Source organism: Gobio gobio (genome assembly GCF_949357685.1).
Source record: "Gobio gobio genome assembly, chromosome: 25".
NCBI classification, from domain to species: domain Eukaryota; kingdom Metazoa; phylum Chordata; class Actinopteri; order Cypriniformes; family Gobionidae; genus Gobio; species Gobio gobio.
The window spans coordinates 26133942-26206030 of NC_137121.1; the positions used below are offsets into that span (position 1 = coordinate 26133942).

Here is a 72089-nt window from a genome sequence, read left to right on the forward strand (position 1 = left end):
CATTGTGCTGTGTGATAAAACTGCACATTTTAGAGTGGCCTTGTATTGTGGCCAGTCTAAAGGCCTGTTCACACTGGGACGATTTTCGCGTCCATTTATCGCCGACGTTTAACGCCTCGTGACTAAACAAAGGGCGCCAATGTGAGTGTGCACACCGACGCGAAAAACGGCAGGCGTAAAAGCGTCATTAAAAAAAAAAAACGCCTCGGTTCGTTTTTTTATTTTGACGCAGTGCGTTAAAAACTGGCCGTCCAATGAGATCATCGCTTTTGTTCACGTGCCTGGAGCTGCTGAAGTGACAGTAAAACACGACTTGGTGGCGCTCAAGCACAAAACGGTCTTGCCGAGCACACATTGATACGACGAAGAAGTAGTAAGTAGACAAAGAAGAAGATGAGCTGCTAATGCTGCTTGCCAGTTAGTAAAAAGTGTGTGTGAATGGTTTTGGCCATAGACATAAAATATCTGTGGTTTTGGCAAGCACGTAAATACTGTCTCTCTTCTTCTTCTGTGTGACAAGCGAGTATCAGAAGCGTAAAGTGCCGCAGCACCACCTTGTGTACCGGGAGCGCATCTACTGAATGTGCACGTTCACTCGCCGCATCGCCAGTGGAAATTGCTTGGGTGTGAACACTCAAGACGCGCTGAAAAACATCACGAAAAACGCTGGCGATAAGCGCGCGCGATATTCGTCCCGGTGTGTACAGGCCTTAAGGCACACCTGTGCAATAATCATGCTGTCTAAGGTGGATGGATTATCTCGGCAAAGGAGAAGTGCTCACTAACACAGATTTAGTCCGATTTGTGAACAATATTTGAGAGAAATAGGCCCTTTCTGTACATAGAAAAAGTCTTAGATCTTTGAGTTCAGCTCATGAAAAATGGGGGCAAAAACAAAAGTGTTGCGTTTATAATTTTGTTTAGTGTATATCAATGGTATTGTCTATTGAGTTGTCCTTTTTTATTTCCTAACAGAAAAGTGTGACTGATCCTGTATTTGGACATTCCCGACACAGGCAACTGGAACCTCTGAAGTGATCACGTCTAATCAGTGTTAGTGTTAGTAAAAAACATCATAACATTTATATATGCCATTTTTCTTTTATTTATATTAATTCAAAACCCATGATATTTAGTCCCAGTCAAATGTTTGGACACACATACTGCGCAAATTTTTTTTTTTTTTACTATTATTCTTAAAATCAGGGAAATATTGATAATAAAAAAAATATTGATAATCAAACCTTTTAATCAAATGAGGAGTTATCAAGAAAAATGTGTTAACCCTCTGGTCCTCTTCGTTTAGGGGTCACACTTGTCTCCTTTGCGGTCAAAAGTGCCTTAAAATGTCTTTTTTTTTTCTTCAGGAAAACCAATGTAATATATTTTTGTTCAATAATATTTTTTGATTATTATTTAGAATTTTGAAGGGATTCTATGTTACTATGCAATAATTATACAATTTTAATGAGCAATTTTTTCCATTAGAATTAATATTTAATTTTTTAATTTAAATTTTCCCCCCAAAAACTGCAACATTTCACATTACAATAGAGTGCAGGCCTTTAAAATCAATTTTTTGAAGTGAGAATAGCGCCTTCTGGAGCTGTTAAAACAATAAAAACATGTAATGTCGAGTATCTTTTTTTTCAATAAATGCAGTATTGCCTGTTAATTTCTGTATCTCTCTCTGTCTCTCTCTCTGTCTCTCTCTCTCTGTGTGTGTGTGTGTGCATTTGAGCGAGAGAGTCACTTTTTTTTTTTTTTCATTTATTGATTTTATTTAGTATATTCTCAAAATTTGCTGTTGCAGTCTTACCTGTTCATTTCTATGTGTGTGTGTGTGTGTGTGGGGGGGGGGTGTCTAATTTGCACTCTTGACATTTTAGAGTGTCACCCCTTCATTGCTGTGCACTTTTTTTCTGCACAGTGGCTGATTTGTAGTTTGTACCACCAAAAGTTTCTCTGAGTTTTCGTATTTTTGCGTATTTCCCATTCATTTCCTATGTCGGTCATTTTTGACCGCGAAGGAGACAAGTGTGACTATTTTTTTTACGACCCTTTAACATATCAGAATCATCTCCTTGATTTTTTTGTGTGTTCACATAGCTAATGCAACAAAAGTCACCAAGTGTCATCCCATTCCGATTAGGCAAAAAAAAATTACATTTCAAAACGTAAAAGTTTTCGGTCATTTTTGACCGAAGAGGACCAGAGGGTTAAAAATTCAAATGAAATGAAGACTCTTATTTTAAATCAGTGATATTTTTTATTAGTATTTTGAAATAGATTTTATGTGTATTTTTTCTGTTTTCGTTGTCATTTCAGGTAAAGTTTTAGTAATTTTGTAAATGTTTTTTTAAATCGTTTTTATATGTTTTTTTTTTTAAATAAATGTCTATATAGTTTTTATTCATTTGTATTCAATTTTTAAGTACATCAAGTTATAAATTTAAAATGAGAAACGTTTTATAAATAAAACGATAAAAGCTCAAATAAAAACGAGAAATGTTGCCTCGACAACTTTTTATATTTTATTTTATTTCAGTTAATGTTTATTTTATTTAGAATAACGAGAATGTTTATTATTATTTTTGTTTTAGTTTCAGTTATATTAATATCCCTGTTTTATATATATATATATATATATATATATATATATATATATATATATATATATATATATATATATATATATATATATATATATATATATATATATATATATATATATATATATATATATATATATATATATATATATATATATATATATATAATATTATTATTATTATTAAATATATTTTTTTCATTATTTACTCATCTCCAAACGTTGGAACACAATTTATATATTGAAAAAAAATTCAATTTTTTGGTTGAATGTTGTTTTGAACATTCTTCAAAATATCTTCTTTTATGTTCCACAGAAGCAAGAAAGTCTGGACCAACATAAGCGTGAGTAAATGATGACAGATCAATCCCTCTAAGATCATTAAAAACTTAAATTGAGTCCAATCTTTTGACAGATATTACATCTCAAAGACGGATTGTTTGCTGTCCCTAAAGCTCAGTGTTGCATCCAGTTCAGTCCTCGACATAATTTCCCTGTTTTCAGCTCTGCTATCTGCTGGTGTTCAGTGGTTTGATGGTTAACATGATGGGCTTCTCGGGCAGTAAGATGAGCTCAAATGTGCTCCTGATCTCCACCTGCCTCTGCTTCTCAAACCTGAAGTTCTCCAGCATCTGTCAAGATGACAAAACAACAAATAAGAAAGAAAATCAGCCGAACGTTATTTAGCCACTTAAGAGGATATGTTCATCACTTTAGAAATGCACATACATGAATAAGGAAGAGCTGCATCTCTGTCTCGGCGATCCTGCGGCCCAAACACTGGCGTGGGCCGAACCCGAAGCTCAGGCTCTTGAAGTAGTGGCTCTGGGATCTGACCCAGCGGGAGGGACGGTACTGCTCTGGGTGCGGGAAGACCCGATGATCACGACCCATAGCGTACAGACCCAGCTGAACTAAAGTCTGATCCAGACAGACATGAGAAGAGTTGTTTTGTGTTCAGTTTGTTGTGAATGAATTCAGTAATTTCTTTAAATTCTCACTCACCCCAGCTGGAATGTGGTAGTTTTGAAGGACGATGTCTTCAGTGATGTATCTTTGTAGACTCACTGCTACAGGATGTAACCTTCAAAAGAAATTATATGATTTTAGACACATGGTAAAGCCAAATGCTAGTCATATTTGTTATTTTGTTTCTGGGTGTTTCTTCGCCACTTTGTACAAGAAAAAGCTTAAAGGGTTAGTTCACCCAAAATTGAAAATTCTGTCATTAATTACTCACCCTCATGTCGTTCGACATCCGTAAGACCACCGTTCATATTCGGAACACAAATGAAGATATTTTTGTTGAAAGCTGATGGCTGAGAAAGGCTTCAGATAGGCCTCCATTGGCATTCAGTACATTTACACTCCCAAGACCCATGAAAGGCACTTAAAACGTCGTTTTCAAAGTCTGTGTGCCTCCACCACGCATGCGCGAGAATATGATGTAGCGCCGGGGTTCGGGAATCCATGAAATGCACACTTAAGCCCATTTTGAGAACTACGCCGAGACCTAAAGCACGATCAATGTAGAATTCAACAGCTGAGATACGCGCGTCTTCCTCTGCTTGTAAACAAATCGCTTCTGGGTCATGTGTCCGAACGCCGGATCTGCGTCATATTCTCGCGCATGCGTCGTGGAGGCACACACGGAAGACAAGAACAAGTTGGATAAAGGTGTTATTTTGATTATTTTTTGCGCACAAAAACTATTGTCGTCGCATCATAAAATTATTGTAGAGTCACTGTGGTGAGATGGACTTTGTAACAACGTTTTAAGTGCCTTTCATGGGTCTTGGGAGTGTAAATGTACTGAATGCCAATGGAGGCCTGTGTGAAGCCTTTCTCAGCCATCAGCTTTCAACAAAAATATCTTCATTTGTGTTCCCAATATGAACGGAGGTCTTACGGGTGTCAAACGACATGAGGGTGAGTAATTAATGACAGAATTTTCATTTTTGGGTGAACTAACCCTTTAATGGATAAAGCTTAATTGGTGTCAATATTTTTGCTTGTGGTGAAACTGACATTGTAATTTGTGTAAATATTGACAAATCAATTTCATTCATTAAAGGGGTCATGAACTGAGAAATCAAATAGTCCTTGAGCTTTTGATATAAGAGGTCATCATAGTATAAGAATATCCTGTAGGTTTCAGAACTAAAAACTCCTTGTTAGTTCAAAAACAGCTTTTATTGTAACCAAGCCCAGCGAACGACTCGTTGTGAAATAATTGTTCTATCTAACCAACACCCACTTCATCATTGCAACTTTGGCCCCGCCCCCCACTGGCGTGTTAGTGAGATGACGAGGATAGAAAAGAGATACAGGATCACAGCACTAAAAATAAAAAAAGGATCCCAATGCTAGGAATGTGGCTATTTATTTTCAACAATGCGAGTGTCTCAGTTGAGCATTATTTATTTGTATTTGGTACATTTCACTGTGGATTCTTTCGTAAATCAGTCGCAATTTCGCCGCAGGCTTTGCAAACCGACTTTTACGATATGGACAGGAATGCGACAACATATAAGTAACTGTTAATCCTAATACCTGATCTGTGACCAGTGATTTCTGATATGTAATGATTCATGTACAGTCAGATGTGTCAGTAAATCAAAACAGTGACTAAACAGTCAACTTCACATTGTTTCTCGAAGTAGGATGAAAATAATCAAACTATGATTAAATTATATATAGAAACAGATCAAAGAATGCTCCCCTTGCAATCACTGGAGCTGTCAATCAAACAGTGCGAGTTTCTGGACTTGTGTGCCAAAACTCTCGTTATAATCAACAAATCTCTTATTTACATTGTGTTTGCACTGTTAATTATGATGAAAGCATTCATTAGTGTGCAGAAATCCTGTTGCAATGATGAGATCGCTGCATTCATGAGGTCAACATACTCATCACAGCAACCTTTCATGCCACGATCTGAATATAATGCCATAGATCTCAATATAATGCTATAATCAACACATCAGTTACCCTTGAGAGCTGTAACAATAAAAAATGTGCTAAAAGTTTTCAAGAGTTCCACATGTAATACTAGTTATTTCATATACAAAGATGTCAGCCAATCACAGCAGTAGGCGTTTACACTGACATCTCACAGCAGACATGCCCCTTCAAACAGAGTGTACAAATCAGAGGCTAAAATCAGGGTAGGAAAATGCCTTTTAGTTCAAAATTATGACAATTTTTATGTAAAAATCAGACTAACATTATAAGTGCAACCCATGAAACATTATAGAACAATAAAACCATAGAGTTCATGACCTCTTTAAATACTGAAATGGTTTATAATTATATCACTGTAAAAATATTTATGATATAAATCTCTCTCTCTCTCTCTCTCTCTCTCTCTCTCTCTCTCTCTCTCTCTCTCTCTCTCTCTCTATACATATATACAGTATACATATACACACACACACACACACACACGTACTGGGTATTAACGGATTATTTGTAATCTGGATTATGTAATCAGATTCCAAAAATGAAGTATTTATAATTGGATTATATTACATTTTAAATTACTTGTAATTACACTACAGTTATTTTTTTATCGATTACATGATTACATATTCACACAATTTTAGAAAATTATTCATAATTTATTGATTCTCCCCAATTCTTCTTTTTATCTTTTTAATTTTCCTTTCTAAAAAAGCCTATCACTTATAATACTGTATGTTTAGAAACTCTTTCGAAAGTTGTGGAATTGCACACACAAGCCACTAGTAAGTGGCTTTAACCTTGAACAAAAATACAAAAGATTTAATAAAAATCAACCCCTGAAAAATAAAAGTCCCTGTACTTGAACAGAAAGGTTTTTTATGTTGTGATATCTTTGAGTGAACTGTTTATATACCTCAAAGTTTCCTTCAGGGCTCCTTTAAGCAGAGGAACCATCTTGAGCATCTGCATCATGTCTCCTTCAGAGGCGATCCGAGCAGCCGAGATTTCCGCCCGGATCTCCTCCTGCAGGTCCGGGTGTCGGGCCAACTCATAGAGTGTCCACATCAGTGTGATAGACGTCTGACGCACATAAAAATGCAGAAAATATCCCAATACATCAACCTTGAAAATATTTATATTCTGTTCATATTCTGTAATACCACCAAAAAATGAAATTATACAATCAGTTACTCAGTCATGCCTTTCTCTTACTTCTGTGAAACACAAAAGAAGATATTTTCAAGAATGTTTTTGTCCATACAATGAAAGTAAATGGGGTCCAAAACAAACAGCATTGGACCCCATTGAATTTCTTTACATGGACACAACATTCCTTAAATTATCTTCTTTTGCGTTCTGCAGAAGAAAGTCATAGAGGTGTGGAAAGACATGTGGGTGCATAAATTATAGATTATTTATCGCACCGTGTCAACCCCTCCAGCCATCAGCTCCGTCACACTGGCCTTTATGTCCTCGATGGACAGTTTGTCCAGCATTAGAAGGCTAGCCAGCACACCAGGATACTTCCCACTGGCTTCTGGATCTTTCCTCAACTGTCTGTAGATATTCTGGATACATCGGTCGGCTTTGGAGAAACCACATTGAGATGAAAAATCAGTGGATGTTTCAAGAGGAAAGGCCGCAATATACTTCAAGTGAAATCGAAGAACTGGCATGATGGAATTTCCAACAAAATCAGGCCAAAATTAAGGGCCTTATTTTGACGATCATAGCGCATGGCGCAGGTGCACTTAGGTGTCCGAATCAACTTCAGCTTGTTTAAAGACGGAAAAATCGGTCACCGCACCAGGCGCACGGTCCAAAAGGATTGTACCTAATTTCTTAATGAGTCATGTGTGTATTTTGGGCGTAACGTGCAATAAACCAATCAGAGTCTCATCCCCCATCCCCTTTAAAAGCCAGTTGTGCTTGCACCATGGCGGATTCACTATTTACATGGTGGAATTTGCGAGTGGAAAGACTGAATGCTTCTCCAGAGAGGAATCCTTTTATTTTTAATATTTAACAATGTGTGCTGCTGCGCATCCCTGTGTGTAATAATCAGAGTGTACGCGCATTGTGCATCCACCTATAGGCGCATATTACTAACGTGCCCTTTAAATAACACAAAAAAACTGCACTATTGACTTTAGACCAGGTTTTTGTTGATCAATGCCATTGCCTCAAAATAGCAACGCGCCAACAATGCGCATGAACTCACCTCGTTTTCAGACCAGCACGCCCATGGGTGAACAGATGGGCACGAGTGCATTTGCTATTTAAACAATGTGGCGCTGGACGTGAAAATTAAACTAGCAAAAAACACTTGCGTCACATTGCGCCAGGTGTATTATAGGGCTCCAAGTTAGTTTAGAGTTTGTTCTGGGAGTCCGAAACCAAACTTTTGAGAAAAGTTCACTCCGGCTGGTAAACACATTCAAACTCCCATTGGCACATGTATGAGTGTGGCTCTGAGGATCCGCCTTCTTTAACGTGGAAATCTTCTCTGGTTCATTTCTTCTGTTCGGTCTGTCGAGGTTGGACGTTCGCGAATAAAAACATGAACACACAAGCCGCTTTATAGTACAAAATGAAGTTGTAATTCTAATTGAAAGCGACACTGACACTGTTTTCATGCGTTCAAAGGAGCTCTCCATGCAAGTCAAACTGGCCATTATTAGGCAGGAACATTAGGAGTGGCCAAATCAACAGTTCACGCTATAGATGGAAACTGATCCAAAACACACTGCAAAAGCAACCCAGGAGTTTTTTAAGGAAAAGAAATGGAATATTCTGCAATGGCCGAGTCAATCCCCTGATCTCAACCCGATCGAGCATGCATTTCACTTGCTAAAGGCAGAAAAATCCCAAGAACAAACAACAACTGAAGTCAGCTGCAGTTCAGGCCTGGCAAAGCATCAGAAAGGAGGAAACCCAGTCTTAGGTAATGACCATGGGTTCCAGACTTCAGGCAGTCATTGCCTGCAAAGGATTCTCAACAAAATATTAAAAATGAACATTTTATTTATGATTATATTAATTTGTCCAATTACATTTGAACCCCTGAAAATGGGGGGACTGTGTATAAAAATGGTTGCAGTTCCTACATTATTTACTTGATACCCCTGAATTAAAGCTTAAAGTCTGCACTTTCAAATTCATCTTGGTTGTTTCAGTTTAATATTATTCTGGTGGCATACAGAGCCAAGAGTATGAAAATGATGCCTGTGTCCAAATATATATGGACCTAACTGTATATCAAAAGAAAGAACAGACTCTCCCCAGACAACAACATACAGGTGCTGGTCATATAATTAGAATATCATCAAAAAGTTGATTTATTTCACTAATTCCATTCAAAAAGTGAAACTTGTATATTATATTAATTCATTACACACACACACACACACACACACACTGATATATTTCAAATGTTTATTTCTTTTAATTTTGATGATTATAACTGACAACTAAGGAAAATCCCAAATTCAGTATATCAGAAAATTAGAATATTACTTAAGACCAATACAAAGAAAGGATTTTTAGAAATCTTGGCCAACTGAAAAGTATGAACATGAAAAGTATGAGCATGTTCAGCACTCAATACTTATTTGGGGCTCCTTTTTCCTGAATTACTGCAGTAATGCGGCGTGGCATGGAGTCGATCAGTCTGTGGCACTGCTCAGGTGTTGAGAGCCCAGGTTGCTCTGATAGTGGCCTTCAGCTCTTCTGCATTGATGGGTCATCGCATCTTCCTCTTCACAATACCCCATATATTTCCAATGGTGTTAAGGTCATGCGAGTTTGCTGGCCAATTAACAACAGGGATACCATGGTCCTTAAACCAGGTACTGGTTGCTTTGGTCCTGTTGGAAAATGAAATCTGCATCTCCATAAAGTTGGTCAGCAGCAGGAAGCATGAAGTGCTCTAAAACTTCCTGGTATACGGCTGCGTTGACCTTGGACCTCAGAAAACACAGTGGACCAACACCAGCAGATGACATGGCACCCCAAACCATCACTGACTATGGAGACTTTACACTGGACCTCAAGCAACGTGGATTGTGTGCCTCTCCTCTCTTCCTCCAGGCGCTGGGACCCTGATTTTCAAAGGAAATGCTTAATTTACTTTCATCAAGGAACAAACTTTGGACCACTCAGCAGCAGTCCAGTCCTTTATGTCTTTAGCCCAGGCGAGAGGCTTCTGACGCTGTCTGTTGTTCAAGAGTGGCTTGACACAAGGAATGCGACAGCTGAAACCCATGTCTTGCATACGTCTGTGCGCAGTGGTTCTTGAAGCACTGACTCCAGCTGCAGTCCACTCTTTGTGAATCTCCCCCACATTTTTGAATGGGTTTTGTTTCACAATCCTCTCCAGGGTGCGGTTATCCCTATTGCTTGTACACTTTTTTCTACCACATCTTTTCCTTCCCTTCGCCTCTCTATTAATGTGCTTGGACACAGAGCTCTGTGAACAGCCAGCCTCTTTTGCAATGACCTTGTGTGTCTTCCCCTCCTTGTGGAAGGTGTCAATGGTCGTCTTTTGGACAACTGTCAAGTCAGCAGTCTTCCGCATGATTGTGTAGCCAACAGAACTGGACTGAGAGACCATTTAAAGGCCTTTGCAGGTGTTTTGAGTTAATTAGCTGATTAGAGTGTGGCACCAGGTGTCTTCAGTATTGAACCTTTTCACAATATTCAAATTTTCTGAGATACTGAATTTGGGATTTTCCTTAGTTGTCAGTTATAATCATCAAAATCAAAAGAAATAAACATTTTAAATATATAAGTCTGTGCAATGAATGAATATAATATACAAGTTTCACTTTTTGAATGGAATAAGTGAAATAAATAAACTTTTTGATGATATTCTAATTATATGACCAGCACATGTAGTGTACATGTGGATTCCACGTGTACCACATGTGGGCTGGATCTGGATCTACACTATATTGCTGTCTGGGTCAGCTTTTAACTCTTTCCCCGCCAGCATTTAAAAAAAAAAAGTTGCCAGCCACCGTCAGGGTTTTTGATAATTTTCCCAAAAATGTAATGGCCCATAAAATATTTTGTTGTATGAATATCTGAGCATGCAATATATCAAAAGACCCTCTGCTTTTAAACAAAAAAATATTATTCTAGCTTCATGCATTCCTTTTTTATCAACACTTAAATATGGGTAAGTTTCATTAAAAAAAGCTACATTTTCAACAAAAAGCTGAGAAAAATCACGTTTTTGTCAAAGACTACATCCAGATCAGATTCAGAATGATGATCAAACACAGATGGAGTAGATTGAGTCTATCAACACCCCTACTGCTTCACAGTCCTATAGCTCGTCCTGGGTCAACATTTCATTCAGTAACATTAGGCAGTTATGATTTATATGCTGTTTTATTTTGGTAATTGTGTTATTTTACATATGCATCAGATTGCATATGCTATTGCCTGTTTCTGCTTCTTTTTCACCTGTGTTTTAATCTGGAGATTGAGTACTCTTTCAGAAGATGTGTAATAGCGCCCCTACCGCTTAACAGTGAAAACACTGAAATTTCCGTCAATGCCGGGGAAAGATTTAAGATGCTTGCTTTAAAGCAATCTATTGTATATTGTATAAAGTGCTATATAAATAAATGTGACATAAATTTACTAGAGTGCCGAATTGCAGCGCTCGTGCAAACATCCACATCGCTATTTTCTCAACTGCTGTTTTCTCACCGCTGTCATTTTTGTTGTGTGTTTATTTTGTTGTTGAAAGGAAAGCACGCAGCACATATTTACACATTCATCTAAACCTCGCTCTCAGTAGCATGGATGGCATCAGGATGTTTGCTAACAGTATAACGTTGGTCACGTGTCACGTGAAATTTTACCCCTAAACGAGGAACTTAACAATGAGTATATTGGGGCCTGAAGTGTTTCCCGGCAAAAAGACCAGCATGAATTTCATTCTATGCAACCAGTGTCGTGTTACCCTGGTTAAAGATGCCGTCCCAGGCCTCCACGTGGTCCTTCCAGATTTTGGCCCCCATGCGGCGGAGCAGGGCCGGAGGGAGGTACAGCATGGGCGAGGTGGTCTTGAACATGAGGGTGATGCAGTCGATGAAGTGCTGGGCGTCTGGATCAATGTAGTCCAACATCAGACCCAAACGCTCGCCGTACAACACAGCACTCACGGCTGAGAGAAACACACAGGGTAAGCTTTCAAATCCCCTTCACTTACACACAAGAATTATACAGAGTTTTCAGGTTTGGGTGAACTATCCCTGTAAAAATCATTTGTAACTGGTCAAAAACCAGTTAAATTAATGTAAATTATGTAAAAAAAAGAAAAAAAGTACTAAACATTTTGGCAACACTATCATATATAACTTTCTTTTACTCTCTTTCGCTGTCTCAGATCATCATTTGGTTTATTAAGTATGGAAAAAGCCTTGTTTTATTCGCTAATTCAGCTGTTAAACTTTACACTGTATGTTAAATTATTATTATTACTAATATCATTATTAATATTAGTAGTAGTAGTATATAACGTGTCACATGATCCTTCAGAAATCATTAATATTAATATATTTGATTATTCTATTACTTTTCACATTGCAGTGTAATAAAACAAGAGAGTTGTGTTTGTTATTGATGGTGTCAAACTTACATTCCAGTGCGTACTTGAAGAGTTCATGGGACAGGTCTGTGGTCCATTCATTTTGTCCACTCCTCTCAATCTTTTTATAGACACGAGCCACAAAGTCATGCCCGACCTCATCCAGGAGCGGCACAAAGTTCCCCTGCACCTTTGGAGAAATCACCTCCTTGTTTAGAACGATCCTATTCGATTTCCAGTCCTCTCCATCTCTGCAGGAACAAATCAATATCTTTTACCATTCCAGTAAACGTAGTTTATAGCAGATCTGGAAAGACACTGCCTACTTTAACAGGACGCCGTATTTGCGGTTCCTGTAGTCCCTGTAGGAGGTCCACGCTTCCACCCGGAGTCTCTTGGGATAATGACCCTCAGCTTTGAACAGGATAGCAGCGTCTTCAGGCTTGATGATGTTCACACTCTCGTAGTATCCAACTTTTTCCCTGTTCAACCAGACATGTTATAATGTTATATGTTCAGATGTTTCTGTATAAGGGTCATTTTTATACAGAATTAAAGGCTATTCAAGTTTTAAATATAAAATGAAATATAAATTATATAGTAAATTAAATATAAATTAGAATATATTCATACATACATAAATTACTTCAAAGGGATAATGTATATGTATTTTTACACCACCACACATACATAAATACTTTTAATTTAGAGGTTGCATAATAGTCTGTGTTTGAAGGGTTCATGGGAACCTGTTCATCATCAAAGAGGTCAATTAAAGGGATAGTTCACCCAAAAATTTATTTTTTAATACAATCAACTTGAATGTTTAAGTCATTTCATTATTTCATCAAACATTTCAATTACATCAAACTGACTTGAAAAAATTATTTGACTCCATAAAAGCACCATAAAAAATAAATGTTGTCATAATTTATCAATTATATAATTTTTTTTACAGTATACTGCAGTATTTGTTCTATACTATGGAAGTCAAGGACCAGCACATTTTTGAGGGTGAGTAAATGACAAAATTGTATTTTTGGGGTGAACTATCCCTTTAATACACCTCATGATGAACAGGTTCCCATGAACCCTTGAGAGACAGAATATTATGCGACAATTTCTAAATTAAAAGTATTTTTTTTATGTATACATTTGTGCGTATACATACATATGTGCGGTGGTGTAAAGAATTTTAGGTGACAAATGATTGTAAAATGAAAAAAGACATGAGGACAATTTGTATTATTGTTTCTGTAAAAGAAAAGAAAGATAAGCAAAAGGTTTTGCGCACCCAATAAGTCCAGTGTAACCAACATGCAAGTAGCCATTTTGTTGTCATGTGACAAAAATGCTTCACTACTGCATGTCAAGGTCTGTATGGTTTATTATTTTAATTTTAAATATCCAATAGTTTTACCTTTTTAAAGGCACATTTTGTTTAGGTCAAATGGAATAACCCTAAGAAATACATTTTTTAATATTTGTACCTTAACAAATTGTCTGAAAAACAGCCATTTTAAAAGGATTTTCGTACTTTTTACGTCATTAAACACATTTTTTGTAGTATAAAATTAATATAAATACAATGATTAGAATTGTTTTTGACTGCCTTTGACCAATACATTTCTATGAACAGTTGTCTGTAATTACTGGAAGAAAAAAAAATTTGAGAAAAAAAACGAATCTCAAAAAGAAATCTAAATGTGCAACGATTAACCGCATCCAAAATAAAAGTTTGTGTTTACATAATATATGTGTGTGCTGTGTATAATTATTATGGGTATATTAATACACACACACATATTTGTATATATTTAAGAAAAATATATTTATAAGATAAATTATATAAATATAAACAGTATATACATGCAATTTTTTCTTAAATATATACGTTTGTGTGTGTATTTATATACACATAATAATTATACACAGCACACACACATATATTATGTAAAGACAATCTTTTATTTTGGATGCGATTAATTGTTTGACAGCCCTAATATGTTTTATTCATTTCCAGGAAATCTAATTTTTCCTGAAATATCCAGATGTCCATGGAAAACCTGTATATGGCACAAACCATTAGTTGTTTTAAAAAAAGTGTTGTTTTACCTGTAAATGGGACCAAACGTATTGAAATTGTGCACCATAATCCGGTGGATATTCCTGAGGCCATCCATTTTCCAGAATGTGTAGAGACTCGCCACACTGTTCTTCCATTGTCCAGGAATCTCACTGAAGGGCCGTACGGAAGAGCTGTCCGTTCGGACTGCAGGTACTCGTCCTGTGTGTGTCGTCCTGACCTGCGACAGGTGCTTCAGTGTGGACAGACACTGAGCCAGACGGGCCCTCAGACTCCAGCGGTCCATCACACCCTCTCACTGCCTCATGGAAAGCAGCTGTTTGCTTTAATATGACTTCACACTTCAAGGATGATGGAGTCATCAAGTGTGCACAGGACACATGCAAAGAGACCACCCCAAATTTTCTGGGACATTAATCAGATGTTGAGCCCCCTACTGGCTATTCTTCTTATTATTTTCTATTATTTTCATGTAAATTATATATATATATATATATTTTTGTTAATGCATTTATCATTTTAAATAGGGTTCTTCTGATGTCCTTGGCCTTTTATATTTCTGCTAAATGAAATAAAAAGATGTAATAGTAATAATATAAATATGCATTTTCTAGGACCCTCTGACCCAAAATCTGTGTGTAATTCTTTTTTAAATATTTGTTATGTTATTTAATATTTATTTATTTTTAAGAATGAATTCTCTGAAAAACAGACAATTTTGAGATCAGTAGATTACTTTTAATGTTTTGAAAAAGGTTGCATTTATTTTATCAAAAATATTAAAAACAGCAATTTTGCGGGAGTGGGTGGAACTGTTTAAAATATTTTAAATGTAAATCATTCAAAAGTGCTAATTCACATATTATGTATGTATGTATATATACAAGTTATTATGTTATTATATATATATATATATATATATATATATATATATATATATATATATATATATATATATATATATATATATATATATATATATATATATATATATATATATATATATATATAATTTATATAATTATTATGTATGTATAAATACATACGTATATATTTAAGAAATATTTGCATGTATATACTGTATACATATTTATATTATATATAAATGTTTTATATAAAAAAAAATTTTTCTTAAATATATACATGTATGCGTGTGTATTTATATATACATACATACATAATTATACACAGTGCACACACATATATTATGTAAACACAAACTTTTATTTTGTATGCGATCAATCGATTTGACAGCCTACTTTTTTTACAGAAATATAAAATGCCAAGGACATCGGAAGAACCCTATTAAATTATAAATTAATAATAATAATAATAAATGCATTTCAAATTAATTGGTTTGACATGACATACATATATATATATATATATATTGTTGAATACTCAATTAAATGAACAAATATACACCGAATTGCTCATAGTGGAATAAACTTCTTATGTTTTCTGTATAAATAGTTGTACAAGGGCACCAAATATATGGGGGTCAAAGGTGGAGAGACAGTCAGCCTTGGACAAGACAACGAATCTGCCCATAAACACAACTCAAGGATGTTGCTAAGTGTGTGTGCAATGATCCAAGACTCACCGGACTAGTATAATATTCATTTATTAGAAAATATATTTTCGTGATTTCAAGACAAGTCAGTCATAAATAGATTTTGAATCAACAATCTACTGTGTAAATACATAAATTGAAATGCTTGTAATAAATAATTAAACAACAACAACAACAACAACAACACTGACACACTAGGAAGTGAAATGCTTTGAATGCATTCACAATAAAATGTATGAAAAATATAAGTTAAGCCCTGTATTTAAGCATTTAAACACAGTGTAAATCTTCAATTCTTTACAAAGGTCAATTGAAAGCACTTCAAACGAAAGCATTATAAATCATGTCATGTTTTCTTGAGGTGTTTGATGAGAGTCTCTAGCTTCATGGCGGTGTTCAGGTCTCCCTGTACCCTCAGTTTGCCGCTGCTGTAGGCGGCGAACGGTCTCAGGTCGCCCTGGAACATGGCCAGCAGATCCTGCTCGCTCATGCTCAGAGAAACATCCGGCTCTCTTGGCAGGACGCCCACACCACACGCTCCATGTCCTGAACACAGAACACAGTGAACCGCTGAGGCAGCATTCAGGGGATTTCACTACAATGCACAAACGGTCTAGAGACCATTCCCAAATGGGGCAGTCAATCCAAATCTTAATACATGGTTATTAACTTTCTCTGCATGTAATCATATACTTTGTGTATGAGTACCATGATTACCACAGTGTAGAAATGCATTTCTTGTACTCTTTTTCTAGGCAACCAGATAATAATTATAACAATAATTAATTAGTTACATTTATATAGCGCTTTTCTGGGTACTCAAAGCGCTTTACATATAGAAGGTGGGAATCTCCTCAACCACCACCAATGTGCAGCATCCACCTGGATGATGTGACGGCAGCCATATTGCGCCAGAACGCCCACCACACACCAGCTTATAGGTGGAGAGGAGACAGGGTGATGAAGCCCATCATATATATAGGAGGCCATGATGGACAGGGGCCAATGGGCAAATTTGGCCAGGATGCCGGGGTTACACCCCTACTCTTTATCGAAGGACATCCTGGGATTTTTAATGACCACAGAGTCAGGACCTCAGTTTAACGTCTCACCCGAAGGACGGTGCTTGTTACAGTATAGTGTCCCCATCACTACACTGGGGTGTTAGGACCCACACAGACAACAGGGTGAGCGCCCCCTGCTGGCCTCACTAACACCTCTTCCAGCAAAAACCTGGTTTTTCCCAGGAGGTCTCCCATCAAGGCACTGACCAGGCCCAGCCCTGCTTAGCTTGGGTCTCGGGTTACAGGGAGATATGGCTGCTGACATTATACAGGTATTCACCATTCAATAATCTTACCTGATGTTTCAGTAGTAACACATATTTTAGTTTATATTTTTGCATTATAGTTTTAATTATTAATATTTGGATCTTAAATGCATACAGTCACTGCTGAAAAGGGTTCAAATATGCAAAAGATGCTGGAAAACTGAAGAATTTGGAAGAATTTTGGACTTTCCTGAAGAACGTTGGTCAGTTTAACTGCTCAGGACAAACAAGGGACTCAAGAACATTTCACAAAACACAAAAACAGCCGTGGATCATCCAGGGAACGACACACAGTATTAAGAGTCAAGGGTTCATAAACTTTTGAACGGGATCATTTTAATAAATTCAGCTATTCTTTAATCTTGTGGACTATATGTAAACATCTTTTATGTAAAATATCTTATTCAGGACAGTAATAAATAAAAAATAACAATCATTTTGTATGATCCCTCTTATTTTCTTTATTTTCACAGATCCTGCAAGGTGTGTGTAAACTTTTGAGCAAAACTGTATATATATACAAAACTGTATATTATATACTGTATATATGTATAATATACACACACACACACACAACTTATGTTAGATGCGATTAAACGTGAATAATCAATTTGACAGCACTAATTTCATGTGCTTTTATCATTTTAGTTTTTAAAAAGGTTTATAGGTTTGATTTATTTTTATTTCAGTTTTAGATTTTATTTCCAGCTAATAATTTTTTGTGCTTCATCTTAAACTTATTTCAGTTTAATGCCATGGCAACTTTTTAAGTTTTATATTTTACTTTATTTCAATTTACAGAAATGTTTTTAATAGTTTTAGTTTGTTAATGATAATATCCCTGATCTGCCTCTGACTTATTTGTGTTTTCCCCTCATTTTTAATGATTAATAGTAGAGTAGCATCAGGAAATTATAGTAGAAAGGATTTCAGAGATGTTGCAAGCCAGGCTCGAAACCGAATCATCAAATGAGCATCGTCACTAAGCCACAGCTCCTTCCTGATATTTCTCCAAAATAAGTTTAGAATACCAATAGCAGGCACTACACCAGCTGTAGACAGTGAAATAGCATTGGTAAACTGGCTTTTTCTGGTTTATATAAACAGCGACAAAATCGCTGGCGGTGTGAACGGGGCTTCAGTCTTACCTTGTGTCAGGTCCACATAGTAGCTGTTGGTCTGTCCAGAGTCAGTGGTGATCTGAAAGTGGTAACAGGCTCCCACCTGATGAACCAGCTCCTCTGACAGCACTGATCTGACCCCATCCATCAGTCCATCCACACTGCTGAAACTCACAGCTGAAACTGAATGCAGCTCATCTGCGAAGCTCAATGTATCTGGAAGGAACCACAAAATGGGATTTTTTATTATGATGGCTTGAAAATATTTCATCATAGGTGAATTTACATTTAGCCATACGGCAGATGATTTTATCATTTTATAATTAATATTATGCACAATACGTGCAAACCCACGCCGAAATTCAAGCCTGAACTGTAACTTAGTGAATACTTGTCACACAAACATGAGACGTATGTCTAAAGAAATGTTAAAATGTCACGTTTTAAATAATGTCAATCAAATCGAAAACAAATATTCCCTGTTTATGTAATCTGTTTGAAAAGAGAGCGATGTCAGACATCCACGATTGTCTCATTATCCACTAATGCGGCCACGCCCACGGAGCGCGCGTTCTTTTGAAAGTCAAATACTGACGCGATCAATGGAAATATATCCCCGCCCACATCAACTCGAATAAACACATCATGTTTAGTGTGATTCATTCATGGACTTTACATCGTTTTGAGACTCTGTGAGGAATAATAATCCTGGAATAATTTACCTCAGAAGAAAAGCTGTTTATTTCTAAGAGCAACGGATCCAGGCGAGGATTGGGAGGTGTTTATTCTGTCAGTGTCTGTGAATATTAAACTGTAAAATGACCGTTTACATATGAATCCTGCTGCAACATAAAATGTCAGACGTAAGACGGTTTAGACAAGATTTATTTGGCCTGTTTTGGATAGATTATGAAGTTTTTACTGTAAAATAGCCTAGTGTAAATTTCTGCTCAGATCCTATAAATTCAGTACCAGTCAAACGTTTTTGAAAACTCTCTTATGCTCATGCATTTATTTGACCAAAAATACAGAAAAAATCCTATTTCTATTTTAATATACTGTAAATACTGTGATGCAAAGCTGAATTTTCATCAGCCATTACTTAATTTATTCATCCAAGAATCCTGAAAAAAGTATCACAGGTTATAAAAAATATTAAGCAGCACAGCAGTTTCCAACATTGATAATAAATCAGCATATTAGAATGATTTCTGAACGATCATGTGACACCAAAGACTGGAATAATGATGCTGAAATGTTTTACATCACCGAAATAAATTATATTTTAAAGTATATTAAAATAGAAAACCATTATTTTAAATTGTAATAATATTTCACAATATGAATGTTTTTTTTTCTGTATTTATGATGAAATAAATGCAGGCTTGATGAGCATGAGACTTCTTTCAAAAACATTAAAAATAGTAATGTGTTCAATCGTTTGACTGGTACTGCATATAATTTAATATAATAGGCCTATTCAAAATTTTGTTCACATGCTGTGCAATATCAGCAATCATGTTTTCTGTTAAGAGTGGACATTAAGGTTAATACAATAGTTGATTTTCTTCCTTTTATCTCACAGATTTGAGAATCATAGTGACCTGATACTGGTCCACATAGGACAGTGCCTTTGGCTCTCACTCTATATTGTTAACTATATTCTAAATAAACTACAAAAAATATATTTCCTTTGTCCTGTTCCTTAGCTCCCTCTCACATAGCCTACCTGACTCAAAGGATCATTCATTATGCGGCTCATTATGCGGCTAATTATGCGGTTCTTTGTCTCCTCAGTTGTAAATCACAGCATTATTCATGATCATTCACACCCCTTCACGTACGGCCTTTGTAAAGAAAAAGTGTCTTACAACATTTTTATCAATAAATTGTTTTATGTGAATGAGTAGGCTCAATGATTCTCACATCAGTTTGGAGCAAAAAGTCTAGGCAACAACACCCATTAGTCAAAAGTCTTGTGGACACATATCTATTCAGTGACATACAAAGTAAGTTTTGTTTTTTCAAAAATCACGCATAAACGTTATTCTCTCAAAAATACAAGCATGTACACTTTTGCCATTAATATGTTTATAAGCAACTGAAAAAAGCACAAATGTCAGAGCATGTCAAAACTTCTAAAGGGCCTCAAAACTGTGCAGACCCGTTAGAGTTAAAAGACTATAATTGAAAAATGTACAGCCTATATTATATATATATAATATTAAACCTGCCAAATTTGCTAGTAGGAGTGACTGCATCCTCTCCATCTCAAGCTATTGAAATTCTGGACTCTTTTTATACTTTTCAGCGTAATTTATTAAAATTGAAATTAGTGCTAAATGTAAAGAAAACGAAGTATATTATTTTTACACACAGCCGCTCTATGATCTCTGTCTCGCCTATTCTTACAATTGATGACCTACATATAGAAAGGGTACCAACCTATATACACTTAGGAATATGGCTTGATGAGAAATTAGCTTTTGATATACATATTGATTACGTGGTGAAAAGACTTAAACCAAGATTAGGTTTTTTTTTTCCTTTGGAGCAAGAAGGCGAATTATACAGAGTACTTTTTTACCTATTTTAGACTATGGAGATGTTATTTATATGCATGCTTCTATACATTTATTGAAAGGCTGGATGGTGTTTATCATTCTGCACTGCGTTTTATAACAAATGCTTGTTCACATACTCATCACTGTTTGTTATACAATAATGTAGGTTGGTCGTCTTTATATCAAAGAAGGAAATCACATATGTTAATATATGTTGTAAAGATATTATTAGGTATGCTTCCAAATTACATTACTAGTCTTTTATGCCTATGTCGAAAGAACTATAGCACTAGATCATCTAATGGGATTAAATTAGTAGTACCTAGGATACACTCGGAGCATGGAAAATCATCTTTCTCCTATTATGCTCCATGGTTATGGAATGAATTTCAAGTTACTACCCCATTAGAAACAATTCCTTATTTTAATATGTTCAAACATCTATTGCAGTGTAAAATGATTGAATCATGTTGCGGTTTTAATTCATTTGGTGATTTATGTTGAATGTTTTAGCTTATCATGTGTGTTATATGTTATATGTTTATGTGAAATTTTATTAGGGCCATCTTGGCCAGGACTCCCTGGAAGAAGAGATTTATTTTAATCTCAATGGGACCTTCCTGGAAAAAAAAAGGATAAAAAAAAAAAAAAAACTGCATTACACGCCACTGCTGAAATACACCCGCATTAAACGGGTTGGCGAGTGTTAATGTTAAACCCTGTACATAAGACAATAACCTTACCTTGTGACTTAAAATACCTTTAAAGAAGACTTTGTCAAACCAATTTTCAAAGTTAGTCTTGACGTTTCTAACTTCAGAAATCAACCTTTTTTTTTTTTTTTACGATATTGATCTTTTTCATGATTTTTGCATGTTCATGAATATGTGGAGGATTCTAACATCACCTTGACTGCATTGAGACGTAGCCGTCTGGTTTAGGAAATGCATTGCAAGCTGCTGTATGGGTCCGGTGAGACCTTCCAGCCCTGGGACAGAGGGGGGCATAATTAAGGGCCCAGAGTGACCCCCGTCTGGTTCCCGGAGCACACCCTCCAGGATCAGCTCCACACGGTCCACCTCCAGCCCCCATGGCTTCGTCATCTCATTCATATCCATCTGCATCACACAAGCAAAAAAGCTTAATCTTGAAAAAGAAAAATTCAGTGGTTAAAAGTGTAATATTTCTTTGATTTCTCTCACCCCGAGATGTTCCCCTAGTTTGATTCTCTCTGTCTGTATCTCCCTCAGGGTCTTTTTGCTCAAGGTCTGCATCATGGCGTTCTGTGCAGTGAGACGGGTGGAGGCGTTCAGATCCTGCACGGCCACCACTGACATCACCGGACTCCAGATCCGGAACTGGATATCCGCTCCAACTGACACCAGACCGCCGTCTTTGGTGGTTACCTTTTGGCAGAAAAAGTGTGGGAATGTCAAAATACTTGGTATATACAAAGATGAGTTTTTAAAAAAAGCACAGTTTTTTTAATTGACCTTGCATGGTGGGACGTTAAAGGCTCTGGTCCGCAGGTCAACTCTCTGCCACTGATCAATCAAGGGCAGAACCAGAACCACTCCTGGGCCTTTAGGAGGACGGATCCGACCCAGACGAAAAACAACTATCCTCTCGTAGTTTGGTACAACCTGAAAATAATACTGTATATTTAATAAGTGCTTAACAAAGACTAAAACTCTGCTAATAATGTGCTTAGAACGGACCTTTAGGACAAACCATCCAGATATGGGAAAAGTTATGAAAGTAAGCAGGAAAACCAGGAATGTAACGATCAGGTTGCAAATCCAGGACAACAATCCTTGAGTTTTATCTGAAATAAAGAAAACACACACACACACACGCCGGTCAAAAGTTTGGAAACATTACTAGTTTTAATGCTTTTGAAAGAAGTCTCTTATGCTCATCAAAAATACAGAAAAAAAACAGTAATATTGTGAAATATTATTACAATTTAAAATAATAGTTTTCTATTTTAATATACTTTAAAATATAATTTATTTCTGTGATGCAAAGCTGAATTTTCAGCATCATTACTCCAGTCTTCAGGGTCACATTGCTGATTTGATACTCCGTTAATATCAATGTTGGAAACAGTCGTGCTGCTTAATATTTTTTTGGAACCTGTGATACTTTTTTTTCAGGATTCATTGGTGAATAAAAAGTTAAAAAGAGCAGCATTTATTCAAAATAGAAATATTTTCTAACAATATACATCTTTACGATCCCTTTTTATCAATTTAACACATTTTTTTTTCATCAAAGAACCCTGAAAAAAGGTTATAAAAAAATATTAAGCAGCCCAACTGTTTCCAACATTGATAATAAATCATCATATTAGAATGATTTCTGAAAGGTCACGTGACAGACTGGAGTAATGATGCTGAAAATTCCGCTTTGCATCACAGAAATAAATTATATTTTAAAGTATTTTACAATAGAAAAAAATATATTATACAATGTAAAATGTTGATCAAATAAATGCAGGCTTGATGAGCATAAGAGACTAATTTCAAAAACAAAAAAAATAGCAATGTTTCCAAACATGTAAATATATATCCACACATACAGTGTGCAGTCTTACTATCATAAAGCATCATATTTACTTATGTACAGCGTAGTTACTATAACGCAGAGTGAATACCTGTGAAGTCGTTTTGCGAGACTTTAGGGACATAATCAAAAGAATGTCCTCTGTGATCGTGACTGTGAGTGAATTCAGCATGAGATGAAAACAGTCCAGGATTATCACTGTACAACTGATCTCTCTGCGACAGACACTGATACTCATAACCCGAAGACTTCCCGAACATCGTCATGCCGTGTCGGGATAGACCTCGCTCCCTCCGTGATGACTATGGTCGTTTATTAATGTTAAAAAAGGCTTTTTACGGTCAGTGCATGGACCATGGACAGTCAAAACAAGAAGCACTTCCGCGTTTTGCGATGTCTAACGGGACGTCACGTCATGTGCTGAGGGCAATGCAACGGCGCCCTCTATAGTAACGGAAGTGACATGCATCGTGTTTGGAAAGGTAATTTTTTTATTAGTATGAAAAATTGTTATTTCAATAACATATTGTAGTGTATCCACCTTTTTTCTAACGAGCCTACTGCGTACGTTTTGATTAGCAAGAGCTCTTTACAGTCGCTTCATTTCTTTTCCTCGTTTTTTTGGTTTTATATAGTAAAACCATGTTTAATTTAGTAGGCATATATTGCACATTTGTGTTGTGCTCTACCGATTTAATTGACAATATATCCTATGAATAATTCACCTGAATGCACTAAAAATCTTGTTTCCTCCCCAAATCCTCATGATGTCTCTTTGCAGGTTTGTTTTCACACGGATGCGTTAAAAGGGTAAACCTCCTTTTCACTTCTAATCATTCACTGGCATGTTTCTAAAGCAAGTAAATACAATATTGTCTGTCAAAAATGAAGGAAATCACTTTGAAATATTATCACTCAATGTTTTAGTTAGTTAATATTTTTATTATTAAGGCAACGTGTTATATAATACAGACATATACACTCTAAAAAAAGGCTCGTAATCATAGGGGAACCTTTTTTAGTGCTATATAGCACCAATTTTGGTGCTTCAGCGGTTCTTCAGAGGTTCTTCAGCGGTTCTTCAGAGGTTCTTCAGCGGTTCTTCAGCGGTTCTTCAGAGGTTCTTTGACTAAGGTGCTATATAGCACCTCTATATAGCACTAAAAAAGGTTCCCCTATGATTACGAGCCAAGAACCATTTTTGGTGCCATATAGAACCTTTTTTTTTAGAGTGTAGGCTACATTAGCTATTTAACACATCCTCAATATTGCTGTCGATATAAAATTACTCAGTTATAGTAATTTGTTAATGCTTTTACATTTTTAGATGTCTTTGTCCGATGGTTGACGTGGTGTGAGTAGAATAATATCATCTTATTGTAGGCCTGTTTTTGAAAATGCTTATTATTGCATTCATAGTGTGAACCTTTCGCTTATTGTTTACTTCCATAATTCTTCCATTATAATAAAGCGAACCCCAAAATATTATGCTACACTGCGAGAGAAACTGACAGATAGATAGATAGATAGATAGATAGATAGATAGATAGATAGATAGATAGATAGATAGATAGATAGATAGATAGATAGATAGATAGATAGATAGATAGATAGATAGATAGATAGATAGATAGATAGATAGATAGATAGATAGATAGATAGATAGATAGATTCCAGTTTCTGGAAATAAAAAAAAATCAAGAAGATCAATAATACATTTTATTTATAACTACAAATATGAAACATATCTTCCAACTTTTACCAATTAACAATTTCTTTCAAACTTTAATTAAACTGATCATCAAACACATTCTAAATAATCTTGAATTATAATGACATTGGAAGGCAATTTGCATTATATACATAACCAGGCTGTGTCACATAATGAAGATGCATAGACTTATGAGCATTATTATGAGTACAAAAACTACAATAACACAAATAAAAAGAGACATACAAATATACATAATGAGAAAAATAAGCAACCTATGCAAAATAATAAATACATTTGTGCTTTTTTTAGCATTTAGGCAGATTCATTGGCATAGTACTCTAACTAGCATGGCAGTAAAGCAAAGCACCTGAAGTCTAGAGGATTTTGTTCCTCTACAAACAGTCTTTCAGAAAAGCTCCTCAGTTTTTGAACATGTCACACAGCAGTTTCTCCATGGGCGTGTTCCCGATGGTTCTTTGGAAGAAAAGGTGCTCGATTCTTTCGGAACTCACAAAGTGAAGGGATGGAAGGAGAAGTAATAGTCTGCCAAACCTAAAGACAGAGATTCGTAAAAAAAATAAAAAAAATTGTTAGTGGTGTCTATTCTCAAAAATACCTTTTAACTTCTTTATGTAAATGTCGTGCTTATGTCGTGTGTGTGTGTGTGTGTGTGTGTGTGTGTGTGTGTGTGTGTGTGTGTGTGTGTGTGTGTGTGTGTGTGTGTGTGTGTGTGTGTGTGTGTGTGTGTGTGTGTGTGTGTGTGTGTGTGTGTGTGTGTGTGTGTGTGTGTGTATTTGCTCACCTGGCGACTTGATTGGGGTAAAGAGTGTGGATATGTTGAGCTAGCAGCACTTGGGATTGATCTTGTAGATTCTCCACTTGTTCTGGGTCTTTAAGTCCTCGTGTTTCTGTTACAGAATGCCAACATTACTCACTCAGAACACCAGTTTAGTTTTGGGAATGTTATCATGCTATCATTTATGCCCCCTTGTGGCAAGAAGAGGGAAAAACCTACCTGGTTTAAACAAAACAATGGCTTTCAAGCATGCAAACTCAGTTGGATCCACTTGCAGAGGCTTGAAGCGGGTAAACACTTCTTGTAGGACCCTCAGGTCCGAGGCGGAGGGGCTTCCCTTGCCGTGTCCTGGGGGTGAGAGGTCAGGCAGGGACAGCAGGGGGCAGTTGTCCAGAGGTAGCGACCACTGAATTGCACACAGAAGAAAAAGCTCACTCCACGCTTCCTCAAGTAGAATCACCTAGAATCACAAGAAATGGTGATAGATTGTTAGGGTGATGTATCAACAATATTTGTTATTTTGAGTGGCATTGGCAGATAAATGAACCTGTCGATTAATATAGCGTGTGCCTGAAAATAGCTCACTTTGTGGGCAAGAAACAGTAGAGTGAGAAACAATAGTGCACCTGACTCTCACCTGGTCTCTGAAAGGTAGATGGGAAAACACTGGCAAATTCTTGGCCCATTTAACAGACATGAAGAGTAGGCGGGCTGAAGTCTCATACACACTCTCAGGGCCGCGCGAGGGGTAGAGCGCATTGCCGTACTCCGGAGAACTCCTTTCAGGTTCATTACTGGTCACATCAATGTTCTCATCCACTGTAAACACAGTTAGATACAAAATATTGAACTGATGAAGTTGGGGATAAAGAGTTATTAGCCTGTTCAGCTTAGACCAACATTAACTTTCCCTGCTGGTCCAGGCTGATTTATGCTACAGTATTTAGCCATGGACTGTGTCCAAAACCTAACCCAGACAGCAACACAGTGTGGATGTGGATCCACAACACACAAGTGGATTCCACGCGTACCAGATGTGGGCCAAATCTGGGCCGACACCATTTGCTGGGAAGGCAGTACTGTCTCGTTACCTAGTCAGTCAATGACTTAACAGGTATCATTTTGTATATTAAGGTACCTTGTACACTGCCAGAAAAAAAGTACCTTTAGAGCAGGGGTGTCCAAAGTCCGGCCCGCGGGCCAAATGCGGCCCGGGGATGAATTTCAAACGGCCCGCAGCGCGTCTATTAAAATGTATTATATGTGGCCCGCCACGGATCATTTACAAATCGTGCAGTTTCACGATGTCACCGCAAGGTGGCAGTACTAGATTTTAGGCCAGGGAAACAGCGCCCAAAGCAGAACGAAACAGCGCTGCTTGTGCTCTGCGCAACTCGCGAGCTCTGACTCTGAACAAATGTGTTTACCTGCTGAGTGTCTCGTTCACGCGACCACTAAACAGCTCGTGAGAAGTTTTCGAGTTCGGCACAGAGGTCTCCGGTACGAGCTGCGAATCTCTCTGTGATTTGATTTAATTTCCAGTTAAACAGCGCTGACTTAATCAACAACACTAACGTGCAAATCAGCTGAGCCGATTCAAAAGACTTTTCAAACAACAATTCGCATTTCGAATTTATCATGGATTTACTGTAGTAACACATAATGTGTATGTATTACTTTTTGCCTTGTGTGCACTGCAAAAAATGCTGTCATTTAGTATTTTTGTCTTGTTTCTAGTCTAAATATATCAAAAAAATCTTAAATCAAGATGTTACGAGATAAGTTAAATGACATTAGATATTTTTTCTTGTTTTCTGGAAAATAAAATAAAATTTAAGTGAGTTTTTGTTTAAAACAAGCAAATATATCTGGCAATGGGGTAAGAAAAATTATGTTTCTGTTTGGAATCTTTAAGGAAGATTTTGGAAGATTATTTTTCTAATCCATTGGCAGATAATTTAGTTTGTTTCAAGCAATAACTCAATTCATTTAGATTTTTTCCCCCAGGAATCAATAAAAAATATGTAATTTTCCTAGTAAAAGCATCTTGATTTAAGAATTTTTAGATATTTAGACTAGAAAAAAGACAGAAATACCAAGTCACAAAAGCGTGTTTTGTAGTGTGGTTTTACCTGTGGTGATCTAAATAGAGCACTTATTAAATTTAAATAAGAATAGAGTTCTAACTCTGTAATAATATTAAAATTTCACCCATTAAAACTTTTTGGTTGATGAAAGTTTTACAGATATTGTTAAATATCTACATTTCCTGTGTCCTATCTCAAGCTACTCTACTGTCAGCTCAAGCTTTTGTAAAATCTGTCATGTTTCAAAGAAACAAAACATGTCATATATATATATATATATATATATATATATATATATATATATATATATATATATATATATATATATATATATATATATATATATATATATATATATATATATTTATTTATTTATATAATAGGCTAGAAAAGGGACCGGCCCCCGGCTATGTCCACAATATCGAATCCGGCCCCCTTTAAAAACAGTTTGGACACCCCTGCTTTAGAGCTTATCACATTAAGGGAGTGCCCATAAAGTAACCCCTAAAAGTGCCATATTAGTACCTCAGTACTATTAATATGTACCCTTAAGGTACTACTATCAACTATTTAGGGGCAAATAAGGTACAAATTTGCCTAAAGGTACAACTAAAGGTAACATTTTTGCACATTTTCTGATAGTGTAAGGAGGTTTCAGACTGCCTTCCAAAGCACCATAAAGTCATAAAGATCTAGAACAAATTCTAAGCTTTACTTCAAGTGAGTTTTACTTTCTTACTATCCTTTTTCCGAACTTTCGGACATGGTATATATCAACAAAACTTAGCAAGTGATGCTGGTTGACCAAGGTGGTCTCATTCCTTACCATCCTCTGGTTCCAGCTTGGCGCAGGTCTCGGCCGTCATCAGGCTGACCATGAAGCGATGTCCGTTCTTGGGACTGTTGGAGTGTTGGCTAGTATCTGTGGAGCTGATGCTGGAGCTGATGGAGGAGCCCAGCAGTGGGCGGTTGATCACGGAGCAGGTGGATGAGGAAGTGGGCTCCAAGGTGGTGGCGAGGTGCTCCTTGTCCTTGTCCACATCCAGAGCGTCTAACCTGACCTGAGCGGTGCTGCGGGGCTGACGCTCATTCTGAACAGCTGAGAGGAGATGGATGGAAAGGTTTAGAAAGCGGAGACAATAAAGAAAGAAGTCGAGAAGAAGAGGATGCCTTTAAAGGCTAACTCACCATCCTTGTTCATGCCCGCTTGAAGGCATTTCTTTAAGCGACAAGCCTGGCACTGATTCCGATGGGCTTTATCCACGGGACACATGCCTGTACCAGCTTGACATCTGTAAATTTCAATATCATAATCTTAGTTTATGTTATTGCACTGGTTTTGTATTTAACCTTCAATCTTCTCTGCTCCCAATTTTAAATATGTAAGGTGTTTTCTCACCTGTAGATGAGTCTGCGCCTCACACTGCGCTTGAAAAAGCCACTGCAACCATTGCAAGCATATATCCCATAGTGTTTCCCACTGCTGGTGTCCGAACACACTTTACAAAGAAGTCCTGAGTTCAGGATCTTGCCAGGAGCGGGGCTTTTACCTGGGAAGGCACAGGAAACAACTATTTGTTATTCCAGGTTGCAATCGCTTATTCCTGTTCCAATCATTAGGAGACAGTGTTTTCTTCGTGTGTAAACTGCCATTTCATACAGATTTTGTCTACATAAACCTTGCTTTAGACTATAGTATTTTAGGACTTTCGTTAAAATATTTGAAGTCGGAAAGGTCATTGATTGCAAGAGTCTTTGCCATGTCCTCTACAAGCCAAATTGAAGACGTTACTCACCCTCATGACTGTCATCTGTAGAGTTGCTCCTGGAAGACTCTGCTGGGGATACAAACTGCACCATCGACATTTCTGACATTGGATCCTCCATTCAATGTACTGTAGAAGTTCACACAAGCTGTTCCTGAAGTGTACCCTTAGAAGGTTCTGGCTTTTAAGGTTAAAATTTCTGTCCCGGGTGGATTAATTGGAATCCTAGAGGGTCCTCAAAAACATCCGTCCAGCCTTGAGAATGTTAGATGTTTCTTCAAGTTCCTTCAAGGTCTCTATCCTCTGAGTATCTCTGTCCTGTTGAACTTCTTGTCTGCTGCTTTTGTAAAGTGCCGTGTGGTCTGTCACCTCCTCCTGGTGAGTCTAGCGATGCCGGACAGTGAGTGACTCTGAGGCTACCATGGGCTCCCTAAAGGAAGACAAAGGGATTAGCAGCAAGCGCTGTGTAAGCAAGTGCCTATTTGTCATCCTCTTAATCTTTACTGTCCATCTAGGGGTGGATCAATCAGTCACACTCAGTATTAGCTCCATCCACAACAAGTGTGGAGAGAAACGAATAAACAAAAGGATTGGGGTTGAGTCATAACTCTCCATCTAGCGCTCTCTCTCTCATGCTCTCATCTCTTCTCTTTGGTTTACCCTCAATATTCATGAATGAAGACTTTGTTAGCACCTCCAAAACTTGCAGTAGTTAGCTATTGATTGATTTTTGTTATATATGTGGTGACTTGGCTACCAGTGCTTTCTAAGTTTCAGGAATCAATAATGATTTCATGGGTCAACACCTGTTTTTGTTATGATCAGTGGTCCAAAAAGTCATTGCTCACTTTTGACTACACAGAACACGAGATATGAAGGAATGCCAACATTTATATGCATCTACAAGTTTTGATGTGCAACTACTATCTCTCTTTTTTTTTTTTTAAGAAATTAATCATATTTCTTATGTACAGTACACAGGCTGTAGGGAACATCTGCTAGGGGATTCTTCCCTAAAGTTTTGTGGCATTTCATCATTGTTTAATCCTCAACTGTCCAACAGTAATGATGAGGCAATGCTAATCTCTATTGGCTCCAGTTAGTCAAATCTGCTGGATTTAAATCTTGTTTTTACTCCAAAAATGATGTTCAACAATGATTGACTGTGGCATGTTTGCCTATAAGGATTTTTTTTTATATATATAAAATGTTTATTCAACAGTAATATGTTTGGTTAATTTATATGAATTTATAAGTATAATATGTTTTTTTGGTGCTGTAATTGGTCACCACTTCTTTTTCCCCGCATTTTTTAAACTTAAAATTTTAACTTATTTAAATATTTATGTTGTAACATTTTATTTATTTTTATTTTTCATTTCAAAAGGTATGATGCTAAAAAATTACAAATAAAATATTAGTGTTTTGAACTTATGATCTACTCAACTGATGTCAACTGCTATATGCTTGATTTACATAAACAATAAATACATTTTTAAACATTTTAAGAAAAATATATGTAACACTTTACAATAAGGTTGTATTAGTTAACATTAGTTAATGCATTAGTTAACATTAACTAACCATGAACAACACCTCTGTTCAGCATTAGTTATTAACTAATGAACCTTATTGTAAAGTGTTACCAAAATATGTTTTATGTATTTTTGTACAGTGTGCCATGCACATTGCACCTTCATACTTTTATATTACTTTACATTATTATACACTTCTATAAAATATTATAAAATAAATACACACAGTTTTACATGCAGTATTGCATGTTAAACTGCAGAAAATGTCAATTTTCTCTTAATGAGTACACTATATGAACCAGATTGTCTTTTTATGAGCAAACAGCTACTCTCAGATCAACAAACGCCAACTCTCTCTAACTTTCAGAGCACAAACACGCATCACCTCAGCAGAAGTCCTGTCTGCTCCTGTACCCCCGCGAGCATCCGCTAGCACCCACTTCAAATCAGCTAAGCGGCTTAGCCTACCATAAAACGTGTTCTCCCAAGATAACAAAGACCTCAAATGAAAAGAGGGGGAGAAGGGAAAGAAAACAATTAGCCGCTTGTGAGGCTGTGGGAGCCGCGCGGGCCCCGACAACGACACCGGTGCCATATGGTGGCTGCTCTCTGGATCCAGCTCTGCCTAATTAGTGACCCCTGTGTGATTTACTGGTAATTAGAGGGCTGAAGTCAGTGATTTGCTTTTTTCTTTTGATTTGTGTATCTATCTTATTAAAGTCTTAAGCAGTGCAAGGTCACACACAAAAGCCAGACAGCAGCACATGCTATCTTAAACCCATCTCTCTCGTAGTCTCTCCACCGCGGCGGAGGGTCTTTCATTGGAGCCACGAGCACAACAGGTGGTCAGATTGCTCATAAACATGTAACCACAATCAAGTGACCTTTTAATTGCGAAAAGCTTTGTTTTGTTTGAACCCATCGGACTGGTGACACAAAACAATAGATTTGAAGAAGTTTTACATGCCTTATTTTGACTCGGTTGATGTAACTCTTGTCTAATTGGTTTGTTTAAACTCAAAAGATGAATAAGCAGCAGACAGCGTGTCGTGTAGTCTGATGAGGAGATGATCTCTGTGAACCAAGAATCCTCCTTAATACTCCGTTGGCATTAAACTGGTGTCTTAGTCCCACTGACAGAGCCCTCTCTGTTGACCTAAACGAGTGTGTAAAAAGATTACGGCTCCTCGATTAGGTTGGGGTCTTCTTGGGGAGCAGATGGAGCCATTTGAACTATGAACTGGAGACTTTAAATTAGTTCAGTCTCACAAAGGCCTTGAAATGTAAAATTGAACAACAATCTCACACCTTTATGGATGCATGTGTAATTTGTTATTTGCATACTGTCATATATATATATATATATATATATATATATATATATACAGTACCGTATAAGTACTGCAAAAAGTTTGGAACATTACTAGTTTTAATGTTTTTGAAAGAAGTATCTTATGCTCATCAAGGCTACATTTATTTGATCAAAAATACAGAAAAAACTGTAAAACTGTACTATTTTGATTGTGTTTGAAAGAAGTCTCTTATGCTCATCAAGCCTGCATTTATTTGATCCAAAATACAGCAAAAACAGTAATATTGTGAAATATTTTTACAATTTAAAATAACTTTTTCTATTTGTCTATTTGTTTTCTACCAGACTTCAGAGTCACATGATCTTCAAAAATCATTCTAATATGATTTGCTGCTCAAGAAACATTTATGATTATTATCAATGTTGAAAACAGTTGTGTAAAAAAAATGTAAGGATTATTTAAAGGGTTAGTTCACCCAAAAATGAAAATTCTGTCATTAATTACTTACCCTCATGTCGTTCGACACCCGTAAGACCTCCGTTCATCTTCGGAACACAAATGAAGATATTTTAGTTGAAATCCGATGGCTCAGAAAGGCCTCCATTGGCACTACTTTACACTCTCAAGACCCATAAAAGATACTAAAGATTTATTTACAAAGTCCATCTCACTACAGTGGTTCTACAATAACTTTATGAAGCGACAAGAATAGTTTTTGTGCGCAAAAATCCCATGGCGAATTCATGGCGAAATCCCAAGGTGACACACCATTCCCCAACTGAAATTATGTGCGGCTTTGAATGGTGCTCAGCTGGCCTTGAAAATGATCTCACTCTGGAAATCAGTGGTCATGTGGATATACTCCACAACTGTCCAGGCATGGATAACTTCTGAATCCTGTAGATTCAAAGCAATTGTTGGGACGAGGATATCAGAGATCTAGGAACTGACTACTGGATGTACCTGGAGGTATGCGGATTCGCAAAGCAACCCAGTTGATGACCTTACCCAAGATAGAACGCTTACAGAGCTAGCCAACAACTGGAGCCAAGGTACATCATATTTACTGCCCCTATAACATTGCTGATCCTGCCCAGACAGCAACATAGTGTCTGCCCAGATCTGGCCCACATCTGGTACGCGGGAATCCACATTTACCAGATGTGGCCTGGATCTGGGCTGACAGAGGGTGCGTCTCAATCAGCTCCCTAGTTCAGTAGTCAGGGCACTGATCAGGACACAAGTCAATGGGCTGACTCCCTGATCAGTGCCCTGACTACTGAATTAGGGAGCTGATTGAGACGCACCCACTATGTTGCTGTCTGGGTGCTAACTATACTTCCTCGAGTGATATAGAAGCAACCGTTCAAATCCATAAAACCACTGACCAACCATCGGCAATGGATTATTAGGCCGCAGAAATGCTCCTCTACCAGAAATCATAATTATAACTGCTCAAAGCAAAGAGACCCATACACTCAACCAGTAGGCTGTTAACCTTTGCACCAGAATATGACGAGTCTTAACTGGTTATCAAAGTTGGTGGTCGGCTCCATGTGCAAAAGGATTGGAGGCATCAGATATCCACCCTAGATCCTCATCATAGAGTCACTAAACTAGTAATAAAGAACTATGATAACAAGGTCTGCCACCCTGGACCAGAGAGAGTATTTGCGGAAATAAGGAGAATCTTTTGGGTACTAAGAGGATGTCAAGCCATCCGTAGGCAGTAACATCTATGCAAAGAATGTCACAAGTGTCATTCCAAAGATGGCAGATCCGCCACCAGCCAGACGGAGACTTCAGAAACCACCTTTCTATAGTACTGGCATGGACTGTTTCGGACCATTTCAAATTTGGCAGACACTGTAAGAAGAGATGGGGGATAACCTTAAGTGCCTCACCACAATATGTGTTTCACCTCGACCTGCTTGCCTCTATACTGATTCTTTCCCAATGGCCCTGCGGAGGTTTGTAGCCCATCTTGGTAGGCCTTGTGATTTATTCTCAGTCCAGGGCACAACATTTCATGGTGGGGAAAGAGAACTTCAAGAGGCCTTTGCATCCCTCAGTCTTCAACTGCAACAGCATCTGGCCAAGAAAAAAATATATGTCCACTTCAACCCACCAAATGCCCCACACTTTGGTGGTGCCTGGAAAAAATGGCCTTTGTATCACCATCACCTAACTGATCCTGACTATACTTGAAGTGGAAGGGATCCTGAATAGTAAACCTCTGAGGTACACATCTTCTAGTGTAGCTGCCATCGACCCTGTTAGGCCCAATTACCTGCTCATGTGGCAGCCATTATCACCGGTTGTATATCCAGCTACAGAGGCATTCGAGATGGAGGCAAAGCCAGGTGCTAACCGATCAGTTTTGGTCAAGCTTTGTTCGCCACTACTTACCAACACTCCAGGTCCGAGTGACATTTCCCCGAGAACTATTGCCATGCACCCACAACACCCACCTGTGATTGGTGGGTAAAGTAGTTAAGACCTTTCCTTGACCCTCGTCCAGTTGCAAAACTAACCCTGCTTCCAGCCCTCGTTGATGATGACCATGCCAAAGACTCAGATCTCCCTAAATGACTGTTCCATTAAAGTAGCAAATATGTTAAATATATTTGGGGGCGGCGTTGTTGGGACTTTGATTGATCTGATTGGAACAACCAATCAGATCAATGGTTACTACATTACGTCAGTCACTCTCAGTTCCTGATGAGCCGACTGCACCAGGTACCGTTTGGTTTCTCCAGAATATGGACTGAATTTTTGCATGGATAAGTATCAATTATGTGTCAATGATAATCCAAGTCCTTTAATGAGTGTTTTATATTGAATGTCACATACGTTGAATAATTAATAATCTAGAAGTTGGTGCCTTCTAGACTGAGAAAAGCCAGAAAATGTATTTTTGGCTCATATGGATGAAAGACAACAACTCCCAGAATGCACTTGCTTCGCTGCCCTACGAGGCCACTACCAAGCCACGCCTACCAGTTACATCTCTTGCCCACCACGGCTACACCCCACCGTTGTTTTCATTTTTATAGTAATAAAATCCTTTAGTTCAGTTAGAGAACAGACACTACAATTAAAAACTAAACGTGTCTGCTCAATACATATGAGCCGAAACAGCGAAATGCGCCTATTTAAGTGAGTTTGTCATTGTACCGTTTTGTTGTTGTGTTTTCATGAACCCCCACCCCTGAATTTAAACCAGAACTAAAATGAGCACGGCCGACCGGCATTCATTCACGGCCGCATTGTCGTTCATTCACGGCGCGTGTCCAGTCTGGCGTGTTTTCATTTTATGCCTATGGAAGCTTATCTTTCATAGGAACTCATTGAGAACACTCACTTTGCTCCGCAACTCTCCGTTACGAATGTCTTTGCGGCCGTCTGTGTCTTACATTCTGTGAGCGAGATCCCACCCCTGTGGGCAAGATGAAAACATGCAGAACTAGCTCCTACTACTGGCTGTAGTCTATAGCCTCTGCGGCACTTCTGACACTCGCTTGTCACACAGAAGAAGAAGAGAGACAGTATTTACGTGCTTGCCAAAAGCACAGATATATTATGTCTATGGCCAAAACCATTCACACACTTTTTGCTGACTGGCAAGCAGCATTAGCAGCTCATCTTCTTCTTTGTCTACTTACTACTTCTTCGTCGTATCAATGCATGCTCGGCAAGACCGTTTTGTGCTTGAGCGCCACCAAGTCGTGTTTTACTGTCACTTCAGCAGCTCCAGGCACGTGAACAAAAGCGATGATCTCATTGGTTGGCCAGTTTTTAACACGCCGCGTCAAAATAAAAAAATGAACCCGAGGCGTTTTTTTTTTAAATGACGCTTTTACGCCTGCCGTTTTGCGCGTTGGTGTACACACTCACATTGGCGCCCTTTGTTTAGTCACGAGTCGTTAAACATTGGCGATAAAAGCGCGAAAATCATCCCGGTGTGAACAGGCCTTAGTGTAGGCCTACAGATCCGTTTATAATTGTATATCGTTGTTAGTTAATTGTGTGATGACTCAGACAAAGACGTACCTAGTGGTAAAAAGTGTTAATACCGCGAAGAATTTCATGTCATCAGGATAAGTTATTATTAATAATTATGGAAGTCATTATTGACAAAGAAAAATCCATGACACATACTTAGGACAAGCAGTAAAATAAAAATTAAATAAATCTGCGGTTTGAAATAAGGATGGAAAATCAAATAAAATATTCCGTTATACAAACAAATGTATGTTTACTCAAAAAGTTGCAAAAATGTCAGGGGTTCTTTTTGCTTTTGACCTGCTGATCTAGAATTGTAGTGTTTCCCTGACCTCTGCACCCACTTATTGTGTTTCGTTGGTTTGCTTTAATTTGTTTCCAGACAGCGCGTTCCATGGGAGAATGAGAGCTGAAAGCAGGGGTGTCAAAAACATGTGACTGCGAGTTTCCAGAACTAAAGCTCGGCGCATGACACATTCCTGTTGACGTCATGTGTGATTGACACACCTGGGCGTGTGCTTCTCAGCAGCTCAAAGCGACGCCTGTCACAGCGGCTCGGCATTAGCTGTGTTTATGTAACTAGCAGGTGGCAATAACGCATAATGTTCCTAGTGGCTTTTTAGGACAAGACTTGCTTAGATGAGCAGAGCAGAGATTACCATAAAACAAAGAGATTAGATTGGCCTAAAATAGAAGGAATATTATACACTATGACTGATAAGGTTTACAGGTAACCCCTTAAGTTCAACTTCGGATCATTTGAGGTCAAGGCTATTTACTAGGATGCTGGTTAAGCATGTTTGGTGTTCAAATGGTATTTCATAATCATCTTTAGTGCTCAAGTTCTGTATCTTTTATACAACACATATGACGCTTGTATTAAAATATTTTTTTTATATATATATATATTTCAAAATATACAAAAATAGGCAAAAATATATAGCTAATATAAAATGTAATTTTATATAATTTTATTATAAATTATTTTATATAACTTATATATCCTCATATATTTGTGCTATTCTGTATACTTTTATATAATACATTTTAAATACATAAAATATAAATATATTTATGTCCAAAATACAGATTTGCATTTATTTTGATATAATGTCTTGCCTTTTAAAGTACATTTTGCAATATATTTAGGCATTTGACAACATATATTTAGCATATATTTTAAATCTTTTTGGCCATAATCTGTTTCCCATAGAGCCAAAAAATAATAATAATAATTAATATATATATCTGGAAAAAATTAAGAGACCACTTAACATTGAGAAACTTAACTTAATATATAAAATTTCAACTAATATAAAATAATATATTAACTACTAATAAAATATTAGCATAAAATTATAAAAATGATAACTTAAGCTACAATTATAAATTAGATATCATACAATATGCAACTACAGACATTTCATTGCATTCATAAAAATACTTACATAGCATACATACAAATAAAATTGCATAATAAAATACATGACGTGCAGTTTGGAAAATGAAAAAAAACAACAAAAAAAACAACGACCCAAACATCCAAACAGTTTGGAGAATTAAAAAAAATATATATAATTTTCTATGATGGAAAAAATTAAATAATGCAATAAAATATTCCATTATTTTTGGAAATGTTTATGATTAGTCACAAAAAAATATATATTACTTTTGCCTTTCACCTGCTGATCTAGAATTGTGTTTACCTAACCTCTGCACCACTTCATTGTGTCTGTTGGTTTGCTTTTATTTGTTTCCAGAATGATAACTAAAGCTATAATTATAAATTAGATATCAGAAATACTGCCATTTCATTGTATTCACTGACTTTAAACGTTCACATTACATCATATACATTTGGCTGTGAACATTCCTTAGGCAACAAAAGACACACCGATCACAATGGCATCTCATTGTCACAGGTTTAGTGTAGCAGAGCAGTCATGGGGCACATTTAAGGCGTTTAGAGTCTGATCTGTGCAGTGCTGACAGTGTAACTCAGCAGGTGTTACATAACCGTATGCTGAAGTCTCTCGCTGTGTCTGCGACCAGACCGTGAACGCCACAGATTACTGTAGGCTCCCTATACGTCAGGGGAAAGCTGTTGATGTAAGACACTCCAACATACAGACAACATAACAGCCCTGCTTATTACAAACACCTCAATCCACTGTGAAATCTCATTAGTTGGTCTATAATATTAGGGACATAATTGAGAAACTAAGTGAATTTAAATGTATTTTGAGTATAGAGAAATATGTGGTACAGTGTATATTTATGTTAATAAAAAGGCAAATCAAATGTTTTTCTATTGTAACTCACAATACAGACTTTGATTTCATTGGGTTACAGTACTTTGATATTGGGTATGTGTATGTATACACATATTGTGAGTTTTTTTTTCTCTTTCGTTTCTTGATTTAAAGGTCCCATGGCATGGCATTTTTCTATTATTTTATAATGTTTTCTGAGGTGTACTTATATTGTTAGTATGATTTTTACATCATAAAGTGTCATAATTTAGAAATAAAAGGCATTTTTTCTATACTGATGTTTGCCCTGTGGCTGAATGCTCTGTTTCAAGAGGCGTGTCTGCTGTGAGACTTCAGTAAAAACGCCCACTGTTGTGATTGGCTGACATCTTTGCATTTGAAATGAGCGGAGGGGGCGTGGTTTAATGAGGTCTACGACGCACAAGCTGCTGCCAGAGAGACGGATGGACCGGAGTTCACTTCTCATCAGTTCTGTCAGTCTCAGTTCAGTGAACTGTTGTAGTTACTAGAATATACTTCAGATTATTAGTTTATTTCTAGTCGGAGGGGCTGTCACTCATGTCAGAAAGTTAGTAACTTTAGTAAATTATGGATCAGCGCTGACTGGAGACGTGAACCATTTAGAACGATTCAGTCCGATTTGGTGAACTGGTTCGGTTCACTAAAAAGAACCGATTCAAAAGAATGATTAGTTTGCGAACCGGACATCACTAATGTACCAGAGACGGAGCGATTGCTAACAAAGATATTTATAGTAACTACTGATATGTGAGAGAGCTGTCAGCAAGTTTATTGTGTTTGTATCTGAGAGTTCTGAATAAACACGAGTCCCAGTCACACCGAGTCCGTCTTCATCATTATTCTACCAACTTTGTAACACATGTAATGTACCATTACAGGAGATGAACGAGTTACGAGTAAGTGTTGATTATAGCATTATTTTTAGATATGTTCCAATCATATGAAAAGCGTCAGTGACGCGCATTGAGTACACAGCGCAAACAAAGACACAACAGCAGTAATCGAATGTAATCCAGTTTATTGTGGGGCTAAACTGGCTAGCCTAGCCCAGATACCCTCACGCTTACCCCCCTTCTGCTTAATCTCGCGCCGCGTTTGGTGCCTCCGCTGTGGGCCAGATGCAGTACTGGGGGTCGGGGATGTTGAAGGCCGACCGGTCAGTGCAGCCCGAGCCTCGCCGTGTGTGAGGTTTAACTCTAAAGAGATGTGAGTCTGCTGATGTTGAGCAGAAACTGACTGTATGCACATTTTAGAACAGATAGACGCGACGAGGACATACAAAACACTGACTCACAAGATAGAAAACCCTGTTCTGTCGGGAGAGAGAGAAGCCGCATTGTGTGCACGAATAATAAATAATTAGCTACACATCAGAAATCACTGATCACAGATCAGAAGGAACTGAAAAAAGACTTCTGTTTTTACTTGTACATCCAAACACTGAGAAACTGCCAGCATTCACTCGTTCACAAGTAACGTTAATGATCTCTCGCGCTTGCATGGGCGTGCCAGATTCTCTGGGTGGAGGAAAGGGAGGAAACCGTACCTGTGTGGACGTCAAACCAGGAGACTTCGGGATTGGCTCGTCTGGCCAGTCATTTTCTCAAAGGCAGAGAAAGACAGCCAGAACTCGGTTTTACACCGATCAACATTTCTATCCACTTGGGGACAACATTCAGGCTAAGGGAACTCATATTAATGTTGAAATATCTCATAAAATGAAAATGTCATGCCATGGGACCTTTAAAGGCTTGGTGTGTTTCATTTTTAATTGTCTGACGAAGAGCCTACGTGCTCAAAACGTTACCATCTGTGTGGGAGTCTATTATTAAATTTTTCAAATTTTTCTGGAGCCTTGGCATATTTTTTCTCGTGCTTTTAATTCTTTGTAATTTGTATGTGTTCTTAGGCATTTATCTTCTCTATGTAGAGCCCTTTGGCCTACTCAGGTTGATTTTAAATGTGCTTTATAAATAAAATTTGAATTTGAATTGAACTCGATAGAGAATAAATCTGTCAAAAGGAGGAGATGGGAGAGCAATCCTTCCACAGATCTACTGTCCCACCCCTGTGTCTGCTGTCCAGGGGTGGATGGGCCTTCCAGTTTCCACGTGACAGCAGCATTTTCCAAACTTCAGTCAGTCACACAAAAGGAAGAATGGAAAGATAAAGAGTTAAAGCATGGGATTAATTGTTATAGATTATCTTTTTCTTCCTTTTATGATATTATGTCTTGTAAGGGCCAAAATATTAAGCGCCCCTTCATCCAGTTTGGATGCGCTTCATTCTAATCGGTCAAAGACCCTAATTATTTTTATGACTAGTGGCATATGATTTCATTATAATGTTGAAATTCAGACAAGTAATGAGTTGAGACAGACAGACTACTAGACTAGAGTCAGCCATTGAATACTATTGAATATCTTTTTTTTGTTGTTGTTATATACATGTCATTTTTTCGTCATTCTATTAATTTATTTCAATTTAACTTTTTGATACCCAATGCCCTGTTGGGGCAACTTAATGGCTGCACTTTGTTCTGCACCACTTTAAGACAAATGTTGTTGTTTTCATATTCAAAAGATTATAAGATAGATGCAGCTTTTTTGAGTTTGCTTGAAATGTTCTTCGACTTTCATACATGTGTTTATGAATAAAGATTGATCTTTTGAAAGCAGTTATTTTGAGTTAGAGTGCTTTCACAATGCTACAACGTATAATTGTTTGCCCTTGGTTCGGACCAAATGAACCAAACTAGATATGTGAAAGCACCCTTAGATGCCAAATGTTCTCCTCCTATTCAAATTTGACATTGAAGGGGTGCATACAACATATTTGCCCACCCATTCAATATACGATTTTCAAGAAAAGACAAAAGAAAAAAACCTGGGGAAAATACATGAAAAAAAAACATGTTCACATAAGAAACTATTAAAGGGATAGTTCACCCAAAAACATTAGTGCCTGCGTGGATCATGGCGTGGATCGCTCGAATGAGGTATCTATGTATATATCTATGACCCGGCCGGAATTTTGACCTCACACACAGGAAGTGATGGCAGTCTGCAGAGCTGAAGCGTTCGTCTGATATGAGGTGATATATTTGCATAAATACCGTTGGGTTTCTCTCAGAAACCGATCGTTTCGTGTCTTAAGACACGAAACTTGTAAGGCACGAAACGCTGCCTTACAAGTCATTGTCTGATAAGGTAGCGAGGCAACGAGTCAGCTGCCTAGGTTTTCGGACACAGACATATTCTGACTAGAATACGAGTATAATGACGTCAGGCTAATCGCCACCTACTGGCCTGGCATGAATAATACAGTGTTTTTAGTAGTTTTCGTGGATCCGTGCGAATGGGGATAATTTTGACGGCGTTGTTGTCTGTATGTGAAAAATGTAAAGGAAAGACTTTTCAGTTTTAGTACATTGTTGTCATGTAACCTTGGAGAAAAGTTCAGTACGTACTAGGGATGTGACGGTGAGGAAATTTCCCCACCGGTTAATTGATGTGTGACATCACCGGTAATACCGGTATCACCGGCGGAGGCTTTTAAATCACTAATTCTATCTAACCGAAAGTAACATGCACACGACCGCTCTGAACTGAAAACGTGCCAGTGCGCGCACACCGTGAATGACAGCTCGTCTGTAGATGCGCGCTCTGTGTGGCCATGGGTGCGTCTCAATCAGTTCCCTAGTTCAGTAGTCAGGGCACTGATCAAGCATTGATCAGTCTATGATTGAGATGCACGCCATGAATGAATAACAGTTCGTCCGTAAAGCTTTGTTTATACTCGACGCGCCCGCACGAGCGCGAGGGTGCGCGCGGCAAAAATAAATGCGCGCAGTCAGCGTAGCGCGGAGGCTCGCACTGCGGAGCCAGGCGAAAGTAAACAACGCGCGCTCTGTGCGGCCGTGCACATTTTACTTTCGGTTTTACATTAGCGCCAATTCGGCTGCGGGTTGCTTGAATTGTGGGTTCATTAGTCTATTATTTTTAATGAAAAACACAACAACAAAACAAATGACAAACTCCCTTAAGTAGGCGCTTTTACGTTTCGCTTTGAAACCAAATCTTCCGCGATGATCTCAGTCAGCTCCTCACTCTTAAATCTGATGAATGACTCCTGCCGCTGCCGAGACTCACGGTCGGATCCTGCTTTATTAAGCAGATACGTTCAGTTTTTATTTGTATTGTCTGTTCTCTAACTGAACTAAATTATTTTATTACTATAAAAAAAATCAAAAAGACGGTGGGCGGTGCCACGGTGGGCAAGTGATGTAACCGGTGTTGAGTCTGAACACCGGTAACACCGGCAACACCGACTATCGTAGCAAGCCTAGTACGTACTGATATTATTGAGCAGGCCAGTTTGGATGAGGTTTATACTTTCACACACAAAAAGTTTATCTTCGCTTTACCCAAAGGTATGCTCATTGGCAGAGTCTTTCACATGACGACAACATATGTGGGTCAATGACCTAACGTTACATACAGTGACTTAAAGGGATAGTTCACCCAAAAATGATCCATCAAAAAAAAAAAATCCATCATTCATCTTCAGCTCTCCAGACTGCCATCACTTCCTGTCAGTCAAAATTCCGGCCGGGTCATAGATATGTATACGTAGATTCCTCATTTGAGCGATCCACGCAGGCACTAATGAGGTATCTATGTATATATTTATGACCCGGACGGAATTTTGACCTCACCTACGGGAAGTGATGGCAGTCTGGAGAGCTGAAGCGTTCGTCTGATATGAGGTGAAATTAATTGCATAAATACCGTTGGGTTTCTCTCAGAAACAGATCGTTTCGTGTCTTAAGACATCAATGTGTCGCCACGAGCCGCGGGGTTTAATTTGAAGTTGTCTGTCAATGTTTTTTTTACTCTAATAGAATTAGACCCCATTGACAAGCATTATATGAGTGACACACAGCAACGGTTGGAGTTAAAAATCTTCATTTGTGTTCTACTGAAGAAACGAAGACACCTACATCTTTGATGCCTTAGGGGTAAGCAGAAAAACATAAAAATTTTCGTTTTTGGGTGAACTATCCCTTTAGCACGACTATGAAACCATTCAGTTCTGAAGGCGAATGATTTAAGCATGAAATATATTGCCTCTCAAAAATGCTTACCAATGCTAATGTTGACTGATAGAAAATTGTTATAATAGCTAATATATGAATAATATTATTTTATATATGTATTTTGAACGTTTGGTATTTGAAATTACTCCAGAAAAAATTAAGTTAAATCTAAATAAAACTATCAGTTAGAGTACTAGCTATGTGTAATAAAGAAGATGAAGAGTAAGAGAACTCGATGGTTCTGGAGGGATCTAGAGCAGAACGCGGGGTGTGTGTGTCTCACTCACAGCTCCTCTCCTCCGCCTCAGGCGCGGCCTGACCTAGATCTCTGACAGTAAACAGATGCCGCGCAGGCCGTAGCGCTGCTGCCATCAGCAGAATGCAGCGCTGGGCGGATCACTGTCAGATTACCGCTGAGGAGCTCCAGCCGGCCCGGCCCGGCCTGCCATCACTGCAGCAGGGGGACGAGCTCACCGACTGACGGCTGACCGCGCCGACGCCACGTGTCACCGACTGTATGCCACGAGCGGAAGGAACGGGCGGTGGAGCGTTAAATCAATAAAGACACGTCAAATTTAGAGAAGTTAAGAACTTCCTGCTAAGTTTGCCTGTAAATATGTTCTGAGGGTAAATAAATTAATGGATACATTTAATGGATTTAATACGTTCACAACAAAATTATTACAATTATTACAATTAATATTCTGGAATCATGGTAAAATAAATGAATGTTCTGGAATCATGGTAATTTGTAAGAACATTAATTAATTTATATAAGCACGTTTTAAAATAGTTATTGTATGGTTTTATACATTCATCATGTATCATAGGCTAGGCCTACTCATAAAATGTTAAAGAATTTTATGAAACTACCATTGTTTATGTCCAAAAAAGTTTTTATAATAAAATAAATCTAACAGTACAAATGTTAATAAATACAGATAAAAAAGCATTCATATTATATTACATTATATTATATTAATTATATTATATTACATTATTTTATATTACATTACATTACATTACATTACATTACATTATATTATAAGCTTGTTTCCTCCATGGATAAAAAATAAAAATAATTCTCACAATTGCTAGTTTATACCCAAAACTTGAATTGCGACACAAAAAATAACAATTACTTTTTTTTTTAATTCTGTGGTGGAAACAAGCATAATATCGGTAACACTTTACAATAAGGTTTCATTAGTTCACTAGTTAACATGAATGAGCAATACTTAAGCATTTATTAGTCTTAGTTAATGTTAATTTCAACATTTACTAATACATTATTCAAATCAAATGTTGTATTTGTTAACATTAGTTAATGCACTGTGAGCTATCATGAACAATCAATGAACAGCTGGATTTTTATCAACTAACGTTAACAAAGATTAATAAATACTGTGACTAATGTATTGCTCATTGTTAGTTCATGTTAGTTCATAAATTCATGTTAACAAATGAAACCTCATTGTAAAGTGTTACCATAATATCATATAATTACTGCGTAAATATATTGAAAATTGTTGTACAAATATTGTAAAATACTGTACAAAATACATTAATACATGACAGTTGTGTTTGTGTATTTATGTCATGTATGTATGTATTGTCTATTTGATTTTGTTGAATTATTTAAAATTATTATTTATGCATTGTAGTGTTGATTATTTATAGATATATTTGCTTTTTATTTATTATAAGGGAATATGATAAGGACGGAGGACAGTCAGGCACCTGTGCATCAGAAATAGCCGCGTGTTTTCCACAGGTGAAGTGGATGTCCTTGAAGGCATATTGACAGAAGTTCACATCTCCGTGCATCACATAAGGCGCTTTGCGTATAATCTCTTTGAATGTCAGCTCTTGTCAAAGAGTGAGGGTAACTTTTACAGTGTGCAAGAACATGTGCCTGCTGCTGCAACAAGATGGCGAATTAGTCCAGACATTAGTGTAGCCTACATATTTAATTAGCTTGTATCTAGGTGTGATTATGTTTGATTTCACTACAGTATAGTTTTTTTTTTATAAAGTGTAGCACACTTTATATTAGGTGTCTTTAACTATTATGTACTTACATAAAAAATTGTTAGGTACAATATACTTACTGAGATCATGTTGCATTGCAAAACACGTGCTAGTATTAGGTGGGATACATAGATACATTATAGATGTCATAGCTCATAATACCTGCCCTCATACATAGCTGTAATTACATGCAGGTATTACATTGTAGGTGCAATACAATATAAGTGTAATTCGTTTACATCAATTCATTTAAATGTTCATACACAGTAGTTAAATACACTGAATATAAAGTGGGTCAAAACAAAATACAAACAAAAAACAATACAAACATAATATAAAGCAAAATACAAAACAAACAAAACACAAACAAAACAATAAAACCTATACAACCAAAATACAAAACATAAAACAATACAAAACAAACAAAATACAAAATAAAACAACAAAAACACAAAACAATATAAAAACAAACAAAATATAAAGCAAAATACAATTAAAAACAAAACAAACTAAACAATAAAAACTAAACAAACAAAATACAAAACGTAAAACAATGCAAAACAAACAAAATACAAAATAAAACAACAAAAACACAAAACAACATAAAAACAAAACTGACAAAATATAGAGCAAAATACAACAACACAAAACAAACAAAACACAAACAAAACAATAAAAACGATACAAACAAAATACAAAATATAAAACAACACAAAATAAAAAAACACAAAACAACATAAAAGCAAAATAAAATTAAAAACACAAAACAAACAAAACACAAACAAACAAATAAAAACTATACAAACAAAATACAAAACATAAAACAAAACAAACAAAAACCAAACATAATAAATATCAAAACCAAAATACGAAATAAAACCAAATAAAATATAATAAAAAACAAAACCCAAACATTAAAATTAAATACAAATCTGTACATTTCATAAACAAATTGAAGCCACTATTTAGTCTATTAATATTTGTTTGCATTATGACTATTTTCATAGCAATCAAACATTTTCCCCACAAATACCCTTCTTATATGCATGTGTTATTTATTCATTCATTTATTTTTGTAACTCCCATTAATCTCAATGATGATTCTAATTAGACTCTCATTAGTATTTATTCTTTTTACTGTACTAAACAGTTTAAAATGATCGTAATTTATAATACTGACTTTTACATCCTAATTTCAAGACAACTAATATTATCAATAATATTTTATATGATCACAAAGTGGGTTTTTGTTCATTACAGTAATGAAAATGGGGGAGGATGTGCTTCATTTAATGTAAAATAGTAAACCAAAGCAAAAAAGGCTTCATTTTCAGTTTTCCATAAATAAATGTTCCTACACACAGAGAAAAAGGGTGTCAGAATTGTACTTTTAGGGGTACAACAGCTTGTCGCTGGGGCAGTACCCTTAAAAGGACACATTTGTACCTGTTTTACTCCTAAAAGGTGCATATTAGTACCTTAGAGTACAAATATATACCTTAAAGTCCAACTATGAACCTTTTTGTGGTAAAAAAGGTACAAATGTGTCCTTTTAAGGGTACTGCCCCATGCAGCGACAAGCTGTTGTACCCCTAAAGGTACAATTTTGACACCCTTTTTCTCTGTGTGTATAGACTGAAACCTGGACCTGGCATGCCTCGTTTCCTCCTGAATGAACTTCTCAGTTCACTGTAGCTGTATGGCTTAAATCAGTGAAGTAGCAGCCTTGACAAACTGCACACAGATCACTGAGCAAAGTAAATTAGACAGAGACGGGGATAATCACTCTAGGATACGGATGCGAGTCTTCGACAAAACAAACTGTGTGAAGGGTGAACAATTAAAGATCCCCCATATCCCCCCTTTTGTGATCAAGAACGGTCATTTGTTGTAGCTATTTGACTAATGTCTGAGTTTTATTTATATAAAACAATGTCATCTAACACACTTTTTAGATCGTTTATGTAACTTATACATAGTTTTAGAGCTACTTCTAGTACAGTGAGTGAAACAATGCAGCTGTCCTTTTTACAGTATGGCTTATGGCATACAGTTGCCAATAATAGGCTCTAATCATGAAATAAAAACGAATAAGCTCTAAAATCTAATTAGGGCCATTTATCATATTCAGAAAAAGGCCTAATGCCCCTGTCATGGTGGAAGGAAGCCAGCGATTAATAAATCTATGACTCATCGTGATTAATCTTTGTGTTTGGGATTAAACGCATTCACAGACACAAGCGGGCCATATGCTGCTCGTGTTGAACTTGTGTAAATGGGGTACTGAGGAAAATTTGGCACAAAACAACACGCCTTGTTTTAGCCCTAATTAACTAATGAGATTATTAACTAGATTTCCGAATCGACATTAACCGACAGGGAAATTGCAAGTTGCTTGCCAAGTGAGGAGAATTTGGCGGGAAATCTCTTCAGCCGCACAACACATATAAGCGTATAGTCTTTTGCTCACACATAAATGATATGCGATAACTTTGTAAGATGGTATTTTAACAGTATGTGCAAGATATGCTTAATATGTCTTTTTGCTATATAAACACAGCTATGTCCTTGCAATTTTTGAGTGTCCCAGGTCATTCCAGGTTACCGTCGTCTACACATCCATAATAAGCTAAAGGTCATTTAGGGGTCAGTCTGCCATCCTTCACACTGGACGGGTGGATGTAGGGGAACAGAAAAGGGCAGGTGGGAATGGGGCGACACCGTTGCCTTCTGGGATTAGCCAATCCCTGCCATCTGCTAGCGGCAGCATAATCCCGTCAATGAGAAAATCAATTGTCTAAGTAAATATCAAAGGCATGTAAGCTCATTTTGGCAAGTAACTTAAACATTAGGAGGACTTAAGTTAAAAGACCATGTTAGTGCTGAGCAAGGGATAGGGAGGCTTATTCATTACGTGCAAGTCGCTGCTGAATCGTCAAAAAAGGATCAAGCTGCAATTAACAGAGACAACAAAAAAATTAAGACTCACAGTAATAAAAAAAAAAAGTGCGATAAATATGTAGGTGTTTGTCTTTATACAAACTAGAAATACTAAATCTCTTATCTCATACATGAAATTGTAGTGCTAAAAATATTTAATATTTTAATCACATATAAATGTAAATTATATATACATATATATTGTTTAATACTATTTTTTTATATGACACATACATACTGTATATATATATATATATATATATATATATATATACAACCCCAAATCAGAAAAAGTTGGGACAGTATGGAAAACGCAAAAAAAAAAAAAAGAAGTGATTTCTAAATTTACTTTGACTTGTATTTCATTGCAGACAATATGAACACAAAATATTTCATGTTTTGTCTGGTCAACTTCATGTCATTTGTAAATATGCATCCTTTCCTGTCATTCAGACCTGCAACACATTTCAAAAAAAGTTGGGACAGTAAAGCATTTACCACTTTGCAATGTTGCCATTCCTTTTCACAACACTTAAAAGACGTTTAGGGACTGAAGACACCAAGTGATGAAGTGTTTCAGGTGTAATTTTGTCCCATTCTTCCTGCAAACAAGTCTTAAGGTGGGCAACAGTACGGGGTCTTCGTTGTCGCATTTTGCGCTTCAAAATGCGCCACACATTCTCTATTGGAGACAGGTCGGGACTGCAGGCAGGCCAGTCAAGTACCCGTACCCTCTTCCTCCGCAGCCAGGACTTTGTAATGTGTGCAGAATGTGGTTTTGCATTGTCTTGTTGAAATATGCATGGACGTCCCTGGAAAAGATGTCTTCTTGAAGGCAGCATATTATGCTCCAAAATCTCTATGTACTTTTCAGCATTAATGGTGCCTTCACAGAAGTGCAAGTTACCTTTACCAAGGGCACTGACACAACCCCATACCATGACAGACCCTGGCTTTTGGACTTGTTGCTGGTAACAGTCTGGATGATCCTTTTCTTCTTTGGTCCGGAGCACACGGCGTCCATTCCTCCCAAAAAATACCTGAAATACTGATTCATCTGACCACAGTACACGTTTCCACTGTGTGATGGTCCATCCCAGATGCCTCCGAGCCCAGAGAAGTCGACAGCGCTTCTGGACACTGTTAACATAGGGCTTCCTTTTGGCACAGTACAGTTTTAACTGGCATTTGTGGATGTAACTACGTATTGTGGTACTTGACAAAGGTTTGCCAAAGTAGTCCTGAGCCCATGTGGTGATATCGCTTATAGATGAATGACGATTCTTGATGCAGTGCCGCCTGAGGGATCGGAGATCACGGTTGTTCAGCTTAGGCTTGCGCCCTTGTCCTTTACGCACTGAAATTCCTCCAGAAACCTTGAATCTTTTAATTATGTTATGCACTGTTGAATGTGAAATATCCAAATCTCTTCCTATCTTTCTTTGAGGAACATTGTTTTTAAACATTTCAATCATTTTCTCACGTATTTGTTGGCAAACTGGCGATCCTCGGCCCATCTTTGCTCCTAAAGGATTAGACCTTTCTTGGATGCTGCTTTTGTACCAAATCATAATTACAATCACCTGTTGACATCACCTGTTTCAAATCACATTATCATTTAACCATTTTACCTCATTACTAGCCCTAAATTGCTCCTGTCCCAACTTTTTTTGAAATGTGTTGCAGGTCTGATGACAGGAAAGGATGCATATTTACAAATGACATGAAGTTGACCAGACAAAACATGAAATATTTTGTATTCATATTGTCTGCAATGAAATACAAGTCAAAGTAAATTTAGAAATCACTTCTTTTTTTTTTTTTTGCGTTTTCCATACTGTCCCAACTTTTTCTGATTTGGGGTTGTATATATATATGTGTGTGTGTGTCATATTGTTTAATAATAGATCATATTATTTCAAAACAAGTAAATATAATTTTAATTTATATGTAATTAAAATATTAAATATTTTTAGAGCTATAATTTCATGGATGCATGGATGGATTTTTGTAATAGTGGTAATTAGTAATTGTTTATTTAAAATAATTTTAAACCCTAAAATTCACAATAAAAAACAAATGCATGTATAAAGAATGTTCCACCTAAAACGTCTCGGTTACGTATGTAACCCTCGTTCCCTGAAGGAGGGAACGGAGACGTACGTCGGAACTGACCGACGAATTGGGATCTGATCTCAGAGACCAATCTACTTCGAGTGTATTAAAAACGAGCCAATGGAGATTGGCATGCGATCCACGCATTCCACGCACCGCCCCGCAGCGCGGGTATAAATAAGGAAGTGGAATGCTTGATCATTGCCTTTTTCTGCTGAGGAGCCGAACTAGTGACTCGGCCCCCTAGCGGAAGCACAGCACCTGGCGACGGGACGTACGTCTCCGTTCCCTCCTTCAGGGAACGAGGGTTACATACGTAACCGAGACGTTCCCTTTCAGTCGGTCACGTTCGACGTACGTCGGAACTGACCGACGAATTGGGATCCCTACCAAAACGCCAGGGCGCTGGCCCTTCCAGCGTCCTGCTTGAGCGCACTGGACCGTCTTAGATGGTACGGAAGTCAGGGCTCCAAGCAGGGAGGTCAGTCACTGCTGTTTCTGCAAGACCCACTCAGTGTGACTATTGGATAACGCTGGGAAAGCGTGCCCGTCTCGGGAGATGGTACGCTGCGGAGCCACGTCCTTCGTAGAAGGCTAGGTGGCAGAATACACATAAGGACTAACCTGGCAGGGTAGTGCAACATATGGCAGTCTCTGGGGTGGTTCCAGCCTGGTCCCAGGGGGGAAAGAACACGCCCAGAGACGACAGAGCGGGCTCTGTCAAGGGAAAGACACGGGCTAGCCGAGTAGGGCAGCTGGTACCGTGGAAGAATACACATATGGGGTAGCCGTGAGGGGACCGCTACATATGGAACCCAGCCTACACACACGTTTCACAAGCATACGGGTGCAGGCCTGGCGTCAGACGGCCGCAACGTCTGGCACCGCAGGGGTGACGGAGGAGCTCGACAGGGTTAGCCGTTTCCGGGGAACACAACTGGAGAAAATAGACGCACGTATCCGGCCCAGAGGGCGGGAGTGGCGTTGCAAGCCGACACTTAGAACGGGCACTTAGCGCTACTGGCCACTGGGGGCGAGGATGCGGGAAGATACCGGCTCTACACGGAGGCTATAGAATCTAGCGAACGTGTTAGGTGTCGCCCAGCCCGCAGCTCTACATATATCTGTCAGCGAGGCGCCTTGAGCCAGCGCCCAGGAAGAAGCAACACTCCTTGTTGAGTGTGCTCGCAACCCGAACGGGCAAGGCACGTCTTGGGACTGGTAAGCCAAGACGATAGCATCCACTATCCAGTGGGCTAACCTCTGCTTGGAGACAGCCTTTCCCTTCTGCTGGCCTCCGTAACAGACAAAGAGTTGCTCTGAGGTCCGAAAGCTTTGAGTCCGGTCGACGTAAGCGCGAAGAGCGCGGACGGGACATAAAGCCTGGGCTGGGTCTGCCTCCTCCGAGGGCAGCACTTGCAGGTTCACTACCTGGTCCCGGAAGGGAGTGGTAGGAACCTTGGGCACGTATCCAGGCCGGGGTCTCAGGACAACGTGAGAGTTGGCCGGCCCGAATTCTAGGCACGATTCGTTGACCGAAAGTGCATGCAGGTCCCCTACCCTCTTGATGGAGGCCAATGCTGTCAGAAGCACTGTCTTCATTGACAGGATTTTAAGCTCCACAGACTGCAAAGGCTCAAAGGGAGGGCTCTGAAGTGCTCTGAGCACTAGAGCTAAGTCCCAAGAGGGTAACGAGTTTGGACGAGGAGGATTTAGCCTCCTCGCACCTCTGAGGAACCTGACGATTAAGTCGTGCTTTCCTATGTACTTACCTTCGACTGCGTCGTGATACGCCGCTATTGCTGCGACGTACACTTTGAGGGTGGAGGGAGACAGCCTTCGCTCCAGCCCATCTTGCAGGAAAGAAAGCACGACACTAACCGAACACCTTCGGGGGTCTTCCCGGTGGGAAGAGCACCATTCAACGAACAGGTTCCACTTCAAAGCGTAGAGGCGCCTCGTAGAGGGGGCTCTAGCAGAAGAGATGGTGTCCACCACTGCCTGTGGTAGACCACCTAGAACCTCCGCGTCCCGTCCAGGGACCAGACATGGAGTTTCCAGAGGTCTGGACGCGGGTGCCATAGAGTGCCCCGTCCCTGAGAAAGAAGGTCCCTCCTCAGGGGGATCGGCCAAGGAGGGGCTGTCGAGAGGAGAGTTAGTTCTGGGAACCAGGTCCGGTTGGGCCAGTAGGGCGCAACTAACAAGACCTGCTCCTCGTCCTCCCTGACCTTGCACAGGGTCTGTGCAAGAAGGCTCACTGGGGGAAACGCATATTTGCGCAGGTCCCGGGGCCAGCTGTGCGCCAGTGCATCCGTGCCGAGGGTGCCCCCGGACAGGGAATAGTACCACTGGCAATGGGTCGAGTCCGGAGAGGCAAACAGGTCTACCTGTGCGGCTCCGAAGAGGTCCCATATCAGCTGGACCGCCTGGGGATGGAGTCGCCACTCCCCCGGAGGTGTCGACTGGCGAGAGAGCTCGTCGGCTGTCTGGTTCAGCGCACCTGGGATGTGAATGGCACGAAGCGACCTCAGATGCTTCGGACTCCAAAGGAGGAGGTGGCGGGCGAGTTGGAACATGCAACGGGAGCGTAGACCACCCTGACGGTTGATGTACGCAACGGCCGCAGTGCTGTCCGTACGGACCAGTACATGCTTGCCACGTAGCGGCCCCTTGAGGCGGCGCAGTGCCAAGTGTACCGCTAACAACTCGAGGCAATTGATATGCCAATGCAATTGAGGTCCCGTCCACAGACCTGAAACTGCATGCCCGTTGTACGTGGCCCCCCAGCCCGTGGAGGAGGCATCCGTGAAGAGCACTGCATGCCTGGACACTTGTTCTAAGGGCACTCCGGCCCGGAGAAACGAAGCGTCGGACCATGGGCTGAAAGTTTGGCGGCAGTAAGGAGTCACTGGGACCCGGTACTGGCCGCTCTGCCACGCCCACCTCGGGACTCGGCCATGGAGCCAGTGTTGAAGCGGTCTCATATGAAGCAATCCGAGCGGCGTTACCGCGGCTGCAGATGCCATATGCCCCAGGAGCCTCTGAAAAAATTTCAGTGGGACCGCCGTCCTGTTCTTGAAAGAATTCAAGCAGTTCAACACCGACCGGACCCGCTCTTCCGTGAGGCGCGCAGTCTGGCTGACCGAATCCAGCTCCATACCGAGATAAGAGATCCTCTGCGTGGGACAGAGTTTGCTCTTCTCTCGGTTGACCCGAAGGCCCAACAGGCTGAGGTGACTGAGCACCATGTCCCTGTGTTCGCACAACTGCTCCCGAGACTGGGCGAGTATGAGCCAGTCGTCGAGATAGTTGAGGATACGAACGCCGCGTTCTCTGAGCGGAACAATGGCTGCCTCTGCGACTTTCGTGAAGACGCGAGGCGACAGGGACAGCCCGAAGGGCAGGACTTTGTACTGATATGCCTTCCCCTCGAACGCAAAACGTAGGAACGTCTGTGTCGAGGAAGGATAGAGACATGAAAGTACGCATCCTTCAGGTCGATCGCTGCGAACCAATCTTGGGGACGGATGCATTCGAAGATGCGTTTCTGCGTTAGCATCCGGAACGGGAGCTTGTGCAGGGCCCGATTCAGGATACGCAGGTCCAAGATTGGCCATAACCCACCCCCTTTCTTGGGTACAATGAAGTAGGGGCTATAGAACCCCGCCTTCATATCGGCTGGAGGAACCGGCTCGACCGCGTCCTTCGCCAGTAGGACATCGATCTCTGACCGCAAGACCTGAGCATCGCTGCTTCGCACGGAGGTGAAGAGGATGCCCTTGTACTTGTGAGGCCGGTGAGCGAACTGAATCGCGTAGCCGAGTCTGTTGGTACGGATGAGCCAGCGAGACGGCCTGGGGGCCGAAGCCCAGAGACCGCACAAGCGGGACCAACGGCACCACAGACGTACCCGGGGTGGGGCAGCGAGGCGGAATAGACAGACCCGACTCGGGAGGCCCGGAGGCGGCCCTGAGTGTTGTCTGAGTATTCCAGGGTGGGGCAGAGTGTGGGTGAGAAGGCCCGGGGGCGTTCTCGGTGCCCACACTGCTGCCCCCTGGCGAAGGGAGGGGAGGAAAGAAGTGACAAGGCCCGGGGGCGTCGCACACTGCCAACCTGGCCCTCTTGGGGCCCAGGGAGAGAGGAAACTGCTCTGAAAATGTGGGTACCGCTGGACTCCGGAGAGCCAGCGGCAGAGTATTGACACCAGTCAGGGCCCCCGGTCCTCCTCCGGGGGGTTGAGGGAGGGGTGCGGACACCAACTCCCTCGGAGCAGCTCCTGTTCTCCCTGGGCTGCCCATCTCAGGGCCGCTTGCCCTTACGCTTGCTTGTAGACTAGCAAGCCCTGAGTGGGTTGGGCGCCTCCCTTACGTCCGACACCCTGCCTCCCAGATGGAGGCTGCTGCCTGGGTTTCGCAGGGGCAGAGGCGGACGCAGGGGGGGGCGCCCTCGGCGACAAGCAGGCAGAGGTGCTGCGAATTAGGATTTTTTTTTTTTTTTTTTAAACCACCTCTGTCTGCTTCTAGGCCATCGAGAACTGCTGGGCAAAGTACTCGACGGCGTCGCCGAAGAGGCCAGCCTGACAGACAGGGGCGTTAAGGAACCGAACTTAGTCGGACTCACGCATATCTGCCAGGTTTAGCCCCAGGTTCCTGGACCACTAGTGTGGACATCGCCTGACCCAGGGAGCGTGCAGTGACTTCCGTCGCCCAGAGAGCGAGGTCCACCACCGCACACAGTTCCTGCATAACCCCTGGGTCGGGACTACCCTCGTACATGCAGGACAGAGGGTAGTGAGAGGGAAAAATTTATACAGATTTTGGCCCTTTTGGTGTTCCATATTTTGACACCAAATAGTTCCATACTGCTCATTTTTCCAATGCCCATCCGGGAAAAAAGGCACGGGGGTAGGCAAGGCGATTTAAGCGTTGCACTACGCCTCAGCCACCCGGGAAAGCATGGCTGCCAACTCTGAATCTGATTCAGCAAAAGCACACACCATTATAGTGGGAAACTCAGCATCATCATTTCCAGTGCATAACAGCCCTCTCTCCGATGCAGCAATTGACATCTGTCCTCTGCCAGAGCCACAAATGAAACATTAGGTCTCCTTGTTTTAAAAGGACCAGCAATCCCATCTGTAAGCTACCAGCAGGCATGTGAAACAGTGAACGTGGCCGTCAAACTCGACGGCACACGGTGCGCTGAACGCTCAAGCCCTATGAAAAGGCAAGACGAACACCGCACCGACGTGGTCATGTTCTCATGAGAGAACATGAACCACCCACGAACAAAGTCTCGGCATGCTCATGATGCGATAGAGGAGTGGGGGCCCGAAGAGATGTACCCGGCGGGGATGCCCCACTGTAATCCTCAGGTCCACCAAAGCTTATTAACTAAAGTAGTCCTTTTCTGATGCACCAGAAAAGAAACTAGATCAGGGAATAAGGAAAGGGACTCAACCCCATTTGAGGTTTCATAGTCTGGACCGCGCATCTAGAGAGTGCCGAGTGACGCGCTGGGTTGCCGTGGCAACCCCCGCTGTCAGCCGGCGCTCGACGGCACACGGCGCGCTGAACGCTCGAGCCCTTACGAGAAAGGTGAGACGAACAACGCGCCGACGTGACCATGCTCTCCTGAGAGAGCATGGATCACCCACGAACGCAATCACACATGTTTATATGTGAGAGAGATCGTGGCCGTCAAATGAGGACAGGAAACAACCGCATCCAGAAACACACGGTTTGAATGATATCTTGAAAAAGACGCAGGGTCAAACCGTGTTGCTCTTTTAGAAAAGGAAAACCGCTCTTTCAGTGCTGAAGCACTCAGGGAGATGACCGCGGCTCACGCAGTTCAGATAGTGCAAGCCTGCGTGAGCACTCAGAAATGGAAACGCCCAGCCAACCAACAAAACCAGCTCTTTATCTCCTCTGAAGCGGCCACCCGCTGAAAAGCGCCGTCACACCCGCACTGGAACAGCAATCCTTCTCACGAGACTCGAATAACACTCTTCGTAGACACAGCAATGACGCTGTTCGGCTCCGAAAAAAAAAGGCAATGATCAAGCATTCCACTTCCTTATTTATACCCGCGCTGCGGGGCGGTGCGTGGAATGCGTGGATCGCATGCCAATCTCCATTGGCTCGTTTTTAATACACTCGAAGTAGATTGGTCTCTGAGATCAGATCCCAATTCGTCGGTCAGTTCCGACGTACGTCGAACGTGACCGACTGAAAGGGAACTGAAACTATTAAAAATGTTTAACTGACAATCTTTTTAACATAAAACATAACACAATGATTACATAAATATTGAAATATTTGTGCTAAATACAGTATTGTAGTATTTTGTAAAAAGTATTTGATATGAAGGTGTTGTCTTTATACAAATTTAAATTATATATAAATGTATATAAAATTTTCATATATATATATATATATATATATATATATATATATATAGAGAGAGAGAGAGAGAGAGAGAGAGAGAGAGAGAGAATATTTTAATTAATATTAATCTAAGACAATTTTAGACAGTAAAATTCATCATAAAAAATTAAATAAAAGATATATATATATATATATATGTATATATTTCTCAATGTTAAGTGGTCTCTTAATTTTTTCCAGAGCTATATATATATTAGATGAAAAAAAATCTAAATTTAATTTTAGAAATGTTGAATAGAAACTAATTGAAAAAAAATAAGTTGAAGTACTAAAATTACTAAAACTAAAGTAAATATTAAGTTAAAAGTTAAAGTAAAATAGAAATAAAAAAGACAAAATTACTAAAACTTAAATTCATTTATATAATTTATATTTAATGAATTTATTATTAATTTATATTTATATAAATAAAAAAAACTACAAAAAGACAAATTAAAAAAAGACATTGGTTCCAGGTAGTTGGTTTCAGTAGTGTGTGGTTTTAGACACTCGCGCCTCATAGTGTCCTACTTCAGCTCCTGTTTAAACCCCATCAGGGTTAATAGGATCTGCTGCCGTGAGGATGTGGAGACGGGATTGCTGTCGTGGTGCCAGACGATTTCATTAAATGTGTAGCTACTTTACATCAGCCATTTACCTCACACTCAACACATTTGGGAAGTCATAAACAAACATAACCTTTGTTAAATAAATGATCAACTGACTGAGTAATTTTACATCTGCACCATGACAATATTTTGATATCAGTTATTCATACATTTAATACAAACAATTAAACAAGTGCAACTTTATACTTTTTGGAGCCATTGTATTAAGGGCTAAACATAATATAATTAAGAAAGAAGATTAACTTGCAAATCATTCTTGCAGAGACTTTTATTAATAAAATTTACATTTTCTTTGGCAAAAGTCAGATCATACAATTTTTAAAAAAGAATTGTGCAAATTCAAAGCAATATTCCAGTGCACAAAGGCATCCCTCTTTAGTTTCAGTGGCTCATCAGTGAACTTACAGCCCATTATACTCATGCTTACAATGGCCAACAAACAGAGGCTCCGCCTGAATCCCCCGCCTGCAGAAACACACACACAAGTCAATCATTCTTCTCATTTAAAACTCTTAAAAAAAACATGCTTTATGTGTACGGTGTGACTAATAGTCCAGAGGTTGATGAAGAATAGATTTCAATACTTTAGAAGTTGACAGCGAAACTCTTCCAGGCGAGGGAAGGCCAGATCTGCGTTCAGAGTTTTTTCTTCATCGCTCCACAACCTCTCAGCTGCAGCGCAGGCTCTCGGCCTTCCCAAACACAATCACAAAGATCAAGAACTATGGAAGATTTTGCACCAATAATAACAATATCATTAATTCATGATCTTATCTGTGTATTTTTTCATACCACAGACGTGGGGTCAGATTGGTGGCGTCGACATATTCACCCCACATGGCGACCTCTCCACCGATCACCAACTTCTTTTGCTCATCGGTCCCTAAATCATGGGAAAAAAACACACATCACATGTAATCAAATACACTCTTAAAAATAAAGGTTCTTTATCATTAAAAATACTACAACTAAAACATGGAACATGCACAAAATTAAGCAGATATACACTGAAAATCCACCAGCACTGCACTACAAACAAAGCAAACAAAATGGTTATTTCATTAAAAGTGAAAGATAACAGTTGATTTATTTTTAATTAGAATATTTGAGTGTCATTAATTAGAGCTAACTGACTAATTCTGACTGATTTATTAAATTAACTCAACCACCAGCCCAAAAGAATCAACTGAATCTGAACCAGGAAACGGCATTAAGCTCTTATTAATCGCCCGTTTGTTTTTCTATTTCATACCAAATATTACAATTTTGACCCCAGCCTAACATGCTGCTCCACACACCGGAGAAATTCTGGGGCTGCACTGCGTAGGAAATACGCCAGTCCTGGCCGTAGCTGATGTGGTTGATGTACCAGGGGGCAGAGAGCAGAACCCTGTGCCCGGCCTTGGTCATCTTGCTCAGTTCAGCCTGGTAACCTTTACCCTTCCAGATCTCCAGAACCGTGTCCTGTGGAATCTGAGACAGCGTACAGACAGGAAACACTGGGTCACACGCATTACACTCTTCATGCATTATCGGCCTCTGTGGATTGATCAATAACCTCAGCTTTATTCATCTGTATGAATGCAACATTTTGGGGCTTTTATTGAGCATATTGTGGTGTGAGTACAGGGTATGATGGGGTGAAGAGGTGGAAATGAGATTTTAAAATGTTTGCTTTTTGGGTCTTTTTGAATTTGAGTCTAGCTTGCAATAGAGCTCAACATCTTAACCATAAATCCACAGTTCTGACATACAGTTTTTTGTGCATAAATGCAACATTTTTAGGCTTTTATCACTTTTATAGAGTGTATTTTGAAGCGAGGACAGGAAATGATGGGGTTAAGACGTGGAAGCAAGATTTTAAAAGTGTTGCAAACTAGACTCGAACTCAAAAAGTCCAAAAAAGCATCAGAGCTCAACGTTTTAACCACTACTTCACAGTTCTGACAAGCATTTATTTTTATTTTGTGCATAAATGCATCATTTTTGGGCTTTTACCAAATGTATTGAGCATATTGTAGAGCAAGGACAGGAAATGATGGGGTGAAGAGGTGGAAACGAGATTTTTTAGAAATTGTTGCAAGCTAGACTCAAACTCAAAAAGCCCAAAAAAGCACCAAAGCTCAATATCTTAACCACCAATCCACAGTTCTGACATACAATTTTTGGTGCATAAATGCAACATTTTTGGGTTTTTATACATTTTATTGTGCGTATTGTGGAGTGAGGACATGGGCTGAAGAGGTGGAAATGAGATTTTTAAAATATATTGCTAGACATAAGCTATATATATATATATATATAAGCTAGACTCAAACTCAAAAAGCAAGAGCTCAACGTCTTAACCACTTATCCACAGTTCTGACATGCATTTCTTTTTTATTTTGTGCCCAAATGCAACATTTTTGTGATTTTACAAAATGTATTGAGCATATTGTAGAGCGAGGACAGGAAATGATGGGGTGAAGAGGTGGAAATGAGATTTTAAAAGTGTTGCAAGCTAGACTCGAACTCAAAAAGTCCAAAAAAGCATCAGAGCTCAATGTATCAACCCCAAATCCACAGTTCCGACATACATTTCTTTTTATTTTGTGCATAAATGCAACATTTTCGGGCTTTTACCAAATGTATTGAGCATATTGTGGAGTGAGGATGGGGTGAAGAGGTGGAAACAAGATTTTAAAAATGTTGCAAGCTAGACTAGAACCCCAAATGTCTTAACCACTAATCCACAGTTCTGACATACAATTTTTGGTGCATAAATGCAAAATTTTGGGGGGTTTATACATTTTATTGAGCGTATTGTGGAGTGAGGACATGGGCTGAAGTGAGATTTGAGATTTTAAAAATATATTGCTAGACATAAGCTATATATAAGCTAGACTCTAAAAAAAAAAAAAAAAAAGCAACAGAGCTCAACGTCTTGACCCATAATCCACAGTTCTGACATTCAATTTGTTTGTGCATAAATGCAAAATTTACGGGCTTTTACCAAATTTATTGAGAGAATTGTGGAGCGAGGACAGGGAATGATGGGGTGAAGACGTGGAAACGAGATTTTAAAAATGTTGCAAGCTAGACTCAAACTCAAAAAGCAACAGAGCTCAACGTCTTAACCACTTATCCACAGTTCTGACATGCATTTCTTTTTTATTTTATGCCCAAATGCAACATTTTTGGGATTTTACAAAATTTATTGAGCATAATTGTAGAGCGAGGACAGGAAATGATGGGGTGAAGAGGTGGAAATGAGATTTTAAAAGTGTTGCAAGCTAGACTCGAACTCAAAAAGTCCAAAAAAGCATAAGAGCTCAATGTCTGAACCCCAAATCCACAGTTCTGATGTACAATTGTTTTTGTTTTTTTTGGTGCATAATTGCAACATTTTTAGGCTTTTATCACTTTTAAATGGAGCGCATTGTGGAGTGAGGACATGGGCTGAAGAGGTGGAAATGAGATTTTAAAAATATTGCAAGCTAGACTCAAAAAGCCCAAAAAGCACCAGAGCTCAATGTCTTAACCACTAATCCACAGTTCCGACATACAAAAAATGAATTGTTTAATTTTGCTTTATATCTTCTGGGAGGCTAGGCTGTTACATGCACAGACATGTTTCACCTCAAAAGTCAACTCTTGGTTGACACCTTCTGGTAAGAAAGTGCTTCGCAACGATTGTGACAGGATTTCATGCAGCAATCTGGGCAAGAGGGCAGCGTGGGGAACATGAGATGTTACATTATTTTGTGTTTTTTTTTTTTAAATAGTTATTTACTAAGTATTTGATGCAATTCCTATTGACAAGGAGTATAATACCAAAATAAAAAGACCAGTGTTGTTACTAAAAACTACACCGTCACTATTAAAAAATGTTTTAAAGTTAATCTTAATTAAAGCTGAATTTAAAGTTGTGAATTTAATAGAATAAATAGAATAAAATTTAAATATTACGTAAAAAAAAACATAAAAATAAATACGTTGAAGTACTAAAATTACTAAAACTGGGGAAAAAAAGAATAACAAAGCTAAATAGAAAAATAACAAAACTAATAAAAAAGCGTAAAATAAACCTTGAAAATATAGAATACAAAATATTAATACAAACTATAGTAAAAAAATAACACAGGCAAAGTCATGCTATAGCATGTTTGTTTGATTCTCACGCAGAACACACACTTTCACACTGGACTGAATTAAAATGTAAGACAAATTCTCACTGCACTGAGACACAGCACTGCAATCTCTTGTACTTGTTAGTGTTTTGCACTCATGCTCTGACCCCTAAAGGCTAGTGGCCGCACGATGTAGTAGCGGGCCCAGCTGTGAGTGGGTATCGGCAGGTCGAGGTAGAAAGGAGCCGCCAAGATGACCTTTAACCCTGCCTTAGTCACCCGGCGCATCTCGCACAGGTAACACCCCTGCTTCCAAACCTCCACCACGTACTTAGATCTGGGCTAGAAGACAAGCGTCTCATTCCGGTTAAACCACACGCACAACTTTTGAGGTTTGAAAGACACCAATGTAGAGCAGATTTCTACTCACTCGCTCATGGTAGTCAAACACGTCCTGCCAAACAATGGAGGTTTTGTTGAGTGCGGCGGTCATGTTCATTATACTGAAGAACATAAAGACACAAAGAAAAACCATAGGCACTGTGTTCATGAATGTTCTGTTTCTTACGTTTATGCAGTAAATCTGTAAAATAAACCGTTTGTTCATCATTTTATCACAAGAAAATTAATATGCTAAATATTAAAACAGAATTGTCACAGGTGTGCTTATATATTTAAATAGTTTCAAACATGGCGTAACATTTTAGAAATATTCATTCCAGAATCTGGGATTAAACTTGTTAAAATTTGGAAAAATTAAATATTAATTCAAATGTACCACTTAAAACATTAATGTTTATAATATGCATTTATAATTATTAATGAATGGATCATTTGGAAGGGATCATGAAGGACCAACAAGAGATTCTAATAATAAATATATAGTAAATAAATAAAAATTCAAAAGATTTTCTGATAAATTATTATATTAATATTTTTTATGGTATGGTGTATGTACACTACTGTTGAAAATTTTAGGTTCATTAAGATTTTTAAAAAATGAATTAATACTCATATTCAGCAAGGGTGCATTAAATTGATAATATTTTTTTATTAATTATTTATTTTAAAAACTCTGGAGAAAAAAAAAATGTATTATGGTTTCCAGCACAATTGTTTTCAACATGGATGATAGAAGCAAATCAGCATTTTAGAATGATTTCTGAAGGATCATGTGACACTGAAGACTGGAGTAATGTTGCTGAAAATTCAGCTTTATCATCACAGGAATAAATAACATTTTAAAATATATTCAAATAGAATATAAAGTTATTTAAAATTGTAATAATATTTCACAATTTCACTTTTTTTATTGTATTTTTGGTGAGCATGAGAGAATTCCTTTTAAAAAACATTGAAAATTCTTACCGACCCCAAACTTTGAACGGAAGTGTGTAGAGTTTTTGAAATTTGAAACACACTCACAATTATACTAACCTCTCCATATAGAATGATTCCAGCTTGGTAAAATCCTTCCCAAAGCCCATCTTTTCCATAAACTTTCGCACATTGGGATTGGACTGCCTGTTTGAGAAAATAACTTTGTTAAAATCTTCAAATAAATATACCACCTTTTTGCTAAAACTTGTGACAAAAGTGCTTACCAGCAGGCAAAACTGACCTCATCCCCTCCTAAGTGAACATATGAGTCAGGAAAGACATATTTCACCTCTTTCAAGAGGCGTTCCATGAACTTATAAGTGGTGTCTACAGTTGGATCGACAGGTCCAAATGAACCAGAGGGCACATCTCCCTTGTAACAAGGTGTCAAGAGGTCTGGCTGTCCTGATAATAAGGGACAAGCGTCATTATTCTTGGTAGGGTTTTCAAACGATACCAGCAGGTACTAAAAAAAAAGAAAGAAATATAGTGTACCAGCATTTCTGCAGTACCAGTAGTACAGAGTATCGGGCATATTCGGTACCCGCTGATAGACGCTGCTTTCAAATGCTCACATTTGTGTTTGTTTGAGAGTCAAAGGTTTCTATTTACAGCGTGTTTTAACAAGCGTAGAGCATTGTAGCCAATCACAATCATATCTGTTGAGCGCATGAACGCAATAGCCTATCAGAGGAGCTAGACAGTAAGTCAGTCAGAATCTGCTTAAAAACGCTAAAAAACACACAAAGTTTTGTTCAACGCTCACGAATCCTTTCACTGTAACCAACAAAGTGGTAAACAGAATATAAATAAGAGTCATAATTCATAATTTCTTTGTAGCATTTGTTCCAGCTGGCACAATTTTATTAAGAAATATAAAATAACTATACAGTTCTATATCAGTACAACAGATTTATGACAAACATAAAAGCGTGAGATATAGCACGCAGAGGAATTTATTTCAAAATTCTGTGTTTTTATTTCAAGTTTTATTTTATTATTATTTAATTAATTTATAACACTTTGTTAGAACTGCAGTTTTAAAATAGTAATGTTCAAAGCATTGTTTCCCACGATTTTAATTCCTGTGTAAATGCATTTAAATGCCACTTTCCCGAGTTCACACTTACATCAAATTAAATAGAGTAAAGATTATGCTATTTGGCGTGCTGTCCGGGGGAGGAATTTTGGCCCGAACCCAGAGTAGGTTAGGTTTAACTATCTGAAGGTGCTTCTCCCGAAATGTGTTAATAAAACATCACTTAGAGAAGCATTAACAGTCAGTGTAAATGCACATTTTTGTGATTTTAAGTCCCTTCAGATTTGGTTTCTGTGGCACCTTTGCTGTATGAAGATGCCTTAAGAAAGCTTTTTTCATAAAAAGTAACTGTTACACCATTAGTTACTTTTTTAGAGAGTAACGCAATATTGTAACGCATTACTTGTTACTAGTAACACTGGATGTGTATGTGTGAAAGAGTGTGTGTACCTTTGCCCCATGACTGAGTGTGTCCAGGCGAGTCAAACTCAGGTACGACTCTGATGCCCCTCATTCTAGCATGTTCAATCACTCTCATCACGTCTGACTGCGTGTAGATATGGGTAAACGGATGAAAAGCTCCCTAGAAGAAGAAGATATGCCAGTGTTATTATTGGTAGCTAAAACTAAAATGTTTAAAAATCACTCATTAACTGAAATAACGCTAAAATAAAATAAAGTAAAGAAAAACTTAGGAACATTGCCTTGGCAACTAAATTACATTTAAAAAAATATTTATTTCCATAACTAAAAAAGTTGACTTACCAAAATTACTAAAAATAAAATAAAGCTAAATCAAAATATTTTATAAAGCAAAACAAACTAAAATAAAAACTGAAAATATAAAAATAAAAGCTTATTCAAAATATTAATGAATACCATAATAGTATATAAATAATACTAAAATAACACTGTAGCTTCCTTGAGATATAGAGTATACACCGATCAGGCATAACATTATCCTAATGTTGTGTTGGTTCCCCTTTTGCTGCCAAAACAGCCCTGACCCATTGAGGCATGGACTCCACTAGACCCCTAAAAATGCTTAGGTAGGTGGTAAGTGTCAAAGTAACATCCACATGGATGGCAGGACCCAAGGTTTCCCAGCAGAACATTGCCCAAAGCATCACACTGCCTCCGCCGGCTTGCCCTTTACCCATAGTGCATCCTGGTGCCATGTGTTCCCCAGGTAAGCCATGCACACGTGATGTAAAAGAAAACGTGATTCATCAGACCAGGCCACCTTCTTCCATTGCTCCGTGGTCCAGTTCTGATGCTCACGTGCCCACTGTTGGTGCTTTCGGCGGTGGACAGGGTTCAGAACTGGTCGATGCACTATTTATTATGACACCTTTCTATCAGAACCAGCATTAACTTCTTGAGCAATATGAGCTACAGTAGCTCGTCTGTTTGATCGGACCACACGTGCATCAATAAGCCTTGGCCGCCCATGAGCCTGTCGCCGGTTCACCACTGTTCTTCCTTGGGGCACTTTTGACAGAGACTGACCACTGCAGACCAGGAACACCCCACAAGAGCTGCAGTTTTGGAGATGCTCTGACCCATCCCAATTGGGCCCTTGTCAAACTCGCTCTAATCCTTACGCTTGCCCATTTTTCCTGCTTCTAACACATCAACTTTGAGGACAAAATGTTCACTTGCTGCCTAATATATCCCACCCACTAACAGGAGCCGTGATGCCGGAATGATATGCCTGATTGGTGTATATTATATGCAACATCTTTAAAGCCATTAAAATCAATATAAACAATAAATGCATATAATAACTTTACTGCAGGTGATTCTACCTTATTACTGAGGTCAGGAAAGGTGCGGCTCTGATACGGAAAGGAAGGGTCATCCACGATGTGCCAGTGAAAGACGTTGAATTTACTGTAGGCCATAGCATCCTAAGGAAAATTTTATATTTGGTTTATTTCACAATACTTATTATATTTATCAGCAAGGAATTCAATTGATCAAAAGTGACAGTAAATAAATGTATTATGTTACAACCGTTTCTATTTAAATACATTTCTGTCAAGTCATCAAAATATCCTGCAAAAATGTATCAAGTTTTCCAAGAAAATATAAAGCAGCACAACTGTTTTCAACATTGATAATAATAATAAATGTTACATATTAAAATTACTGAACAGTACACACATACCAGGTTCTTCAAAATAGCATGGAGGGGTAAATAATGCCTTGAAGTGTCCAGTAAAAGTCCTCTAAATGCAAACCGTGGGAAGTCTACAATTTCCGTCTTGTTGAGAAAATACTGCATGGAAAGGTTGAATAAAAGAACATATTTAACATGGAATTTAGCAATTTATTACAATCACATGACTAAATACTGTCACACAACACTTACAGAGCCATAGTCATCCTGGTACACGAGCTGACTGAAGGACTCCAGACCTGATTTGCAGGTTTCACAAGTTGAACAAAAGACAAATAATTAGTTAGTGCTTTCAAGCAAAAAAATATGCACAAATGAAAAACAAAATCACCTCTCAGAGAACCCCAAACAGTCACTGATCTCAGAACAGCCTGGCCATTGGACACACTCAGATTATCTGCAACAACAAATCATGTTAATGTAAAAAATGTTAATGTCTTAGCATATTATATATGTCATAAAATGACACAAAACATATTTTTTTTTTTAATCTGTGTAATTCTAATAAAGCAGACTTTCTCTAAAATCATCAGAGAAAATAAAAGGTCAAAGGTCAGGGGATCTATCACATGATCAGGAAACACTCACAGCTCTCATCTGAATCTTCATCAGGGTAGCCGTCACATCCTCTGCTTTTGACACTCACTGAAACCACAAAGGGTTTTGGCTCCGGCCACAAGTAATGAAGACCATTTTCTGTTCCAGTAAACCATAACATATAAACACACATTATTTAGTATTGCAAAATTGTTTCATTTGACTCAAATTGACTATGAAGAGCTACTTAGATGCCCACAGGCTGTCTAAACCCAGTTTAAACAGACAGGAAAAACATGTTTGTGCACTTAAAGGGGTAGTTCACCCAAAAAGGAAATTTCTGTCATCATATATTCACCCTCAAGTTGTTCCAGACCTGTTTGAGTTTCTTTGTTCTGCTGAACACAAAATAAGATATGTTGAAGGATGTTTGTAACCAAGCAGATCCAAGCAACCATTGACTACCATAGATGGGGAAACATATTATGGTAGTCAATGGTTGCTTGGATCTGCTTGGTTACAAACATCCTTTAAAATATCTTCTTTTGTGTTCAGCTGTGATGTTCAAATGAAGACAGAATTTTCATTTTTGGGTGAATTATCCCTTTAACTACACTTTTTGAATTTGTAATAAAATGTGTAAAAAAATAGGTTTTTAATTTAAAGAATTAAAAGAGCAATTTCATGTCTATTCTTGTATTTTTCAACTGGTCGAGGTGGATTTAGAAAGTAGTAATGCAATACTTGGAGAGAACCTTAAAGGGTTAGTTCACTCAAAAATGAAAATTCTGTCATTAATTCCTCACCCTCATGTCGTTCCAAACCCTGAAGAAGACCTTCGTTCAACTTCAGAACACAAATTAAGATATTTTTGATGAAATCCTGAGAGCTCTCGGACCCCTCCATGGACAGCAACGTAATTACCACTTTCAAGGCCCAGAAAGGTAAAAACATTGTTAAAATAGTCCATGTGACTCCAGTGGTTCAACTAGGGTGACCACCATCAAACAAACCAAATGTGGGCCGATTATGTTTGTGTGGGACAATGTGGGACACGTTACCAAAACTAAAACATAACCTGAAACTGTTGTATAATCTTTATTTTACATAAATTCAACATCACTGAGCCAAAAAGGCTGCAGGCCTCACGCAGATAACTATTTTGGAAACAGTTCTGACCAAGTCCAAAAAAAATCCCAAAAAAATTAACAAAAAACATAAAACAACATGAAATTAGTTAATTGACACGGCCTTATATATTAATTTATATTATATATTACGAATATAACCAATTTACAGAATTATCCATTCGTTTTCTGACAGGGAACACATGGAACGAATCACTGCTCCACATTTTGAGTGACAGCTGTCCCTTGTTTACTCCTTTCTTTTCAACCATGTTAAATATAGGTGAATGCCGCAAAAAGAATAAATAAAATGCTTTCTTAAAAAGGCAAAAGAACACATGCATGTTTTCTTACTATGATCATTAAAAAACAACAGACTGATGAAAATGCGGGACATTTTCTCAATATGCGACATGCGGGACAAGGGGTGAAAATGCTGTGCGGTACAACGCAAAGCGGGACAGGTGGTCACCCTATTCAACCTTAATTTTATGAAGTGACAAGAAGACTTTTTGTGCGCAAAAAAATAACGACTTTATTCAACAATTTCTAACTGTCTGGGCCAGTCTCCATGCTGTTGACACAGTACCGTACAGCGCTTCCGAGTTACGTCAGAGCTACGCCAGAACGCCGGCTTACCATTGGCCAATGCTGTTCACGTGATCACCACACCGCGGGCGAGTGATGCAGGAGCTGACCAACAGTGTAGACCACTGACACAGACGAGGAATAAAAAAAGTTGAATAAAGTCGTTATTTTTGTTTGTCTTTTGCACACAAAAAGTATTCTCGTCGCTTAATAACAGGTTGAACCACAACCTGTTATTAAGCAATCTCTTTACTACCTTTCTGGACCTTGAAAGTGTTCAGCTGTCTATGGAGGGGTCAGAGAGCTCGATTAAAAAAATGAACGATGGTTCAAGGCTTACAGGGTTTGGAACGACATGAGGGTGAGTAATTAATGACAGAATTAAATAATAGTTGGGTGAACTAATTTATTACCTTAATCTAATTACACGGTTGAAGGTGTAATTAGTAACTAGAAGCCTTATGAATTAAAACCCTAACCAACACTGATCCTAACTACACGGAAGTAAGTTACATTTGTTTCATTCATTGCCAGGCATAAACCAACCTGCTCCTTTTGTAAAGTCAGGGAATATGATGGAGAAGTATCTTTTGAAAGCAGCATCCAGGACGGAGCATCCAGCCTGAGCAGCCGAGTCCTTTCCGTAAGTGAAGGAGAAGAGCTGCGGACTCAGACTGTATCTGTCCGCGGACTGATGGATCTGTTGCGGCAGCGGCCAGACTCCCTCCACCTGCTCCAGCGGGACACTGACCACAACCAGAGAGAACCAAACCTGCAGACAACGAGAGTACGTGCCGGTGTGAGCCATGTTACTGTCGCTTCAGTCGAGCTTCGCTGCTGTCGGACTGCAGGTTTGTGTCGTTGTGTCACGAGAAAAGCGCGGAATGAAACTGTCAAAACACGAGTCATATGACATTTAGCTAGTGGTTTTTTTTTGTTCAGCTGACCTGAGCGGCGGTTATTCTCATTGGCTCAGCTCGAGTCACATGGTCTTTTTCCGGGACAATAATAAAAGTAATAAAGGTGCGTTCACGCCACCTAGTAATTCCTGTAATTACGACATTCTGGCTTGTAAAAAGTGTTCGAGGTGTTAGGAAATACGAGGTGGCGTGAACGCAGCATATAAAAAGAAGATAAAACGAATATAAAGTATTACCAAAGTCTCTTTAAGACAGGTAATTTCACTCTGCGGTCAAGCTAATGCGCATGCGCAGTTCTAAACTCGCGTCTCGGAACACTGCCTGTTTCTATAGCAACCGGAGTTTCTAATCAACGATTTGATAATATTGAGAAATAATTTAGAAAAACATTGTTTTAAAACTTTTTTCGTTGGCTTTCTGCACTGTTATTTTATTTTATGCTATTGGTATTTTTATTATTTTTTTATATTTCTAGTCTCTCCATATCCACTATTGTTATTTTACTTTTATGTTATAAAATGTATTATATTATTGGCACAATATTTTTATTTAAAACATTTCCTGTCACTTTTCTATTGTTTGTGCTGATATTCTGGTAATGAAACATAAATAATCAAATAGGCCTACTTTGAAATTGAGAACTAAATTTAGGAGTCAGAAAAAGCCTCTAGATGGCGCTACAGTCAAACAAACTCTTAAATTCTAGACTAAAAGGGATAGTTCACCCAAAAATGAAAATGTTGTCTTCATAGACTCACCCTCAAGTTGTTCTAAACCTGTAGCCTATGAGTTTCTTTCTTCTGTTGAACACAAAAGAAGATATTGTGAAGAAATGTTGTTAATCAAACAGTTGACAGCACCCATTGACTTCCAAAGTGTTTTTTTTTTCCTATTATGGAAGTCAATGGGTGCCATCAACTGTTTGATTAACACAATTTCTTCACAATATCTTCAAAAAACAAACCCAAAACACAACACACAACAAAGCAAAGCAAGGATAAAACAAAACAAAATTCCCAAAACACAAAAACATAATACAACACACACCAAAGCAAAGCAAATAAAACTAAAAACACACACATACAAAACACAACAATGCAAAGCAAAAAATAAATAAATAATTAAAACAAAACAAAACAAACTTAAAAAACTCAAATCACAAAAACACACACAACAGAACTAAATTTGTGAGTCTGAAAAAGCCTATATGGCGTTAGTCTTCATTGACTCACCCTCAAGTTGTTTCAAACTTGAATGAGTTTCTTCTTCTGTTGACCACAAAAGAAGATATTTTGAAGAATAAGAAGAAAGAAACTCAAACAGGTTTGGAACAACTTGAGGGTGAGTCAAAGAAGACAATTTTCATTTTTGGGTGAACTATCCCATTAAATTTGCAGCAATTTTAGTTACCAAAACCATCATACATTTTTTTAAGTTAAATCATCCATATAAAAATCCTTTGTATTTTCCCTGTATTGTGATTGATTGAAATCCTATACATAACAAAATGGTATTTTAAATGGAGCGGACTAATGGGATCACTTAAAAAATAAAGACATGTATTATGTCATCTGATTAAAGTGACACACTACCACTGTCATTGTAGTGTCTGCACTTCCCAAAGAAAACATGAGACCGCTTAACTGGATTAAATTACCATTACTCATAACTCCATTGTTCCATGAAAGAAAGTAAATATTATACAACTCCTTTCAATGATGAAGCATTATCCAGAATCAATATCAAAGCATATGCGGCAAATAGACAAATTAAACAGTAATTCATATGTAAATTAAAAAAACCTTTGCTTTAAGCTTTATTTAGCACATTTTAAAAGTCTTTCAAAAGCCTACTTTCTTTCTTCAGTGAAACACACACAAAAAAACTAAACTTTATAATGTTGACTTTTTTGTAATTTTTATCATGGTCCCCATCCACTCATAAATAAGACCAATTATAATGAAGATGTACATAACAATAAAAGTACTTTATTGGCATCTACTATTCATGAAAAACTCAAAACACAAACAAAGCAAAGCAA

At 38.4% G+C, this 72089-nt stretch overlaps 4 protein-coding genes across 6 annotated transcripts; all 4 read right to left on the bottom strand.

Annotated features, from left to right (window-relative positions):
• Positions 1-3120: 3120 nt before the first annotated feature.
• Positions 3121-14548, bottom strand: cyp11a1.2 (cytochrome P450 family 11 subfamily A member 1, tandem duplicate 2; the record flags this gene model as incomplete). The annotated part of the gene is made up of 9 exons (XM_079809127.1): positions 3121-3243; positions 3341-3532; positions 3617-3695; positions 6489-6655; positions 7000-7160; positions 11550-11753; positions 12228-12427; positions 12503-12658; positions 14292-14548. The coding sequence occupies 9 exons, from the start codon at positions 14546-14548 to the stop codon at positions 3121-3123; spliced, it is 1539 nt and encodes a 512-aa protein (XP_079665253.1).
• Positions 14549-15871: 1323 nt separating this feature from the next.
• stoml1 (stomatin (EPB72)-like 1) lies at positions 15872-23815 on the bottom strand. The gene is made up of 7 exons (XM_079808979.1): positions 23507-23815; positions 22569-22675; positions 22344-22493; positions 22053-22256; positions 21758-21968; positions 18314-18502; positions 15872-16381 (listed from the first exon to the last, which is right to left on the bottom strand). The coding sequence occupies exons 1-7, from the start codon at positions 23679-23681 to the stop codon at positions 16182-16184; spliced, it is 1236 nt and encodes a 411-aa protein (XP_079665105.1). The 5' UTR covers positions 23682-23815; the 3' UTR covers positions 15872-16181.
• A 1298-nt stretch (positions 23816-25113) lies between these two features.
• Positions 25114-30361, bottom strand: nr2e3 (nuclear receptor subfamily 2, group E, member 3). Its single transcript, XM_079809015.1, has 8 exons — positions 29809-30361; positions 29412-29562; positions 29201-29304; positions 28839-29111; positions 26563-26744; positions 26145-26385; positions 25932-26037; positions 25114-25681 (listed from the first exon to the last, which is right to left on the bottom strand). The coding sequence occupies exons 1-8, from the start codon at positions 29897-29899 to the stop codon at positions 25549-25551; spliced, it is 1281 nt and encodes a 426-aa protein (XP_079665141.1). The 5' UTR covers positions 29900-30361; the 3' UTR covers positions 25114-25548.
• Positions 30362-58417: 28056 nt separating this feature from the next.
• Positions 58418-70068, bottom strand: hexa (hexosaminidase A (alpha polypeptide)). 3 transcript variants are annotated; one of them, XM_079810252.1, is made up of 14 exons: positions 69675-70068; positions 67465-67572; positions 67208-67273; positions 67069-67115; positions 66865-66975; positions 66503-66604; positions 65145-65277; positions 63880-64060; positions 63713-63799; positions 62706-62778; positions 59465-59639; positions 58959-59049; positions 58751-58858; positions 58418-58631 (listed from the first exon to the last, which is right to left on the bottom strand). In XM_079810252.1, the coding sequence occupies exons 1-14, from the start codon at positions 69934-69936 to the stop codon at positions 58568-58570; spliced, it is 1608 nt and encodes a 535-aa protein (XP_079666378.1). In that variant the 5' UTR covers positions 69937-70068; the 3' UTR covers positions 58418-58567. The 3 variants fall into 3 exon arrangements, with proteins under 3 accessions (XP_079666378.1, XP_079666379.1, XP_079666377.1); XM_079810253.1 differs by lacking the exon at positions 59465-59639 and adding an exon at positions 62443-62617; XM_079810251.1 differs by lacking the exons at positions 58418-58631; positions 58751-58858; positions 58959-59049; positions 59465-59639 and adding an exon at positions 62291-62617 and having other exon boundaries at positions 69675-70020.
• Positions 70069-72089: the final 2021 nt, after the last annotated feature.

Bases quoted from the DNA above. Each gene is read 5' to 3' on its own strand.
- stoml1 (XM_079808979.1), bottom strand. From the start codon at position 23,681: ATGACGATGTTCGGGAAGTCTTCGGGTTATGAGTATCAGTGTCTGTCG. The intron at 22,676-23,506 runs GTATTCACTCTG...TCTTTATTTCAG, and splicing joins CTCGCAAAACGACTTCACAG to ATAAAACTCAAGGATTGTTG. The intron at 22,494-22,568 runs GTCCGTTCTAAG...TATTATTTTCAG, and splicing joins CTGGATGGTTTGTCCTAAAG to GTTGTACCAAACTACGAGAG.
- nr2e3 (XM_079809015.1), bottom strand. From the start codon at position 29,899: ATGGAGGATCCAATGTCAGAAATGTCGATGGTGCAGTTTGTATCCCCA. The intron at 29,112-29,200 runs GTGAGTTAGCCT...ATCTCCTCTCAG, and splicing joins AGCGGGCATGAACAAGGATG to CTGTTCAGAATGAGCGTCAG. The intron at 26,386-26,562 runs GTGAGAGTCAGG...TTGTGATTCTAG, and splicing joins ATCTACCTTTCAGAGACCAG to GTGATTCTACTTGAGGAAGC.
- hexa (XM_079810252.1), bottom strand. From the start codon at position 69,936: ATGGCTCACACCGGCACGTACTCTCGTTGTCTGCAGGTTTGGTTCTCT. The intron at 65,278-66,502 runs GTAGAATCACCT...TTCTTCTTCTAG, and splicing joins TTCCTGACCTCAGTAATAAG to GGAGCTTTTCATCCGTTTAC. The intron at 58,632-58,750 runs GTATTGAAATCT...GTGTTTCTGCAG, and splicing joins TTTCGCTGTCAACTTCTAAA to GCGGGGGATTCAGGCGGAGC.